Source organism: Poromitra crassiceps, assembly GCF_964638095.1.
Source record: "Poromitra crassiceps genome assembly, chromosome: 13".
Classification (NCBI taxonomy): Eukaryota; Metazoa; Chordata; class Actinopteri; order Beryciformes; family Melamphaidae; genus Poromitra; species Poromitra crassiceps.
In genome coordinates, this window is record NC_139644.1 from 24622678 (window position 1) to 24683625 (window position 60948).

At 42.9% G+C, this 60948-nt stretch overlaps 2 protein-coding genes across 2 annotated transcripts; both read right to left on the reverse strand.

Moving 5' to 3' along the window:
- Positions 1 to 6243: 6243 nt before the first annotated feature.
- On the reverse strand, positions 6244 to 7977 carry igfals (insulin-like growth factor binding protein, acid labile subunit; the record flags this gene model as incomplete). The annotated part of the gene is made up of 1 exon (XM_083649000.1): positions 6244 to 7977. One exon carries the CDS (start codon positions 7975 to 7977, stop codon positions 6244 to 6246), a length of 1734 nt encoding a protein of 577 aa, XP_083505126.1.
- A 24332-nt stretch (positions 7978 to 32309) lies between these two features.
- shisa9b (shisa family member 9b) lies at positions 32310 to 51987 on the reverse strand (the record flags this gene model as incomplete). Its single annotated transcript, XM_083649222.1, has 4 exons — positions 32310 to 32734; positions 36964 to 37104; positions 49846 to 49952; positions 51476 to 51987. The coding sequence occupies 4 exons, from the start codon at positions 51985 to 51987 to the stop codon at positions 32310 to 32312; spliced, it is 1185 nt and encodes a 394-aa protein (XP_083505348.1).
- Between the last annotated feature and the right edge of the window lie 8961 nt (positions 51988 to 60948).

Consider the following 60948-nt stretch of genomic DNA (forward strand, 5'->3'; position numbering starts at 1 on the left):
CTGAAAACCACAAGCACACTTCCCTGTGCACTTGCTTGGCCAGGTGAGGGGAGGAGACGAGTGGAACGTCTTTGCTTCTGCAGTGGAGAGCGTTGATGGATGCTGGGTTTGTCTCTTTGGCCAGGAGAGGATCTGAGGGACCAGTTAGATCCTGCCACACTGAGTGGGCAGAAGGCCCCCGAACAGCCAGGGCAAGGACAGGCTGTCTCTGGATCTCAGGTACACCCCCTATGAGACAATGGGGAAGTTGTTAACCTAGTAATAAGTTAACCAAGTACACACGGCTCTGTAGGATTTAGTTATGTTTTACCGCCACTGTTGCTCGGTGACCCCTGTGGCGGATAGAGGAGGCGCAGGCCACACACATCAAGTCCTGAATCGAGAAGGAGCTGGAGGGTGTGGTGAGTTACAAGGGGCTGTAGGAAGAAGGATTTGTACCTCAGAGCAACTGCTACCTACAACCGTGACAAGTAACATCAATTCAGTTCACATTATGTACTGGCCATGACTGTGACCCACTGCTTTGTGGGATCAGAAGAACAACTATTTGAAAGGAACTCTTGAAAAGCACTCTTCAAGGACAATGGCCTCACCTCTATGTGCAGCTGTTGAGTGACCATAGCCTCTCTCCTCTGACAAATAGGCTCCTGAGTTTCAACAGTCTGCCAGTAAAAGCCTGGACTGAGACCAAATGTCCTATCTATTACCTGAAACACAAAGCCAAGGGAACAAAGTATAGTCAACAGAACACACAACCATCTGAGTGCTTAGAAATGTAGCTTCGGTGTCTATAATACTAGTAACAAACGTTTTTGTCGGAGCTGACGGAGATAAAACAATTTAAACAGGATGGAGGCAGGTGGATGGCTGGGGCGTAGGCTTGCCGGACCAGCAAGACTTTGAGCTGAGGTAGCCAGTGGGCTGTGTCACTGAGTGTGGTGTGAGAGAGGAACCAGCACACACGCTGATAGAATGTGTTGCGGGTATCCATACGCCATTTCTATGAAAAAAAACAAAAGAAGCGCAGCGTCAGTGCTCAGATCATCAGACATGGTGAAGTCTAAATACTAAGCTGTTATTTATTTTGTCATTCACCCTTGGCCTTGATTTATAACAGTGTTGAGGGCTTCCTCCATGAGATACTGCTAACACATGCAACGCCAGTCCATCCTCCCTCCACAGCTGCTGAAGTCCGGCAACCCAGAATGGGACCTGTGCACCGGCCTTGTGTTCACCAGACCGGGGGCCCGGGCCGACCTAGCACATGCAGACCGGTCACCTCATTATGCTGTGGTTTCAACTCTGTGTCACAAATAACTCAGTGGAATGCATGGGCAGAAAGGAGAAGAAATCATTCACTAACCAGAGACAGAAACCAAGCCACTAAAGCATTGTATATGTGTGATTTGGTTACAGCTGAAACCAGATTGTGTGCTTTTCCATGACTGTTGCCTACAACCACACCGGGGCTGTGTAGATCGACAGTCAGTAGCACACATCTCTTATTTTCAATATCTGCTGGTAGGTTATTGATTGACTGTAGGTGAGAAGCTTCCTGAAAAAACAAAGGACAAACTCAATGCAAGTAGACATCTTGTAAAAACTGTGTTCATTTCTTGCTGTCTTTTGTTGCACTTATCTTACAGCATCATAAAGAACGTCAGTCTTCTCAGCAGCTGGCTGCTTGTCATTGGCAGATTTGATTGGGCAATGTCTTTCCAGTTCCCTGAGAATTTTCCTGTGTTGTTCTGGTTGCAGTGTCTGCTTAACTTGCTGTTTCTGTGGTGGGTAACTACCAAATGCATTGTTAAGATGCGTGTTTAATGCCAAGGTTGTGGAACTGGCTAAAATAAATAATTTGAGAAACCATACCTCTGCTGCTTTGGTTCTTTGCATGTACATTGCTGAGGGAAAGGTGGGTGTTTCATCTCTGGCTTTTTGGACTCTGACAGTACAGGTGAAGACTGGTTCTCTACCAACAGAGGTAGCGACTTATCATGTCTACGTGTAGGAAGTAAAGGTTGGGGAAGCTTGTCTTTCAGTTGAGGCTTAATGGAACGTTTGTTTCCATTCATCTCTCTTAATTTCCGAAGTAACACACTCTTGCCAGTTACTTCCCTAGGAGGAGAGCAAAATGACAATATGACCTGAAATAGAATGTATTAGACTGAAGTGCGACTAATATTTCTAATGGAGGAAATATTTACCTGTCCCCCGTCCCTGATCCAGGCTGCACTCTAAGATTGTGTTTCTTTGCAGGTGGTGTTTCCTGGACAGAGCTATGTTTGGCTACGGTCTTGGATTCTGATGAAACTCTGGGGCATGTTCTTGGTGTTTTTATTGAAGGACCAGGGCAACGCAGGTCAATATGCACAGTGGTGCATTCCTGGTGGCTCAGCTGCAACTCTGCTGCTGTCCTTTCCAATGCTTTGCTCCATGCACTATTCTTTCTGCGTGATACACAAAATGCAGTGATTATTGCATTTTGACCATTACGCTCACAGAACTTTATTAGTTATTTTAACTTACTTGATATAGGTGGGACTTTGCAGAGGCTCTGACTGAGACACAGGCTCTGACTGAGACACATGCTTTGATCCAGCCTCAGATGACTGGTGCTTGCAGTCAGCCTCAGATGACTGGTGCTTGCAGTCAGCCTCAGATGACTGGTGCTTGCAGTAAGCAACTAGCCTCTCCATGATATCGTCCTGGGCCCTTTCATTGTCACCCTCTGGCTCTATGAGTGAAATAAGGGTTGATTTTGAATTTCTAACACAAGCTAGTACATTAATTCACACACACACACACACACACACACACACACACACACACACACACACACACACACACACACACACACACACTCAACAACTTTACTTACCTGCATGTGCTTTTGCAGGCTCATCCACCACGCATCCCCGCACAGACGGCCCATCCTCTTTGACAGTTTGGAGGATATCATCCAAATCCCATTGGTCAAGCAGCTGATTTTATGTACATCGCAAAAGCAGTATTTTATTGAATGAGAAAAGTGCAACACATATTTGGTAAGCATTCACCTGCATCAAACATGCATATTCAATAATGGTGGAGTAATGTTTCCTAATGGTTTTCCCCAAACTGGAAACTCACCGAAAATGAAAGAATGGGGAAACCCTCGTCAGATTTTCTGTTGCTCAAATGTGTTTTTACAGAGGCATTCAGTTTGGTTCCTCTGAACTCCATTATGTTGTTCTTGTAAGCATCAGTCTGCAATGGGTGTAAGGAAAAGAAAAGAAGCAAGGAAAGCAAAGGAAAGGAAAGGGCACAGAAGTACATACATGTTGGCATGTTTGCTGCAACATGGGGCCTCTAGCAGTGGTTCTCAACTAGCTTCATGACCCACATTTGTGACCCAATTTTATTTTTTATGGCTATGCTTTAAACAAGCCAAATAAACCAAAACGAAACCCGAGAAAAGGGCTATGACTACTGCTGAGAAAAAGCAAGCTCCATGGGCCAGAGGCCGAGCTGTGCATGCGAGCTTCAGGGCCAGTACAGCTTGGCGAGCTGGAGGGTGGGTGAGCCCACGCAGCGGGTGAGTCTAGGACTCGAGCACGCGTAGCGCACAAGATGCCTAGTTAGATAAAAAGGCAGACATTTTATACAACTGGTGATGCTCCTTTCTGAATGGACTAGGTCTCTAGTTTCCTGAGGTGAGGGGTCAAGAACCCCTTTGAAAATGGCCATAACAATTTTTCCCTTGCCAAAATTTAGTCTAAATTTTGAGCGTTATTTAGCCCCCTTCCTGACAAGCTGGCATGACCTGGTTCTTACCAATATATGCCTTAGGTCTGACTCTTCTAGTTTCATATAGCCTACCAGTATCTTCACTCTTCCTTTCGGATGCTGGCATCCTCAAGGAGTAGAACCACTTTTTTTTTCATGAACACATCTGCGACCCACTCACAACGGCCCGGGTTGTGACCCACTACATAGTTGTTTATTCTCCTTGTGTGTGGCTGCCAGCTAATACAACCAATTACCCCAACATCAGCAGAGGAGTGCAGTGTGCCCCGCTGGGCTACAGCAGTGCTTTCCATGGCTTCATCTTCAAACGTCACACCCTGGTGGCATGAGGTCTCCTGATCAAGAGAACACACACACACACACACACACACACACACACACACACACACACACACACACACACACACCAAACTAGCGTTAGTGACCATCATTTGTGTTCCTGATTCGTTTATGATGTCAATTGACTACTCAATTAGTCATGAAACTAAAAATCGACTGACCTCTGTTTCAGCATCTTCCAGTGAAAGAGACAAGTTCTCCTGTATGTGAATCTTCGAGGAAACGACTGCTGGTCTTTGAAATATGGTTATATTATCTTCATTCTCGGACTGTATAAACAAGGCGTAACGTTAGCATTAATTGATGTTAGCATTAGCTGGTTAGTTATTAAGTTAATTGTCGACTATGCTGTTGTCGGCAGTTACAGTAGCTACCACATAGCGTTACATAGCTAGAGGAACAATACGAATCTTACAGATGAATCGGAGTCGATTGACGGTATAAATGGTTTTACACTTTCCAAAAGTGCATTCCAGTGCGACGAAGGATTCAAATCCATGTCACCAAGTCAGCAGGAGCAAGTTTGCAAAAGACACAAGTTATATAAAGTTGGTTAACAGCTAGTTAGCTCAGGCGAGTTCACACTGTCTTTGGTTACCATGGGAAGCTGGCAACAAAACACTTCTGGTGCCGCACGTGTGCTTTGTCAATACTGCTGCCTTCAAGTGCTGTCGGAAATTATGTCATAATGAGCGTCATATGAACAACTTTGCTCAGTCCATATAACACGGAATTTCCTGCTTTCTGCATGCTTATTATGGCATTTGGGCTGTATAGTGGCGTGAAAATCGGATTGATCGCAAATTTAAATGGAGATAGATAGATTGCATGGCGGAAATATTTAGGATTGGGTCAATGGGTGAAATTTTCGGTATGAGTCCTACCATACGCGAGGTTACAAACATGGCAGCTCGCACAACAAGGCCCAAGAGGAAAATAAGTAAATTAGCTTCAAGGCAGACCACCTGTATCGGACTGCTAGATTCACCATTCATACCGTGCAGATTTCCAGGGGCCTGTAAGTATTCTGAATTTGACATTCACATTAGGTGACACCTGACTGACGCCCGTCAACAGTCAAAAGTAGCGTCAAACTATGCACAGACATCATTCTGCAAAGTGAAGCTCATAGAAAAACATTTTTGAGTGAAGGGGGTCTTTAACAATGTGGCTGCACGAAACCTTTTGTTTGTTTGTTTGTTTGTTTGTTTGTTTGTTTGTTTGTTTGTTTGTTTGTGTGTTTTCTGTATAAAAAATGAGGCAAACATTTGTTTAGTGAATTTATTGGACTTTGGTGATTTGACAACAGTAGGCCTACTGAATTTAAAGTCACCAAACAAAGGGTTTAATGCACGCGCGCGCGCGCACACACACACACACACACACACACACACACACACACACACACACACACACACACACACACACACACACACACACACACACACACACACACTATCCAATAAGACAGTTTTGAGTGACACAGAGCTGTATAGATCCCCCCCATGTAACTTTTCCAAACTTTTTCCATTTTGGCAGATCATAATCCATCCAGCCCAGTTGCATAACTTTTTAATCCGACGCTGTGCGAATCCAGCTGCCTAAATGGCTTAAAGTTAACATTCAAATTAAGTGAAATAATGCTCACATTTTCCATATTTATATGTCAGTATAAACTGAGTTAACTCAAAATGTTTCTTGAAGATTGGGTCCAAAGTAAAATTATATTGTATTAGGCTATATATGGCCCCTTTCCTGCAGAAATAATAAGTCACATTTCCTTATAACTAATGCATTCACCTTTTGAGCATAATTTGAAAAAGTTGAAGCAAAGAAGTGTTGGTCTCTTCAGTGTAAAGTTGTCTTAGAATTTTGTCAAGCCTTACGATGGCGCCATTTGATTGTCTGTTAAAGATGTACGTGAAATTAGGCCATGAATCACATTGAATGCACACTAAAACCCACTCACAGTACCCCAATCATGCAGAAATGTAACGGTTTTCAAGCTACTGTAGAGATCATAAATTGAATTTAAGTTGTTGATAATATTGACCATTCAAAAACACTTTCTACTCTAACAAACCGATTATGTGGCCATGTCTGTAACTTGTCCATTCAGCAGCTAAGGAAGTGTTCACTGTCAATATCCCGTAGGTCTTGACCAGCTAGGCTTGGTGGGCTGCTGCATGTAATGTTGTTGTAGATGGTGAAGGTAGTGTCAGGCTCCTCGCCTTCTGCATGGGTCTCCACTCGCCGAGGGATCACCAATGGATTCCTCAAGCTGTAATTTCTGAGGGGAAGGGCACTGCAATCACATCTCCACTGGTTCCCGGGCAGCAGCAGTTTCTCCATACTCTCTGGGAAGTCAGGGAGAATGCTAGTCAAAGCATTATCTCTCAGGTCAAGGTAGCGGAGCCTGGGCAGTAGCAGCGTTGTACCATTCTGCAAGAATTGTCGAAAAACATTGTTGGACAATAGCAAGTACTCCAGATTCTTGAGGCCAGATAATGCGTTGTTTGTGAGAACCTCCAGCTTGTTGAAACTCATGTCTAGCCCCAACAGGCCCACCAGGTCCACAAAGCTGTGCTGTTCCACCACAGAGATGTTGTTGTGTTGCAAGAACAGCCGCCGTAGACCAGAGAGTCCGATGAAAGCTTGGGTCGTGACCTTGGTTAGACAGCCTCTGTCCAGATGAAGGCTGTGCAGCTTTGGCAAGCCTTTGAAGACTTGGTCCGGTAGACCGTGGAAACAGCTTCCAGACAGGTTGATGACAGCCACGTGAGAGAGGCCCGTGAAGCTACCCACTTGTGCCTCTTGCACCTGATTGTGCTCTAGCTCGAGCATCTCCAGGTGACCGAGCCCTTCAAAGATCCTCTCCCCCAGGGCTCGGATCTTGTTGTAGCTGAGACGCAGCTCTTCTAAGTACTGCAGATCGCGGAAGGTCCTGGGCCTAATTCCAGCGATGGAGTTGTTGGAAAGGCGCAGCACGTGAAGACTGTGGAGACCCAGGAACGTCTCATCATGCAGAGCAGTCAGTCTGTTGTTTGTGAGATCCAGCCATCTGAGGGACTTCATGCCTACAAAGGCTCTGGGTACCACTGTCACAATCTGGTTCTGGGCCAGGTAAAGCTTTTTTAGTTTTGGGAGTTTCACGAAGACGTTGGCTTTGATGACCTTGAGGTAATTTCCGGTCAGATCCAATTCCGTAAGCTCAGTGAGACTTTGGAAGAGCTGCGGCTGTAAGTAAGCAAGCCTGTTCCCTGCCAGAACCAGATCCCGTAGCCCGCTCAGGTCATGGAAAGCTGCTTCAGGTAAGACTGAAAGCGAGTTCCACCCCAGGTTGAGAAACCACATATGTGAGAGGCCCGCAAACAGCCTTTCCTCAATACGAGAGAGCTGGTTGTTGTGCAGATTAAGCGAGGCAAGGTTAGGTGTGTTCTGGAAAATTGCACCTGGCAACGCCCGGAGGCGATTTCGCTCAAGGTGGATGTCCGCTAGCGACCGAAGCCCTTTGAAAACCTGAGGGTCAAGTGTCACCAGTTGGCCACTCTGTAGATTCAAAAAGGCCAAGTTGGTAAGATCCTTAAACGAGGCTGCTGCTAGGGAGGTGAACAGGTTAGCATCCAGCCAGAGGGAATGCGTGGACTGCGGCATGTCCGTCGGGACTTGCGTGAAGTTCCGAGCGCTGCAGTACACATTGAGCTCCAAGCTGTAGTCGTCATGCAGACAGGTGCATCCACTGGAACACGGAATGGGCTCTTCGGCCACCTTCTCTCCAGCTGTGTCAGGGTCTGGCAACACCAGTGATGTTCCCAGGACCCACAACACCAACAGCACAATGGTGTGCATAACAGCTGTGGGGGGAGTATCAAGCTGTATTAAGAATCAAAACATAACATGCAAATTCACTCCTGGCCTTCTTTGAGACTCAGATCAGGTGGTAAAGAGCAGCAGGTTATTAGAAATGTATATGATGCCTCACTTTTAGTGTCATCAAATTATTGTAATTTTGCATTGCTTTAAATGATTTGGATGCCCGAGGACCTAAATTACATTGTATTATCTTACCTTAAATCTGAGTGGTCTGACAGGCAGTGAAATACTGAACGGCCGACCTCTGTGCAACTGTTTGTATGCAGAATGGACAGACTGCCAAGCCCCAAACGTTTTTTTCTTCCCCAATGACCCAATGAATTTGTACAATTAACCCGTTAATTTCCATTTGACTTCTGTTGATTGTTGCCAGTAAGTTTAGGTGCATTGAACTTTCTTTTCCTAAAAAAAGACACTGGAAGTTGTAAGTATAATGTACCAATGTTTCATAACAGGTTTTATCAGTGAATACTTTAATAACATGTTATCCCTTATCATTAAGTGAGCAGTAATCAACCATAAAGATGAAGGCAAACCCATCATAGCATTAGCCTCTGTAAGTTGTCTCTTAGGCTACTTACCATGAGAAGTATGGACTTGAATTTGTTCTTCATCTAGCTTACATGCTGTATTTTAAAGGCTAATGAGGGAACCTGCCTACTGTAAGTGGCCTTTGCTGTTTACTAAAGTCAGGGTCCAGTCACCGAGTGCATTTACTGTAGATTTTAACTGATACAGTACTATGGTAAAGAGATAACATGAACCCAGTGCACTGGACCCCATCTGTGGCTGAAATTATATTTCTTTTTCTATGCTGTTAATGGTTTACTGGTTTACAATACAGTCTTTGGCAGGATACAATGAGGGTAGCATTGCTGTTGATTTTAGGGTCTTGGCAACAAACATTTTAATCCCCACCGTCCCCCTTGTTTCACCCATTGTTTTATTTGAATAAAATCAGCAGGCCTTCTTAGACTTGTGTGTTAGAGACTTAATGTGGACTATAATGGATGTTTTATTTGATTTCCTTATCTAATATGCAGGATAGGGGTCAGTTCCAGAGGTTCATTTCCGAATCACGTCTATAACTGTAATGACTAACTTTCTGTTGACTCTTTTTCTTGGTATCTGGGTTCTTTTAGACAACCATGAACTGGTCATGCTCTAAAGGACAACCAAATTCGATAAACCTGTGTCCTTGCACATGAATTTCAGTGATTGACTCGTTGATGCAAGAATCACAATGCGTCCAAGTTTTTAACATCTAGCAATCAATTCTGATCTCGTTTTTTGGGGGGATGTGATGCATGGTAGTTTGGGATGAAATGATAACCGGTTTTAATGATAAACTGTGATAAAATTCCTGACGATAACCGTACCGTTTCACATTATCATTAAAACCGTGTTACCGTGATTACAGCGCTTTGAAAAACACCGTAAATACTGTCAACCAAAGTTGGCAACAGTCTCCCAGACACATGCGTGCAGCCTTGATGAAATGATTTCTGTGAGGGTAGGGTATATGTGGTTTTTGAACATTTTCAGCTAATTTTAACAATACCGTGATAATACTGATAACCATGATCATTTTGGTCACTATTCGTATGGAATTTTCATACAGTTTCTTCTCTGATGAGTACATACCTTGCCTGCCTAAACAGCCAGAGGTTTATGTTGAATACTTATTGAGAAATGCATCAGAGAAGAATTTGTCATTCAGGCATGATGCTCTTATATATGTTTTGATTATGACAAGATATTTCTCAGTAGTGACATACATGTATTTTATAATATTAAATAACTTTACACTAATCAAGGGAAACAGGAACTGTCGCATTGAATTATGGCGATTGATGATCATCTAATGTATAAAGGGACAATTACACATTAATTAGACATTAAAAATCATTACTTTTTACACTTACATTTCTAGAAATAAAATGTAGGCACACATTAATTACATTTATCTCAGCCCCTTACCTAAACAAAACCAAACAAAGCTATTTGCAAGTAAAATATTTTATTCATGGCAGATTGGGATGGGACCATGTGTGTTCACTCATTCTGCTACGAAGTATCTCCTCCCATTTGACTGTGCAAGAATGACCTTATATCACCCGGCCATTACTGTACAGGTATCTACTGTGGGGGTGTTTTATAGAGGTTACAGAACATTTGTAGTAGAGACTGAGGAACCTTAATAATTCTCATTTTCTTCTCTTGCCAGTAGAGGGCACTGCTGATCTGTTGTCACAACCAGCCATAACAAGTTAGTGAAACTGTGTCCTTTGTCTGCAAAGGATTCTCTAATGCCTCTAGTCTAGGAAACAATAGTAATTTTCCTGTTGATCATGGGCTAGAGTACCTTTCTTAACATAGATCATTCAGTGTGTTTTCTAACACTATTAATATGTCTTGATGAAAATATCTTTAGGCTGTCCAATAAAGAATGCAATATCTTAATATTGAAAGGGTGTTGGGCTGTTCACATTTGTTGTAATATTACACAAATCATTTTAGAAACAAAGAAAATAAAACACTGGCGGTTCGGTTTTATTACTATTCCAGTAAAAAAGAAAAGAAAAAAGTGCCATACTGAATGGCTGGCACAGTGATTTGTTTCATAATTGCTGCTCCCCAGACAAACCCCTCTAATTGGCTCATTCCCCTGCACTCGAGCAGACACAAAGGTTTCCCTGTTTGTCAGCTGCTGTGGGCTTAGTGTGAGGGCAGGAGAGGAATCTTCATAATGGTGAGTGGCAGAGAGCCAGCTGCTGTGGGCTTACTGTGAGTGGTGAGTGGCAGAGAGCCGGCTGCCGTGGCTGGAGATGTTTGACTGGGCTCTGCCTGGCTTCAGGAGGGAGAGATTCCTCAAATAACACCGGGAAAATCCTGTGCTTCCTCAGCAGCAATGAGGAGGCCTGAAAGGCATTATGTCAGTCAAATTGGAAGGATGCATGCTGGCAGTGTTGAAACCCCACCATGTCAGGGGAAGTCAGGGAATTCTTGAAATATCGTATAATGCAAAGGAAGCCCAATGCAAACTCCCTGCATCCTTTACGACTTCAACGGTACATACTGTAATAGGCCCGTTCAGCATCTATGCATAATAGTCCTGAGGGTGGCTTGTGTGCTCTTTGTTAGGCATGACTTTGTTAGAGACACCTGTTGCTTATCCTTTGTTTTAGACATAATTAGATTTCAGAATAGTTAAGCTTTATTACTTGACTTCACAACTATCCTCACTTCCTTCAACAGCTTTTGCCTGGGACTCACTCATCAGCACGTTTCTCCCTTCGGGCTCTCTCTGTTTGCCTCGTGTTGACACTGTTTACTTTGCGCTCTCCACTTAGCCCATGCACATAGTGAACAAATCTCAACACTGCTGACTAGTGCCTGCTGTAACATTAGCCTGTGAAATATTGATCACTGTTGAGTTCTAAAACTCTCCTCCCCAATGTAACACATCTAGTGTATTAAAGACTTCCAAGTGTGCAACAATCCACTCATCTCTAGTTTGGTTTTAATCAGATCTCTGCAGCATTCTGGGGGGAAATTGTGACATGGAAGTACAATGGGAATCACTACTGTAACCGCATGACACAGACATGCAAGTCTTATACATACGGTAATTAAAAACACACAGATCCTCATTTTTGTAAAACTGTTATGAAATGGATAGGATGGACGATATATATCGATCAATTATCGTCCGATAATGGGAAATTGATCTTTATCGGCTATTATCGGTATAGCTACGGTATATATAGCCGATATATATCGGCTATAATAATATTTATACAAAATGAGTTGCTTACAAGGAAAACTCTTGTAAACATAAAATGCCATAGGGGCCAGTCTACTAGGCTTTGTTTCATTATGTTTTATCTGCAGACTAAACAGGCTTTAAGGTTCTATAAAAGCCTTTATTTTTGTATTGACTGCACTTTACTACTAATAACCAACTATTATACTATCACTATAACGACTACTGATGCACTTTACTAGTAATAACATGTATATAATGCATTGACATGTCTACTGATGCACTTTACTAGTAATAACATGTATATAATGCATTGACATGTCTGATTGGACAGATTATGTCAAAGCATTTATTGTGGATTCTGAGGCAAAATGCTCTATAAAAGCCAAAGTATGTTTGTGAAGTTTTTTGATCTACTTTACTAGAAAGAATAAGTGAGCATTTGACAGGTTATTAGGAACTTGATTTTAAAATACAAAAATGTGATCGTATCGGCCATGAGAAGCAGGTAATTATCGGTTATCGTATCGGCTGAAAAAATCTATATCGTGCATCCCTACTGTCCTCAATTCTGATTGGCTGAGTCACATTGAGCTGTTGCAAAATGCCAGATAAGCTCACACCTGAGACTGTACACCAGATCATTTAGAAATGCACTGGTGTGCGTTGCTTAGCAACCACCTTGTTTAGCTGCTGTAGGACAAAGGACCTTATTTCTTAGTGTAAAAATAAAATTACAGCATTATTGATTAAAACGATTTTTTCAACATTTGTGTTCTTTTTCGTTACAATGGTGTGTTACTGCCATTTCAGAGATTTGCAATGATTTTAGAACAGAAGTGTTGTTTTGATCCACGGATAATGTAATTATCTAAATTCACCACACCAACATGGCACTTCAGTTTCATGCTCAGCTACCAAGGATACAAGGATAGTGGATAGCTAAACATTCAGAACCAGTTGGAGCATGATTGTGATTAGAGCACAATAGTGACGTACAGTTTACAAAGTGATTAGGTTATGTCAGGCTCAAACCTGTATCTCCCTTTGACTCTATTCTTTTCTTACCATCTAGGGCAGCAGGGTGCTCAGAGCAGCAGGGTAGAAGCCGCTGTATTGGCAGGCATCCAGCCTGGTCAAGTATCATTGAAACAATCCCTACCAGCAGGTGTGTGTTCTGTCTGACCTCCTCTGAACCAGGGCAAGCAAAAATAGAATTTCTCTATGGCAGTGGGACCCAAACTTTATTGGCTTCAGTACCCCCTTTCCCTGATTTCTGAATCCAAGTACCCCCTTTAGCCGACTACAACATTTTGCTTAGAAAACTGTAAGAGAAAACTATAGCTTATAATGGCAATGAATGAAGTGTATAACATTGCAAAATAGGAAATTGAGTGAAATGGTTGCAATTAGTGGCTCCTGAGCAGATTTATTTTAACTTTTTGTTTATTTTCATGATTTATTCTTACATTTTTCCATTTTCCCCTTTCTCTCAAGTACCCCCTGTAGTACCTCCACGTACCCCTAGGGGTCCGCGTACCCCAGTTTGGGAACCACTGCTCTATGGGATCAACATTGTTGTTGTTGTTGTTGTTATTGTTACTATTATTATTGAAGTTACCTAAATTGTTATTGTTATGTTGACATGTGGTTTACCGAATCAACCTGGATAGGTAACATTGCAGCAATAACGTGCATAAAATTCTACACTTGACCTATTTAAGAATGCCCTTGTTACAATAATAAAACAGAGACATTAGAGTAGTAGGCTACCCAGTTTAGGCTATCTGAGCCTGTCCCCCTGTGGAAGGGGGTAAGCAAAAGTAGAATTTCCCTTTCAATTGAGTATCACATTAGTATTACTGTACTATTGTACTGGACCAGATTTTGACATTCTGAGTGAGAGCAGAAGTAGCTCAAGAGTCTGATGATGTATAATGCATGTCGTGTTAAAGTTGTGTGAACTGTCGCAGTTTTTAAATGTGAACAACATAGCTGCGGTTTGTTTACCAAAATGCTGCTCAGCTGATCCCTCGTATAGACTATAATTAGATTATAATATAATATATACCGTAATTAGATATATTAGACTTTTGCTTTTCATGGGTTAAATACACACTGCTGGATTAGAGCCATTGTAGTCCATTTCACCTTGGGGACCATGCCAGGAACTTTCACCATCACCGTGTTAGACATAAAGCCCTGTGTGATACATAAGTGCTTCAAAGGATCCATCAAGGCACTACTACCCATAACATGTGTTTACTGTGGACAGACAAACACACCAGTAGACTCCACAGTCACACTCAATCCCATGTGAAGTACATCAAAGCCAGCAGCTGAATGCATTAAACTCAGACTGAAATATTTGACTGGCAAAGAGCTTTACAACCAACAGCAACTTTCTGTGCTGGTGCACTGGGCGTTTGGACATGCATAGTGTCGTAATGTGTTGCGTGTCTATGAGTATGTTATAGCAGTTGTGCACAGCAGTGGAAACAGCCATGGGAGCCAAAGTGATGACTTTAACAAGGCCCACACATAAGCAATCTGTCTGAAGGGGTTTAATTGAACTACATTGTTTTGCTTGTCGCTGCACAGTTGTAAAGTGAGAACAATCCAGCGTCCCCAGCCAAGCAAAGTAGCAAACAGGTTGAATCGGTTCCATTTGAAAGCCTTAAAACCCCATTTACTTGCCTGTCTTTTGAATGTCAGCATGCTCAGTCATTTACAATCAACACTGCCACCCACTGGCTGATTGTTTGGCTGTAATCCCCTCACAGTTATTTTAACAAAACCAAGTGAATCATGTCTTCGTTGATAGAGCCAAATTTCAAACAGGCTGGTACAAAATTGATCTCATGCACACAATCAGTGGCCTTTCACCCATTGACTTGATGGTGGTTGTGAGCTGCTCTGCACCCTGGTGGCTGTGAGCTGCTCTGCACCCTGGCACCAACAGCCCTTTTGACCGCCAAAGACCCTCCACACCCCTGCAGTGGCTAATAATAACCGCTCTCAGCTCCCAGTCAACTCACAGCCACAGCAGTCCATGGGGAGAGACAAACCATCGGCTTTGTCTTGACATCTGGAAGGCACCGGAACCCAGCCACAATACTCTTAATTGATTGTGATCATTGTGACCAGAGAAAATCATTGCAGCTGATGACCCAATTAAGTCCTTTGGTTCTGTCAGTTAGCCATGCACTGCTGCCTGTCTGTCACATCCTGTTTGGTCTGTATGGGGACATTTTCCAGCTAGTAGTTTGGCGATATTCCCTGCCTACCAACATGAGGCTCGTAGGTTCATGCCCCATGTTGCGTCCATACAGGCAGTGTCTGCTGTATCTGCAGGTGGGAAGCTGGATTAACGGGATACATCCTGGTGGTCACATGTCAAAGAGCCATGCCGTGGTTCTGGCATTGTTGATTTTGTTATTTTTAGGATTTGTTGATGGTAAGAAATGCATTAGAAAAACACCAGCCTTATCCTTTAATGTGGACTCCCTCTGTCTCTATACCTGCCACAATAACTTTCCCAACCTCACTCTCTCCATTAGAGAATGGACAGCTCTGATCAGGTGATGATGTTGTATTTGACTAATTTGCTGTGGGAATCAATGGGCACAGTTCATCAAATGGCCTGGAGTCGAAGGGCTTAGACTCTAAGAGGGTCTCGGGGGCGGGGCTAAAGTGCATTGGCTTAAGTCAGAGGCAGATAACAAAGATAATTGAGCATGGACTTCCCTCCTGGTCAGGTGATAACGCTTGAAGGGCATCATAGCAGATATAATGTCCAAGACTGGTAACGAATAGCAAGTGTTCTAAATTGAGAAAGTGTTCTAAAGCTGTGTAGCAGACAAACTAGGCTAGAGACCAAGGCCAATACAGGAGGTTTAGGTTGGAGGCCATGGATACTCTTTTTTTTTAGTACGCTACAGTAGTGTCATTTTTAGTTGACACACTTTGTCTTAGTTATCAGAGTTGTGTAAAACTACCCAACACAGATAGAACGTTTACATGATTCCATACAAAGACTGACCTACTGCCCCAGTTAAGGTGCATCGTTTGCAGCTTTAGTCGTTACATATTGGCATTCCAGTTCATTGGTAAATTAGCATAGTTTACATTTGATGCTCCGGTCTTATATGAGACCGAGAGATCTACCTACTCTAATTTACTACTTTATTCATCTACCTACATGCTCAGTGCTGAACACAACTCATTATTCAGCCAGGAAGTAAACCATACAGAGGCAGTATTGTAATCACTTTCATTATTTATCTGGATTCTCCATTGACACCCCCTTCCCTTTTTCCTTTACCCTGACCTCTGTGAAGGCAGGCTTGGACATACACATTCAGTGTCCAGCCACTAATTGCACCTAAATCTTAGTGTCCTACTTGTGCTTGTGAGCAACACACCCAGAGGATCTCAGCCTCTGAGGCTTGCTGACTCTTTAGATAGTCAGCTTGGCCCAAATAAATGCAGCGTGTTTGCAGAGGTATGAATGCCACATGCTTCAAGGATGTGCCTGTCAGCTTTGAAATGTTTCTCCACCATCTTTTTTACTTGATGATGGAGAGAGATTCGGAGCTTCTGTCGCTACAGCAGATAAGACCCATCATCCAGCAGGTATAGACTATTATGGCTTTGGTAATTCTATTACCAAGAAATGGCAACATTGAGACAAATATCTTTGAGATAAATATCTAATACTCATACTTATGCACTCATTATCACATGAAAAAAGCTCTTGTTATTTTTCAACTATGACGTGATCTTTATTTCTACCTTTGTACCTACTGCTCACCAGGCACAGAGGATCATGCAGTAGGTAACCAGCTCTTTCTTTTTCAGCAGGGATGCAGACTCCATCCACCACGTCTGGAGCATAACACGCACCACCATGTTGATGTTCCAAAGCAGCCCAACGGACAGAAATCTATCTGGCAAAACCAATCCTGTATGTTTCTTGTAACACACTCCTGTCTTGATCCTAGCTAGAGAGAAAATATGCATTCCTGAAGTATCTTGTATTCCAGTTGTTCCCAATTCTGGGGTGTGCATACCCCTACCCCTAAGGGGTATGTGGAGGTACTACAGGGGGTACTTTAGAGAAAGGGGGAATGGAAAAATGTAACAATAAATCATGAAAATAAATGAAATGTTAAAATAAATCTGCTCAGGAGGCACTAATTGCAACTCTTGCACTTGCAAAAGGTCGGTCATTCATTCATTGCATCATATGCTATAGTTTTGTTTTGCAGTTTTCTAAGCAAAATGTTGTAGTCAGCTAAAGGGGGTACTTGGATTCAGAAATCAGGAAAAGGGGTATATTGAAACCACTGTTGTATTCCATGTTTTAGACAAAAGCGTTTTAGAAAAATTAGTATAAGAACGATACAGACATCTATTCCAAAGACAGTAGGGCTGCATCTTCAATTGTCTGGATGACCTGGTAGGGGAAGGTGGCCCTTATTTGTACAAATTAAGAATTAATCGTCCTCCTTTGCTCCCGTTTCCATGAGAAGTGGATTTGACTGAACTGCCATTGATTTTGTTTCCAAATCCAGCTCTACCCAGACGCGACAGAAGACAGAATGTGCGGACGTGGTCATTTTAAGGCTGCTAAAATGGACACTGACCAGAGGATCACGCCCAGTGACACTCTGGAGCATTCTGTCACTACAATGAGCCACTTGGTTGACAGCTATGACAACAACTCTCAGTAAGTGGCGCTATGCATGTGTGTCTGTGGGTAGGTGCTGGATGAATAGATGGATGGACATTTATGATTGATGGAGCAATTTGTTCTTCCATCCTGAGGGAACTTTCTTTAGGAGCAAGCTTTATACTGGTGTCTTCTCATGAATCCTGGCACCTTGATTCCAATACCCCTCTTCATTATTCAGTATTTCGATGTGTTTCACTAACAAAATAGGACATGGTATGGTTTATACATTCAAGTTTAATTATGAGTGTTGAACATTGAGCACTGGTATACAAGAAGCAACTACAATAGACCTTATTCGATTGACGTCACTCACGTACGGGCACGCCCACCGCCGCCATGTTCTCGACATAACGCAGCAGCTCTTAAGTGACAGCCTATGTAAGAGCAGCGTTAAGCTAGCCGCCGTTAGCGTTACCTGTATCATTCCAATTGTGTTCGGATGGTGACCTGCGTTACACACGGCTGTAGTAATGACAGCAATAAAGTCCCCGTGGTTTGTTTCTATCTCTACCGTCCACAGATGTGAAGGGAGCGAGACAGAGGATACGTCAGCAGCACAGGAGATGTGTGGATAGTTAGGAGAGACAGGTGAAACTTTCTGACAGCTCCTCACAGCAAAGTCTGTTCACCTCGTTTTTTCTTTTGTTTATTATTACAAGCATTAACGGCAGCATACAAACAACAACTCTGGGGTTTTTATTGCCCTCATCACTATCGCTATTTTGTAATGGAACAGAAACGACAATAAGGCCGTTACTATAGTTGTCAGCTGCCATATGGCGCTGTCCGGGGTTAGCGAATAAGGTCTATACTATAGACCTTATTCGCTAACCCCGGACAGCACCATATTGTTGACAGATGGTTTGGTCTCCGCACTGTAATTTACGATCTATACATCCACCTCCTATCTATAGACTCTATAGATAGGAGGTGGATGTATAGATCGTAAATTACAGTCCGTAGACCAAGCCATATATCTTTAGAGGAAAGTAAACTACACTAATTTACCACCACACTGGATGACGCAGTGTGTAACAACTACAAGCTGTTGATTTTCACAGTGGGAGGCTCTGATTGGACGGATACAACAGGAGCAAAGTTCCAGTACTTCTGCTAATCCACCTTCATTAACATACAAAATTCATGACATATTTACCACAATTAAATCACTTGACATAGCAAAATCTAATTTCTTGACTTGACTCTCTTACCACCTTCTCCATATTCTCTCATATTCAGGAGAATTAATTACTCTTCCTAACCCCTATCTCTGTGATCACATGATATATTTTGTGTGGTTGCCTAGGGGGTGGCTAATCTTAACCACAAACCCAACTTAGCCCTTCCTCCTTCACAGTTTTACATACTATCTTGCATCACCATACTGTTGGTGTTTTAAGTATTATGATTTAATCCAATGTAGAGGTAGAGGAGATACAAAAATCTTTGTATGCAGAGACTTCTAGATTAACAAGCTAATATTTTACATCAGTACAGTATCACTCACGGTTAATGAGAGGATTTTCCATTTTAACTTCCTTTATGTTGTCATAAATATACTAACTACAGTATACATTTTTGAGGTCATCATCGCAAACTTGACAGGGATCTATAAATTAAATTGAAAGACAGTGACAATCAGCAAGTGTATAATAATGTGGATGTAGAGGTCTATGGATATACTTGAGCAATACCCATTATGGATTATGTCTAAATTTAGCTAAGCCTATATCACTGTATGATAATCCATACACCAAATGTAATATCATACATTATCCATGTCTTCCTCCATGACTATGGTCTGTCAATGTTTTGCCTATAGTTTTATCTACTGTATGTCAGTTCTTTCCCCATATCCATTTCATACTGAACAGTGAGTTCTCCTTCTGATGGAGAAGGACATTAATTATCTAGGGCAACAGCCAGGGGTTTTACTTTGCAAGTCAGTGCCCCTCAGTCTGATTTTCAAACATTACAGTAGCAATCTTTGTATTCCTCTGCAGAGCTATCTATTTTTTTTGCACACAGACAGATCTCCCTTTGTTTTATAGCTAATAAATAAATACATTTACTGTCATCTTATATGTCCTCATAAAGGATACAATTTAAGATTAGGAAAACAGTGAGGGCAACACCCTGCCCCCCATTTTGAACACTTGTTCCTGAGAACTAGTCTCATTATACTCCATGAATATTTATAAAACAAGAAATATACCCACCTCCTCAAAACTATTTGAGATATTTACTAGAAAAAGAAAAATAAATAGTAATAAATAAATAGATACAAATGTGTGGCATTGCAAGGTGATAAAAGTGGTTGTGTGTTTTGTGATCCCGGGGCTCCTGCTCCAGATTTAGGGGAGACTAATATTTAGGAGAATAAATGTGGATAGAAGTGTAGGTCAATAAAAAAAAACACACTGTGCCTGTGGGATGAGGGAAATACTTTGTAGTTCCTTTTCCTCGACAGGGATTGTACCACACATTTATAACTTTGGCAAGGTTTTATTGTGAGTCTGTAATGTCAGTTCTTGTCCCTTCACACAAGCCGTTCTAACTTGACTTGTTGACAGAGGCATACCGCAAGATGGTTATTTTGTGTGGAAGTAATGTACTAGGCCAGAGGTAAGATAAGAGAAACAGAAGCTCAACTCTTTGTATTGGTCAGTGTATGATGTGACTTTGTAACTAAAGCAGTCTTTTGATGCTGTTTGAGAGGTTGTATGATGTGACTTTGTAACTAAAGCAGTCTTTTGATGCTGTTTGAGAGGTTGTATGATGTGACTTTGTAACTAAAGCAGTCTTTTGATGCTGTTTGAGAGGTTGTATGATGTGATTTTGTAACTAAAGCAGTCTTTTGATGCTGTTTGAGAGGTTGTATGATGTGACTTTGTTACTAAAGCAGTCTTTTGATGCTGTTTAAGAGGTTGTATGATGTGACTTTGTAACTAAAGCAGTCTTTTGATGCTGTTTGAGAGGTTGTATGATGTGACTTTGTAACTAAAGCAGTCTTTTGATGCTGTTTGAGAGGTTGTATGATGTGACTTTGTAACTAAAGCAGTCTTTTGATGCTGTTTGAGAGGTTGTATGATGTGACTTTGTAACTAAAGCAGTCTTTTGATGCTGTTTGAGAGGTTGTATGATGTGACTTTGTAACTAAAGCAGTCTTTTGATGCTGTTTGAGAGGTTGTATGATGTGACTTTGTAACTAAAGCAGTCTTTTGATGCTGTTTGAGAGGTTGTATGATGTGACTTTGTAACTAAAGCAGTCTTTTGATGCTGTTTGAGAGGTTGTATGATGTGACTTTGTAACTAAAGCAGTCTTTTGATGCTGTTTGAGAGGTTGTATGATGTGACTTTGTACCTAAAGCAGTCTTTTGATGCTGTTTGAGAGGTTGTATGTATGATGTGACTTTGTAACTAAAGCAGTCTTTTGATGCTGTTTGAGAGGTTGGCAAAGCAAAGGTGAAAGACCACTTCCAGAATGGATATGAAAGAAAGAAGTGAGATAAAGAGGTCCAGCCAGTCAGCAAGCACAAAGAGACAGAGACACAAAGAGAGAAATTGTGAGACTTGAATGGCTGCAATCATTCAATAAATTGAATCAGGTGACTGACAAGAGAATGGAGCTGGAATGGAATTAATACCTTCTATGATCAGATTTTGTTTTAGCCCATACAGAGTGTGGTGGCACTGTTTCACAATGTGTCCCTCACACTGAATTCAGGTGGGGTTACTATGAATCAATCTCTGTCCATCCGTTTGTTCATTCGGTCATCCAGTATCTCTTACAGTACTCCACTTTGAGGAAACGTGAGGATACAGAAAGAGAGAGGGGCTGATATGCGGCAAAGGGCCACAGGTCGGATTCAAATCTGCGGGAAGGACTAAGTCTTTGTGGTATGCGCTCTACAGTGAGCCACCAGGGTGCCCCGAATGTGCCAATTGAATTTCTCATGATGTTTAGAGCTAGATAGGATGGCCTGGTGTTAACATTTACGATTGTATATTACAAGCGGTCTCAATCTTGATCTTGGTCTAGTACTTTTCAGTCTCTCTCTTGTCTTGGTCTTCAACATAAAAAGTATTGGGCCCGGATCTACTAACATGTTGCAATAGATAGTCTGTGTGGGAACGCCCACAAAATGTTATACGGCTTGGTCTTGGTTGGGTCTTGTTCTTGTCTTGTTCTTGACTGAGGCGGTCTTGACTACAACACTGCTAAACAAAATCTACCCCTGTCTAAGGGTATAATGTATGAGTTTAGAGAGTTTTCAGTTTTTTTGAAGTCACCAATTTTTCTATGATCCGAATGTTACCCAACTATTTGAAAAACACTGTTGCAAAGAGTCTTATTAAGCCACAGTTGATTTCACTTGTCATCAGCTCACTTTCTGCCATCATTCACGATTCACTGGTGGTCAAACTAATAGTTCTGCTCTTCACAATGTCTGCCTGCATTATCTATCAAACATTTCTCAGTCTGACTCATTTCACAATCTCCAGCTTCAGCTGTTGAACAACCCTTGGTAGTGCCTTCCCTCTCTGCAGCAGTTGTATCAAGTCATTTTACATTCACATTCCCTCTCATCTTCCATATTTGCTATTCCTCCCATGCAGCAACAACCCTCAGTATACATTTCACAGCAGTAGCCTCTAAGGGACTGACTGACGGAGACATGTCATGTTATGACAGCGATAAGATGTACGGACAGCTTATGGAAGCTTAATCACGTCTACTGATGGCTGATGGTGGGATCCAAAGGCCCATAGGAAATGAGAGTTGGGAATTAAAATGGCCATAGGAGAATGTTGGCCTAGATAGGGATATTCCGACTTCATTGAGCTATTTAATAGGGATTTTTGACACAGAGGAAGAAATAGTGTCCTTATCATATCAGATGTAATTTCATATTCTATTAATCTGAAACAAAAATTAATAAATAAAAAACTAATAATATGGAGCAAAAACAAAAAATAAAGATGGGGGGGGGGGGTCAAATCAGCGTGACTCACACTGAGGAAAGCCACAGGTTGAAACGTGTCTCTTTGTTGTACTGTGGCTGTGCGGATTAAAGACTTGTTGAAACTTTATCTGTGAGTGCTGACAGTTTTACCGGACTCTTTTTTTCTCTAACACACACACACACACACACACACACACACACACACACACACACACACACACACACACACACAACCAGATAGATGGACTGTTGAAGAATCCCCCCCCCCCCCCCCAAGTGACCTTATTTTCTTCCAACTCTCCTTGAGCTGCAGAAGAGAACTCCCTGTGGACCTCTTTATCTCTTTCCGTTTGTGACATCTCTATTAGAGGCATCAGTGTGATCTCCTCACAGAGGGTGTAAAAAAAATGGGTAGGAAGAAATCAAAAACTGAAAACAAGAACATTTAAACCAAAATATAAACTTTAATTTGAAAAGATGCAATCACCAAGGTTTTGTGGGGGCCACTGAATAATGTGAATCATAATTATGTCAACTTATTGTGAAACTATAATTCCCATACAACTTTATAGTCCTTTCAGTCTATTCTGTGAAGGAGTTTAAGGGGCACTTTACACGAGGACGGTTTCCTATGGTGACGGGGAATTATTTTATCGTTAGTGCGGCGACGGCGAATTTGCGCTTAGGAAACGACACATTTTAAAACCACCCTCCAGAGTGGAATTGTTTGAGACGCTTCCCGCTGAGGGCTCCATGTAATCGCTTTGGAACGGCACATTTCAGAAACTCTGACGTGCCTGCACACGCGACACACGCGATTACGCCATAGCCGTGCGCGAGTTGGCAACCAAATAAAACGTCAGTATGAATGAAGTTTGGCAACATTCAGAATTAAGCTACACTGCGGCCAACTTCAGTTACATGTTCAGAACGTTACTGCTGCGAGGAGCCGATGGCTGTACCCGGTCGGCATTTAACGTTAGATACAAAAGCACGTCGACAGTGTTTTCTCACTGCCAGTAGCCTACAGTAGGGTTTGACAGATAGCACACTCAGCGCTCCCGGTCCTCGCTGCTCGTTAAAGATTTCTAATAGGCGTTATTCTGATAAACTGGTCACATATATGTTACATTATCACCCGACAAATATTAAAACTTTAAAACAGTTTGGGGGTTTTTTTAGCTTGAAAAAAGCTTTTTGGCAAGTCTAAATGACTGCGGAAAGCGTACTCTACTTCCGCGTTTAAAACCGGAAAGACGATTACGAAATTACGTCATGCAGAAGCGTCCTTGTATGGGCAAAGAATAAGGTGATCACACTGCCACCTAGCGACCTGGCATGTACATTACGGCATTTTAAAAAACTCAACAGCGCTCATGTAAACAGGGAGAAGGTGTGAAGGAAAAGGTGTGAAGGAAACGCTATTGTGTCGTTTCTTCCAGAAACTGTCCTCGTGTAAAGGGCCCCTAAATGTGCAAAGAAAAATAAATAATACATTTTCACCCCAGAAAACAGTCTCCATCCCCAGATAACAGATGATGACCTTTTCTTAGACTCATTTGGAGCATTGACAGCCTCTTCTGGCCCTGCTGGTGCCTCTTTATGTGAAGCTCATTTCTCCCTCTTCCACCGTGTAGCTTGATTGCAATACGGTCAGAGTTATGACCATTGATGTATTCTAATATTTTGCCGATTTTCTTTTTTTTTTTACAGTATTTAGGAAGTACGGGAGTTTGCTCAGTACAGTAAATCAGTGAATATTTGAGAGAAGTGGTAAAATGTACAGCATTTGCAGTAGCAAGCGTTCACACCAGGACATTGGACCCCCATCACTCTTTATTTTTCTTAATATCTTGATCACGCTCACCCAGTAAAATATTCTCCATTACCAATAACTAAATTATGAAGGTGTGAAAACTGAATGGATGAATATGAAGCCTTGGTCTCACAGATATGTACTGGTATGTACTGCATTGGAAAGAATAATTTATATAGGGCATTTTCACACATGTAGCTTGTTTGGTTTGTTCTAATTCAGGGTTTAAAGTTATATAAAAATGCATTTGTCCCTTGGTTCATTTGTGTTCACACTGCCAAATGGTCCAGATAGGGTTGCCAACCCTCCCAGATTGTCCAGGAGACTCGGTAATTAGCCTCCCGGGACGGAAAATATAAATTCACAGAGATTTGTTTTTGATGGCTGAATTTAAGAATGTGTATGTGTTGGGCACATTCACGTTGTACAGTATATCGGGTGCATCCATGTTTCGGGATGAAAGTTATTTTCATGGGCTAAGGGCCTTTCCACCACTATAATTGGGTGTCCTGCTGCTGTCCTCCGATGTTCTGTCGCTGTAAAATCTTTCATATTGTTGCTTGTTGCATTGTGGTTTTTGTTCAGTGTATTTTAATAGCACAAGGGACAATTCCATCCGATCCTCTCTCTTCGTAGAATTTAGTCTTTTTAGAGTTTATAGTGTCCTGTATATATTATAATGCTGTTTCACAAGTCACAGCCCAGTCCAGGGGTCTAGTGAAAGCATTAGGAATGTCCCAACTAATGCAAACCTGTACCCTACCATGTAGCTCTCAGATACAGGATTGGCACAGTTTTCAGGACCATGGACAACGCCTCTGTGCTGAGAGTCTCATTCCTCCAGCTCTACCTGTCCAGCTGATTTATAGCCTCCCCCTTGATGAGTTCAAAGTGCTTTGACAGGTGATTTATCTACTCATCTCTTCCTGGACCACTGCAATCCTTTTACAGAGACACTTTGTTATTCATTTGAACTCAGGTTTCCTCCCCAAAATGAAAAACAATATATCTGCATGTCTTATGTTGAAGATATTTGGACAGTTGTTTGTCATTGGGTGAACTACGACAAACTACTGGAGGATCTAACGAAATGATAGAACACTAAGAGATGGCAAATGTAAGGGACGCATCTTCAGTAAATGGAGCAGAACCTTCATCTTGGTCCGGATCAGATGCGAGCTCTGCATGAGTGAGCACATGTACACCACAACAGCACTGATAAACCATGTGGGGGCCACTGGGCCAGGGAGTAAAAACCATTGGGGGACCTCTTCTCTTCGCACCTGCTTTGCTGCTGTCTGTATGTCTCTTCACCTCTCTGATTTTATACTTAAAGATTGATAAGAAGAGAAAGATAGCCTTGGTATTTTGAGACTAAGCTAATTGTATATAGAAAGTTACACTATTACATTAAAACCATCCACTTATTTGTGCCACAGGAATAATGTTATTTAGTTAGAGAGGGGAGTAGGAACTAAATCCAGAGTACAGAAGCTTTCACCAAAGAAAATGATCATGAACATGAGCTGGTGTGAGTTGTCAACTCCCAAAGGATTCTTTGAACGAAAACTTTAGAGATACTATTCATTACTCCAGTGCAGATATGAAAAATAAATAAATAATAATAATAAATAAAATACAATATAATCTTGGCTTCAGCTGTTTTTTGCTCTCTCCATTGATTGGGTGTTATATTGTATTAGTCGAAGTGAAAATTCAGTGTCATCCCATACAGTAATCCTCCTTTTACACACACCAGGACAGAGCCATGCCATTCCGTCTGACTGAATTAGGTTATTGTGCTGATTTAAATTCCAGAGGGAACCACCCCAGTAGTAAGAAACATCTTTTGCTAATTTTAACAAGAATGTCTCTTGGCATTGTCAAGAAAATGACTATATGCTCCCAGAGGCTTATTATTAAAACTGCATTTCTGATTGTCGCTGTAAACAAAAATATTCTGCAGTAACATGATCAAAATGGTTTGAATGCTCTTAAACAGTGTGAAAGTAGAGTGAAAAAAAGTGATCCAAACATACCATCGATGATTATCCTGATCCGTACTTATACGTATCCTTGAATTAATCCTACATAAAATGTGTGCAGAACATAAAGGAATTCTAGCAACCAGGAAAATGTGTGCAAATATCATATTTGAGGTTCTATCGTTATTATAGGGGCCAATTTAAACAGGTAAGAAAGAGCTACATTGCAAAATAGAATGGCTATGAAAAGATCAGTGAACACTGTAATTGTCAAGGCAATGCTGTATTACCAAATGAGGTTTCTGACCAAATTTCAATCAGGAAGGCCGCCATATTCACGTTACCTGATCAGCCCGTGACGTCAGTCAAGTTGGGCATGACGTCAGTTGTCGTCAGTTCATCGCATCCAGTATGACATCAGTTGTGACGTCAGTTCTTCCTGGTATATATAGCGAGGGTTCTACATCACCCCCACTCTGGTGGATCATAGCAGCAGTTGGCATCACGGCTGCTCGTTCCTCCTGAAGCCATCCTCCAAAGCTGTTGTTTCACCCCACCCACCTCCCCAGTCCACCAGCAACGAGTCTTGACTCCTGAAGAATCCCCCACGGGGGGGGGGGGGGGGGATTCTCTATCCTAGCCCATACAGATGCCCTCCTCACGCCTCAAGAGGAGCGCCACCTTACAATGGAGTCATATGCCAAAGTACTTGCCATGCATGCCATTTGCTAAATAAAGTATCTTGCTAAACCTTACCGACCGGTCTCTCATGATTGAAATGCATACACATAATAATAACCTTAGACTCTCCATGGAGTTGAACTGAGCCCACAAGGCATTAGCACTTGGCTGGATCGATTCAAGTCCTTTATTTATCTAGGCCTTGACAGATAAGCTTGTATTGAACACTTCACATGAGAGGGACACCCACTTCAAAAGATACAGAATACAGATCCTGCTATAGTAAAGCTGCAGTGAACAAGGCAAAGGTCCTGGGCAGGTTACATATTCCTGGAACGTCCTGGAAAACACCTCACGTCCACACCCCAGGGCGGATTGGGCTGAAAATTTGCATGGCGGTGGGTTATGATCTTGGGGAAGCTTCTGGGCAGGTTCGACAGTCCGGGAACCACCTGGAAAGTCTTGGAAACCACCTCACGCCCACACCACAGGTTGGATTGGGCTGAAAATTTGCATTTGTGTGTGTGTGTAGGGCCAGATACATGTACATATAACGTTTACTAAAACATCTGATGTCCTGTCCATCTGATATCACAGCATTTATAGCCTAGTGCTAATTTGCAATGCCCGTCCCTAGATGTTATTAAAAGCACCTGTTAAAAGAAAAGTACAGTAAAATCCAGTATGGTGGTGTTTATGACCCGGCGAAGGTCGTACAGTCCTGGAACCGCCTGGAAAATCCCTCACACCCACACCTAGGTCGGATTGGGTTGGACATTTGCATGGTGGTGGGTTATGATCCAGGGAAGGTCATGGGCAGGTTGTAAAGTCCTGGGAACCACCTCACACACACACACCATGTCGGATTGGCCTGAAAATTTGCATGGCAGCGGATTATGATCTGGGGAAGGTCATGGTCATCAAGTGCTGGAACCCCTCTCTCTCTCTCCCACCTTCTCCCCCCTATTCTCTACCACCCCTCTCTCTAATATAAGATTGTTCAATCCTGTTTATTGATGGTGCTTAGCTAGACTTATTCTCTGTAAAGCCCTCTGAGAGATGCTTCCACCAGACGCGCCACAGCACATTTCAGAATTTTCCCAAGCATCTAATAAAGCTTATTCAAAAACACAACTTTACCTCGACTTATAGCAGCTGAGCGGCAGGGCAGGTTAACAAGGGGGATGCCTTTTGGTCATTGCTAACAAGGGGGATATCATCTTCCATACCGACCATAATACACACTATCAAGGACAATAAGGGGCATTCCTCCTCTGAGAAAATCTGGAAAAGAGATGAAGTTATTAGAATAATTTAATGCTAATATAATGACACTTTACCTTTTACAAGTGGCTCGCACTCTAAAAAAAAAAAAAGGGTCCAATCGTAGTATTGTATGAAAGAGGCGCTTTGGCTGCAATCAACGGCTATCCATGCTTTCCCTACTGTTGTGTACCATGTGGGGCAGGGTCAGGGGGACAGCCCATAGAACAAGCTAGAACTGTTATTAAACAGACAAAAAAAGGTTTCATTGAACAAGAAAAATGCTACCGCCATTACAGACAACTAACCTCTGAAGAACCCCTTTTTCTTTTTAGGGCATGCCAATTTAGTATGTATATAAATAAATTTGCTTCCATATGTCTTGTTGGCATACTAGGCCCATTATTGTTTTGAATGATCTCAGGCAATTGTTTCTTTTGTTTTTGTTAATATGAAAGTGTGTTAAATCAATTGAACAAACCAATTACAAAATGCCAAAAGCTGTAATAGCTTTATTGATAGGAAGAGGTTAAATAGCCTGATCACGTCAGTTGGAATGTTAAATGAAGTTCACTGATATTGTCTTATGCTGAGCTACAGTTGCTCAATGTCACTTAAAACCAATGACAGGTTGCTTTACACTAGTATTAATCTTCAAATGGTATATATCAAATGTATATTAGATACATGAAAATAACATCATCCATCAGTGACCAGTATCCTGCAGAAAATCTTTCATGACCCTTGGACTTAACCAACTTGAAACTACAATGAATTCAGTACAATTGTAATTAAGTACAATTTATAATTGCTGGAAAAGTGACATTTTGGAGGTTTTTGCAGGACACTAGCGAAATGGAGATTATACTTTTACTGCACATAGCATGTATGGAAAACTAGTTCAGTGACTTTTCCGGATAACTGGAAGATCTGAAATATATAAACATAGAGATAATGAATATACTCTATGGGGCATCTTGAACCAAAGTAACTTTGTATTGCACATAGAGACATAGCAATATTCAGTATAGCAAGTATTCAGATGCATATTCTGATCATGAGTAAAGCCTGACACAAAGAGATGATTGCCAGTGTACTACTATATATGTCATGGGAAGCTTTCATTGGAACCTGACCAAAACACAAATGTATTCATCTCTAGCAATACAAAGTATTTCTATAGATCTTCTATGCAGCACTTCATAGCACGTCAATCACCTTTCACCCCAACAATCTCCCAGGCAAGTGGTTGTGTTGCCAACTACTGGATTTTGCAATACAAACAGGTACTATAGACATTTGATTTGCAGTATTACAGTACATCTTAATGTGTAAATATAGGATACCTTAATAATAACATAGGTTTCAGTATCTTTGACACACACACACACACACACACACACACACACACACACACACACACACACACACACACACACACACACACACACACACACACACACACACACACACACATCCAAATCAGCATCCACAAAAGAAGAACAGTGAATAGTAGTGATTCACAATGTTTGCTTAAATGAAAGAATCTGTGTTAAACCTCAGCAGTAGCAAATTTCATGCAATTGTGAAATAAATATTTAAATAGTGGGTTAATCATGTAAAAGGACAATTCTGTGCACTGGATATACACATTTTGTAAAATAGTGAATACAGTTTGTAAGTCTGTGAGACAAGAGCTAATCCAATTATAACAATCTGCACCATTATACTTGGTATAATTTATTTCCTTTTTATATATTTTTTGGACTTGAGAAGACACAAAACAATCTAACATTCAACACTATCACTTCCCACTTCATGTCTTTTTTTTGTGCAACTTTGTCCTCAGCTGCCTGCTGGAAATACACAGTGGCATGACTACTAAGAAGCATGTGCTAGTCTACGGCTCTCCCCAGATCAACAGAGGGGGTGGAGCAACGACTGGGACAGCGGAGAAATGGGCCAAGTACAACTGGGGAGAAAATGGGAGAAAAATCAGGAGAAAGAAATTGCTAAGTGGCATGAATTACAATGTGTCATTAAGTGCTAATGTGTTTTGGTCCAATGCATGAACTGGGATAGGAAAATGTGTAAGAAAAGGTTACAGCCCAGGGGTGCTTTACAAAAAAGTTTTGTAATTATTAATCTAATATCATATTGCCATGTGATATCTTGCTAGGGCCAATCAACATAAATAAAAAGTGGAAAGAACAGCATGACTATATTGTAACTCCAGAGATGGCTGTATGCATTTCATTTGCACATATGTTTGTGTAGTGATAGACATTTGTGTTATAGGAAGAATTGGGATTTCATTGGTTGAAAAGTTGATTTCCAACTTGAAAAGTTTGTGGGAACAAAATTATTGATTGAGCCATTACACTTTCTTCCCTGCTTATATTGAGTTTTGCAACCAGGCAACATTACTTTTTAAAATGTGTGTTCCAGGATACAGAATACAAACAATAGGTAAGCCTTCCAACATCTACTATTATATATTTGTACATGTGTGTTAGTATTATTTTGTTTGTATTGTTTTCAAAACGAAAATGAATTTTGCTGACTACAGGTTCCCAAAGCAGCCAGTATTGGTAGTTGATCATTCATGATCCTCTGTGGAATATTGTGCGCTAAAATCTAAAATGCTCTGCCAAACTGAAATATCGGTCGGTTGAAGATACAATCAATTTGACATTTGCTATTAAGAAAAACACTCAAACTTTAAAAACACTTAAAAATACTCAAACTTGTAAAATATAAGAGAGTTGTTGCAAAGCTCCAGGCCAATGGTTTCATGAATAAGAATGAGAGTTTTCACCTTAGTAAAACCATTGTTTTAATACTGGGGCTTCAACTCCTCCATGTCATCTCTAATCTAGGATAATCACATGCATGCTGGTACTGATGAGAGGCACTATTACATCAGCACAACATTGGTTCTATACTCTGCAGCTACGCTTCTCCTAGTGATCATAGACCTATCAGTAGGATATATATTGGCAGTGACTTGGTTTGAATGGATTTTAAATGTTTCCCTCCTAAATGAAATATCCATCACTTGAAGTGTGCAGGTTGGTTACATTTTCAGCTGATTCATACTTTTGAAATTAACACCCGCCAAGCACCAAATGCCAGGAAAATTAGTCAGATACATCAATAGGGGTCACAGACAATAGTGTCAGAACATTTGAAAAGATGTAAGGTCTTTGATCATTCTGTTGCACTTAATGAAGATTTAACTGAATCATCGATAAGTTACAGTTGTGAGGAAAACCTGTTCTCATCTCTATTGAATGTTTTTTCCCCAGTACCTGATTCTACATGCAATAGTATTAACAATGGGTAGGCTGACATGTTTCTATGAAAAATGCATAAAAGAAATCTCGGTAGGACTAGGTCATATCTTTTTTAGTTTAGCAGCCGCTGGGCAGATAAGCCAAAAAAGGTAATTTCAGACACTGTACTTGACCCAGCACGTAAGACTGAATGGGAACATTTATTTCTACTCTGTACAGTGCAAACAGTGCCAAGACATTCTCCACAGCATCTGCAAATTGTCTGAGGAAGCGCTTTGTCTATACCCAATTAATCCAAGCTTAATCAAACAATTAGATAAACACATAAGGAAGGTTTCCTCATTTGGATAATGTGGTTTTAGTATAAACTACATAGATACTGTCCTTTTCAGATCCTTCAATACCTCAGTAAATATTGAATGTCATTTTTACAGTTTCAATTTCTCTCATCACATAACTATCAGCTTCATTATCTTAACATCCATAAGATTACCACTTGAGGCTTTTTTTTGTTTAGAAGTTGGATTATATGAATATTGATTGCAACATATTCATCACTGTGACTTTCCTTGGATGTGTGTGTTATTGTATCAGAGTGTGGTTACGCTCCACCTTTTGTGGGTGTCTTAAACACTACTTATTACATGCACAAGCTCACACACTACAAGCCATACTGATTCTTCCCAACACCACCACCCACAGGCAACAGTTACTGTCTTCTTATAGCCCCTAACGCATGGCTTCCTCTCCTCTCATTTCACTCCACTCTCCATGAAGCCTGGCAGTGAGAAGAGCCCTCATACAGTCACTTCTGTCTTGCTGTTGGTGACAAAGTATGGTTGTGGAGGCATATAGGAAGTGGTGTGCAGCTCCTTCTCTAGGGGGCAGTGTTTCTTTAGGCCATAGGTCTGCCGGAGCACCAGCGCGTCCTTGCTCTCCCAGGATCTCAGCACCCCTGGGCTGAAGCTGGAGCCATAAACCAGTGACTGTGAGCTGGGCCTCTTGCTGCTTTTGAGCTTGTGTCCATTCTGCTTTGCAGAGCGCTCTCTGGCAGGGCTGTAAGGATTGCTCTTTGCAGATGTCACAGAGCGCTCTCTGGGTGGGCTGTAAGGATTACTGGGCTCTGGCTCCATATCCATAGGCTCCATGGGAAGGCTTCCCTTGGTTGTCATCTCTACTGCATGCCGCCGGGTGGTGTAGAAGTTGTCGTTAGCTTTCTCCGCTACAAGATACACAGATACACAGATAAACAGCATGATGATTCTGTAACATTTCCCCATCACTAACGACTACATTGTGCCCATTGTGTGTTTGAAAAACAGAGGTGGAGAGGCGGCTAAAAATATACTTTTTGATGCTCAAACATCTATTATTGGATTGAACACTTAACCACCAGTCAATATTCTGAGAATGACCCATATAAATGAATGAACTTTCAAGTTTCAATAGTACAATACCAATTACTAATTGTCAACTGATGTGGCTATTATTTTTACGGCGTGGCCTCTAGGAGGCATCTATACCAGGGTCTGTCCTTATCTCTGTCCGTCTGTATGTCCCCACAAAGAAAGAAAGAAAGAGGCCAGGTCACCGATGAGGTCATACAGTTCTATGTCCCCATGAAGAAAAGAAAGAATGTGGTCAGGTCGCCGATGATGTCATACAGTTCTAGACAGCTCGGCCTGGCGGTCAGGTCACTGCTATAGTGATTTCATATCACCGATGAGTCATCGGTAATGAAGTCATCGGGGATGTCACTTGAGCAATTGTGATGTCTTCCTGATGACATCATCAATGAGTAATGTCATCAGTGAGATCCCTGATGTCACAATGGCTGTGTAGAGAATGATTTATGACATCACTGATGATGTCACTGGCTCTGATGTCATCCGATGTCATTGACATCATTTATGCACAGAGCAATTGTGATCGGTGAGAACGACATCAGCGATGTCACTTGAGCAATTGTGATGTCATCGGCGCCTATTGGCAATGCCATGCCATTTGATATTCATGGACATCGCTGCTTTTTGTTGATGATGTGGTCCTGATGGCATCATCGGTCTGGGACCTTCAGTACAGATTGGATCGGTTCGCAGCTGAGTGTGAAGCGGCTGGGATAAGGATCAGCACCTCTAGATCTGAGGCCGTGGTTCTCAGCAAGAAACCAGTGGATTGTTTACTCCATGTAGGGAATGAGTCCTTACCCGAAGTGAAGGAGTTCAAGTATCTCGGGGTCTTGTTCTCGAGTGAGGGGACAATGGAGTGGGAGATGCGCTGGGGGAGCAGTATTGCTTTCGCTCTACCACTACATTGTGACAAAAAGAGAGCTGAGCCAGAAGGCAAAATATAAAAATATATATATACATTATATAAAAAATATGGCGTTATGTCACCATAAGACAATTTTTTTTACTTCAGTTATACTGAATATTTTTGATATCTAAGCATATGATCCTATTTTAATGGAACATTGGGAACTCAATGAAGTGTTTGTCTTGTCTGGCCATAATTATCTTCCATAATTAGCTTGTAACCACCACCCTGGTGTGATTGAATATCTCCAATCAGTGCCGACAGTGTATGGAAACAATATTCAGCACTAATTTAGCCTGAGCACATGAAGCTCCAGCATTAGTTCTTTCAATTTTCGTCTAACATTTCTTTTTTTATGCCTCCGCCGGCGATAGCCAGGCCGGAGGCATTATGGATCCGGGTTGTCCGTCCGTACGTACGTACGTCCGTCCGTACGGCTGTCTGTCCGTCCGTACGATGTTTGTTAACGCGATATCTGAGGAACGCCTGGACGGAATTTCATCAAATTTGCCTCAAACATCGACTTAGACTCAAGGATGATCTGATTAGATTTTGGTGGTCAAAGGTCAAAGGTCAAGGTCACTGTGACCTCTCGAACGCCATTTTCAAGCTTGTTAACGCGATATCTGAGGAACGCCTGGATGGAATTTCATCAAATTTGCCTCAAACATCGACTTAGACTCAAGGATGATCTGATTAGATTTTGGTGGTCAAAGGTCAAAGGTCAAGGTCACTGTGACCTCTCGAACGCCATTTTCAAGCTTGTTAACGCGATATCTGAGGAACGCCTGGACGGAATTTCATCAAATTTGCCTCAAACATCGACTTAGACTCAAGGATGATCTGATTAGATTTTAGTGGTCAAAGGTCAAAGGTCAAGGTCACTTTGACCTCTCGAACGCCATTTTCAAGCTTGTTAACGCGATATCTGAGGAACGCCTGGACGGAATTTCATCAAATTTGACTCAAACATCGACTTAAACTCAAGGATGATCTGATTAGATTTTGGTGGTCAAAGGTCAAAGGTCAAGGTCACTGTGACCTCTCGAACGCCATTTTCAAGCTTGTTAACGCGATATCTCAGGAATGCCTTGACGGAATTTAATCAAACTTGTCTCAAACATCGACTTGGAGTCAAGGATGAACTGATTAGATTTTGGTGGTCAGATGTCAAAGGTCAAGGTGAGCTCTCCAACGCCATTTTCAAGCTTGTTAACGCGATATCTCAGGAATGCCTTGACGGAATTTAATCAAACTTGTCTCAAACATCGACTTGGACTCAAGGATGAACTGATTACATTTTGGTAGTCAAAGTTCAAGGTCACTGTGACCTCTCACACACCCAATTTCCAAGCTCTGTAACGCAACATCACAGGAGCGCCTTGACGGAATCTCTTCCAATTTGCCTCAAATGGCGATTTGGACTCCAGAATGAACTAATGGCGGAGGCATAAGTCCGCGTTGCGGTCGTTCTAGTTTTTAAATGAAATGTCGTCCAGATGACCTTTCCTGTGTTCTCTTCATCAGCAGCAGGCTGTATCTGTGCTGTGGATCACAAGTCATGGTCCTGGAATAGAGACTTTGAATTAGCACCAGATACTTCAATATAACCCACGATGATGCTGGCAGATTACGGACGGACCCCCAGTAGCTCACAAGGCTCACCTTGTATAGTGTAGTTGCAGTTGGACCCCACCACCTCCCCCCAAACTCATTTGTGTTTTGATTGTACGTACCTGCTTGTCTCCCATCCATGCTTTGGACTTAAATATTTTGAATTCTAATGTGTTTTCAATTTTAGGCAAGGGGTTGTAAACGCATGACTGAGCACCAAGTCACTGAGCAGTATTGTTTAGCACAGGGGATCATTTTGATTACTATTGTTACCTCCGCCTAGGAGGTTATGTATTCGGTGCTGCTTGTTTGTCAGAAGGATTACGGAAAAAACGACTGGCTAGATTTTCATGAAACTTGGTGGGAAGTGTGTAGCATGGGCCAAGGAAGAACCCATCATGTTTTGGAGCAGATTCGTGCTGCACATTTGCATATCATAGAAGACTGGAGTACTGGCTTTGGCAGAGGTCTTCACTCTCCCAGTGCCCTTCTATGATCATGTCTATAATTTGTTTTGGAGGCTTTCTTTCAAATGTTACTCGTCTAGGAACTGACTGCTTACTAAAAGATTATCGCATGAGAAGAACAAGAAACATTTCTAAATGAACTCAGCTCAGTGGACATTGATGGACTATGGATGTCTGTCATCTGGATGCAGTATTTCATGGAGATCCAAAACGAATATGATCCTATCTACAGGAAAAGGAAGTGTGATTTTGAATAGACTAGTTGCACAACTCCACTACTTCCTGAAATGAGTAGGGCATCTTGGTTTCCTGTCCTACACTATTGGATGAACTGATTAATGTCAGGTGTGCCTGATCACTGTTGTTGTGACTGCAGCAGTCAGGCACACCTGACATTAATCAGTTCATCCAATAGTGTAGGACAGGAAACCACTATGCCCTACTCATTTCAGGAAGTAGTGGAGTTGTGCAAGTAGTCTATTACATATCTAACAACACCTGCTGAGAGACATGCGTAAACGGTTGTCTTAGTGCAGCTGAAGTAGATGAGAATGAAAGTGATGAGTGGAAAAACTCCTTCAAACAGCCAGTGCCGGATAAGTACCGTCTTTCACCATTTGAATGCTAGGACAGAGAGAGAGGGAGGCGATGAAGCTCAATGATAATTACAGCTGGCAGGACATTTTACTATAGCAAATCATGGGTTTTTCTCCAGTTGAGACAAGAGAGGTGAATCGTGTTAATTAGCCGACATCTAATCAGGTCATTTTTAGCGCGATTACAGTACTGTACATGCCACTTTTCAAGAAACATTTCAGAAGCTCATTTAAAAACTACCTTGATTTACCTGTCCTCATGTTTTCTCAGAGTAGATGTCAAACTACTGTGCACTGTATAGGTCAGAATATTTCCAGTGCACTCAGTTATACTTTGATATTTTTCTGTTCCTAATTTGATACAGGGCACGCTGACTAGTTACACTTTTATTTACAGAGGATGCAATGTATTCATTATTGTTTTTCATTATTATGATTCACTATAAATGCTGTCTTACCCACAGCCTTGAGCGAGGCATACTGGTTGAGGTCTTTGCCAGGCTGCGGTTGATCATAGGGGCTGGTGATCTGTCCCAGAGCAGGGTACGGCTGTGTTATCAAAGTGGATCCTGCTCCCGCGTTGTTCATCTGGTTGCTGTCTGAAGGAGAGGAAATAGAAAACCATTATTGCTAATGTTGAGGTATTGTATTTTCCCAGAGCACTTTGGAAGTGCAAGCACGTGATGCCACTAGCCTCAAGTATTAGCAACATGAGAGGTTTGTGTGCAGACTGTAACCTGAATCTGATATTCATGGGGTAAAGGTACAGTATCATTAAACAACGGTGACGTTTTACACCCACATGAATGAGGTGATGGCTATCAGTGAAGTAAATTGTGCTTATTTTTACACATGATTGTATGTAACCACAAATTTTTATCTGATATTTTCCTTTAATTAAGATAAATTATGAAAGATATGTACATGCACGACTTGAAAATATACAAGCCATATGCATAATTTGTATGAAAACAATTGATGATACAAGTCAAATATATAAGAGATGAGGAAAAGTAAGGCAATATGGAGACATAATACAATATACATACTACAGTATGTACAGAAACTGCAGATGGGTGTTGTACTGTAAAAACATATTAACTTTACCCATAGGTAGGTAATGTGAAAATGTATGCATTAATACATGATATAGAATTTAGAATAATACATGATAGAATTTAGAATACCCGGTAATTGTTTCATCAACTTGGTTGCATCATTTTCTCAGAAGTACGCCTTTCTGGGAGACCCAGCTGGAGAGTCATGAGTGCTCTCTGTAAGACTGTACAAATCCTACAGACATCTGGTCAATTGAGGGGTGCACAGCAAATAGACTGGCCCGCTGCACAGCAAATAGACTGGCCCCGTGCCTGCTGGCATGACAAACAGATGTTCAGAGTAGCATCTACTACTGCTTCAATTGGAGGTGGTTAGTGGAATGTACCAACTCACAGGTGGCAGTCTGAGGACTGTTGGGTGTGTGCATGTATGTATATATATATATATATATATATATATATATATATATATATATATATATATATATATATATATATACTGTGTGTGTGTGTGTGTGTGTGTGTGTGTGTGTGTGTGTGTGTGTGTGTGTGTGTGTGTGTGTGTGTGTGTGTGTAAAGAGTTGTAATTCAAATATTGACTGAAGCTGATCACTCCCAGTAGTTGGGGTATTGGTTTGGTAAACGTTTCAACTCCAATGTAATAAAGTAAGTCAGACTGTAGTTTGACAGTCCCATTCATACCAGGGGCCCTGTAACTCTGTGCTTAACATTCTGCAGGGTTAATCTGGTCCACTGTCCCACCTGTCACTTATCATTGTGTTCCCATGCAACTATCAATTGACGTTTTGTGAAAGGCCAGAGGAAACAATGAAACAAGGGATATTATCATTCACAACTAGTGACCAAGTGATAAAATAATCGTGTGTTAAAATTCAAGAAAGAAGCAGAGAGAGAAAGAAACTCTTATACAAGTCTTTAAAGAAAGGGTAAAAATTATTTCAATAGAAAAGTATGGTGTGTATTTGATTTAGCAGTGTAATTAATGAGATGATACTGGAGGATGGTAGTAAGAAATTAGTCAGAGGTCAGGTGTGAATCAAGTATTTGACAACCACCAACAAACTTCAAAGGGACTGCAACTGTTAATGATTACAGTTTACAGACTTTTAAATTTGGTCTAGAATGATAAAAACAGATCATTAATACAGAAATTAGGTTAATTGGGACCTTATTCCCCACCGGTCAGTGCGAAACTTCATTACTGTGCTAATTAATTTGGAAAGGACTATGTAATGATCGATGCTGTCTCATGAAAAGATGCAGAAGACAACTTCAACAGTTTCACGACTCCACACCTCAAGAACAGAGATTACTAGGTCAAGTGTGTTGGAATGAGTCAGGCAAACATTTGGGGGTCATTCAAGGTGGCCGATGGTCCACGGAATTGTTAATTGGCGCTCCTGTATTTTTAAGGTTTTTAGTCTCATTACTGCTGAGAAAGAGACCACATACAGTATGTTTCACATTTACATATGACAACTTGTTCAAAGCAAAAACAATGAATGGATCCCTCTTCAAAAACCCTCATTAAGGCTTTAGTGTTTGTGAGAAACTAGTTCCTGAAGGTCCCTTCAACAGTAGTACTGAAGAAATGGAAAAGTATGCTAACTTAATAAGTAACCTTTGACCCATCCACCAACACTATCACGTGTTATTTGTCATCATCTTTTTGCTGGATCTGTATTCTCTCAAATTCCTTCCAATAACATGTAAGATAGAAATAGATTGCACTCCAATAGATGAAAGAGGACAGTGACATCTGGTGTCCCAAAAACGATGTAGAATTGAGGGGCTGGTGTACTGTACTGTAGGTAGGCTACTTGAGCGCCCTCCTTATTGTTTATCTGTTACATTGTGTCGACTCTGCGTGTCATTTGTGCTTGTACTATTGTCAAAGTCATCGCTTTTTGTCAGCCAGTGGAAGAAAGTTCATTTCTGGAAACGTATAAGGTTAAAGTTGTTGCGGGAAAGAAGCAGGTTAACACTCCAGACACAGACACCTCCCTAGAACTCATAAAAGATTTAAGAGAGTATTTCGGGAGCTGTATTCCCCAAAATAAATGCTACAAGGAGAAGGACGCTCTTATTTACAGGCAGGCTAGTTTCAAGTTATTGATGAAAATATTTGATTCTCTCCTTTTCACTATCACACTACTATACAGTATGTGCACATTATCACTTATTTATAGTTGAATTGATATAGACTGACGCCTGACTATGTATTTATTAATTTCATGTATCAAACATTTTGATAAAATACACAAATTAACCAGGAATTAATTAGGAAAATCTACCTGAATTAATTTAAGTAAAGTTTTTGTGCACATACAATGTTTAAAGCTTGCTAAATCCTTATCTCCTCTGTCTCTCATGTGACCTAGAGATTGCTTCTTTGCTGAGGAGCTGACTACCTACTGACTTTTAAAAAATTAGATAAAAAAAACAAAAAACATGCCAAATTTGGTGATGAAAGAACAGTCTGGAGCAGAGCTTCTCCCTAGAGAGAACTGATGTCCTTCATCGGGACATGCAGAATCACCACGAGTGAATATAGGACACCACAATAACATTTCAGGTTTACATGTGAGTGTTGCTCTAAATCAGTGATACTCAGGCTCTAGTGCCACATGCGGCTCTTTTATGGCCCGGGTAGTTGTGGCTCTTTTAAGTCCTACTTAAAATAAATTAATAACAAAATAAAGGGAGGAAAGGGACTTTTTTTTAGATGGTGGCTCTTTTAGATGGTGGCTCTTGCAAAGATCTATTTTTGGAGGGCTCCTGAGTAGGGCAAGGTTGCGTACCATACTGCTCTAAATCTTATAATGCAATACTAAGATTGTTTACATTCTTTGTGTTTGTGTGTGTAATATGACCTCTATATATTTCTGTGTGTATTATTTTAGCCTGTCTACCTCTAAATTAGTTGCTGTGTTTGTTGCTCTGTTTGACCTGAATGTTGAGGAGTGACACATCATGAATAGAATGATCTATTTATATCTATTCTGATCCGAGGAGAGTTGTTGCCCAATGTAGGACACAGTTCAATGATATTACGGTAGGTGAAGAGCCAATGAGAAGTCAGCAGATAACCGTCAGCCACAGAAATTATTATCAAGTCAAATTGGCCATGCAGCATATTATCCACAAAAAGCATTGGTAAGCTTTTGAATAAGATCTGTTCATGTGTGCATATTTGGTCAAGCTTTTGTCCTGGGAGTGAAGCCGTAGATATTTGAGCCTTTTCCCCCCGGAGAAAAATCATAGCTAGTTAACGTTAGCTCTGTGTCAGCACCGCCCTGCCGGAGAATGACAGTTGCTTGCAGATTGATTGGCAGCTGCGGATGTCATATTATTGGTTGAATTTAGTGAGGAAATGGACTGTCACCATGTGTTGCAGTTAGGCTTAGTTTGGTTTGGCTCTGTTCGGGGAGTCAGCACCTTGGACAGGGATGCCACGCAGGAACGTCAGTGCATCATGATGACTCACTGGACTGATTATATTAATTCAGCTCACTTGTGAGCTCAATCAGACGTGATAAGAGCAACACTGAAACCTCTGTGCCTCAAATAGTTCCAACTCCCGTTTTCCCTGATTTTAAAATTGTATTTTTATAGGAAATGACTCGACCAAAAAGAGGCCACGCTTCCACAATTGGCCCATTGACATGACCAGTAGTGCAGGACCATGTTCATATTGATAGCCAAAGTATCGAAGCAAACAGAGAAAATCCAACTCATGGACATCTTGAAGAGAAACGGGAGCTGCTTGCAGCTCTTGACAGATTTGTGTTATCTTTGACAGGCGGCAGATCCGAACAAGAGCTCCCTCTGGAACATTTCATTCACTGCTAGGCACCACGATATGGTTGACTTCACATCGTCCATTATAGCCCTGCCGTAGTCACACCTGCCACTACCAGGCACAGCTGGAGAACAGGCACAGGACTGAGCCCTGTGGCAAAGCATCACCTCACCTCTTGCTGCCTGTCAAGAAGAAAAAAACAAAAACAAAACAAACAATTCCGCTGTGATGTTGCCGACTTGATTTAACTGAATCCCTCACATACTGTACATACTGTACTACGCAAGGCGTAGTTTGGTGTAGAGTCACACAGCCCATGGTGCCCAGGAGTATTCCTTTCTGTAAGGAATGTATAAATTCAATATCATATCAAATCATATTGATATTGAATAAAATGTCAACCTTTTTACACATTTCTAAATCAATCAATCAATCAATCAATCCATTTTTATATTTATATAGCGCCAAACAGGGTGGGAATTACATGGAACCCATGGCCTCTGTTGCCCCTCCCTCTGGCCGTGATGTCCTGAGATCCCTAAGGCCACATTGGCAGTGCCCTGCTACCAGCCTGCTACTGCTCAGTTGCTTTAAAAGTGTCAGTGGCCTCAGGTTAATGTAGCCTGCCCTATGCAAAGGATGTGTCATTGGTTCATTTTAACACACATTTCAGAACAATCGCTCTTCATGATGTCAATAGAGCAATGGCCTTTCTGCCCTGGCATGTGGCCTTGTGCCCTAAAACAAATTGCAATGACGAAGGCCAGATGGCCTTCCCCCTAAAATTACGAAAAAGAGTTATCTCAAGGCGTTTTACAAATAGAGCAGGTAGAAGACCGGGCTCTTTATTTTAGACCCAACATTTGAAACAATTCTCACAGCGGTGATTTTACTGCAGGTCATGTGTCAATTGAAACAGTTTCCCATCAAGAGCAGCACTTGGTGATGGCGGGAAGGAAAAAGAGCCCTTTAACAGTGGAAAAACCTTGAGCAGACCTGGCTCTTGGTGGGCGTTCATCTGCCATGAGCCGTTGGGTTAAGCAATCATTGTTGCTGTCTGACGTGTGGCAGTTTGAGTGCTACAGTAATTGTCTATCCACCATCAATAGTGGACAATATATCCATGCTGCCACTTCTCAGAAAATGCATATGTGTTCTGGAGCTGACCTTGTTGAAAAGAGGAATTATTTCACTCATGGACCATCAACTGGGAGGAATGAGTCATGCAATCGCAGATCTTCTTGGGTGTGCCTCCTTTTGTGTGCATATATCAACAGTTATATGGTAGGCCTTAGTGATGGCATTGGGGATAAATTTACTGTGAGCCTATAATGTCACTCACATGGCGAATGCAAGTATTATACTGTATTGAAATCTACAGCAGCTACTAAATGTGATCTTTCTCTGAAAGTGTGATAGTAATTTGCTGGACTAGTGCTTTTACTTTGAGTGCTTTTAAGAGTTAATTTTCACTAAAGTACCAATACTGTACTTGTACTTGAGTAGGACTTGTCAGTACTCTTTGCACCTCTGAAGGTAAATTGATCGAAGTCCAGCCATATTTCATAATGGGAAATAAGCCTAATTTAATTAAATTATTAATTGAATTCCAATATTAAATGCCATACTAGGTGTATGAAAGCATGCAGTGGCGCCCACTGAAGATCTGCTTTAGGTGTCAACAGGTTAGCTGGTTGGTAATGAGGAGGCACTGTACTGTAGGACAGACTGAAGATCTGCTTTAGGTGTCAACAGGTTAGCTGGTTGGTAATGAGGAGGCGCTGTACTGTAGGACAGAGACCTGTCTGATTTTACAATGATAAATGATTGCCTGCCATAGCCCCGAGGCTTCACCTTAATTGAATTTAGGGGGTGAAAATAATTTCATTTGTTGGGGATATTTCTTTTATAATATAATAAAAACAGCATGATGGTACTCGATATCTAGCTCTCAAAACACTTCACCTTTCCTTTGTTGGGTTTGGTAGAGTAGTTGCAGCATTGCATTTATACGTACTGTAAAGAACTTTACACACAGAGTCCGTTTGTTTTGTATGCGTTTTTTTAATCCGTCATCCATTTTTTGTGTGTAACGCACAGAACCCTTGCACACTGAGTCCGATGCGTTTTATTCTTATGTTCGTCGTTCTATTCGCAAAACGAATACATCCTCTCCTGTATCCAGATTGCAACATGACTGACAGGCAGCAGCGGCTGATCTGCAGCAGCGGTGATGTGGACTGGAGAAGGCAGCTGGCACTGGCAGCAGGTCGGGGAATGGTTACCATATCATACTGGACACAGGGCTCCATCAATGCTCACCTTCAGGCTTCAGCTCGCCAAGCCAGCTGTGGTGCGCTGTGGCCGGGTGCTGCAGCATCGCTCCCGGGGGAGAGGAAGCAGAGAGGGGCCAGTGAGGTGGAGCGAGCCGCTCAGACTGGACTCCAGCCGAGCGGGACTCGGCCGCTCCTCTGTCTCTCCCCCAAACAGAGACACAGACAGGTCAAACAGCTCGCAAAAGGTTTTTGACTGATGAGGAAAAAACGCAGAAAATTGAACCTGCTCTGAAAACTTTAATGATGGGCAAAAGTTTCGGAGTCAGTGTGTAAACCTGAGTGGCACAACATGAGGTCGTATTTATTTTTAAACGTGTTCTACCAAACGGGCCTATTGGGCCCAAGAGCTCAGGGGGTCCATAACCTAGACCTCTTTGCAGGGCCACCGCATATCTTGCCCAGGCCTGGAACCAAATGACCCCTTAGGGCCCCAGCCTTTTATTTCTTGACAAAATGCTCCATACAGTATGTTTATGTATTAGAGGGTTATTGTTCTTTTGACTTTAATTGAGTGTGCCTGCGCTGTAAATCCTGTGTTATTCAATTGAGATATAAGTGAATTTATTTTGTTATTGTGCCATTGGCTTTGAGTGTTTAGGTGGCTGTGCTGTGAATCCTGTTGAGATGCAGGTGAATGTACATCTTAGTTATTATTCTGGCCTTAATTCTGCGTATGTGCGCTGGGTGGGGGGGGGGGGGGGGGGTGGGAGGTATTTTATGCATCCAGGCCCAGGGGCCCTTCATGTCATAATCCGCCTATGGTTGGCAGTCACGAAACTGTAATCTATACATTCGTGTTCCTGGACATGATTTTGCCTTTTTTTTCTCTCTCTTTTTTCCGTGAACACAACCTAAGGTATGCGCGAATCGACGCTGGCTCTTCCTGGTTACTTTACTCTCAGACCACCGACTCTTGCCCTGCCTGCCGACCACTGACTCCCCCCTCCGGGACGAGCGGGTCTGGCCCGATCGCGTGACACCGTTTCCTGGTTGACAACCCTGCCGTGTTTCCTCGTAATGCTTAGGAGAGTACAACAACTTGGTTAAGGTTAGGGTTTGGCTAGGGGTTAAAAACGGCACACCACAGGAAAAAACTGGGCTCTGTGAGGCTAGAAATGGCTCCCTCATGACAAGGAAGTTGCAAAGCGAGGATACTACCGCAGGTCCTGCCAGCCCATTTGAATGCAATCTGGGAACCCAGAGTCTATTTTTATTTGAAAGATAAATAGACTCTGGGACAGCCCTACCTTTTTTCCCGGCTTCCAGTACAGCGCACCTCTCCTGCCACCGTCACTTCCTTTTCCGCGTCCGTTTCGGCTATTCGCTAATAACATTAATGCAAAAACACACTGCATAGAAGATGTTAACTCGTCTCACAACAACAGTGGAAAATTACCGGAGGTGTAGTTGTTGTAGTAGTATTGATAAGTAGTTGCTTTTCAGACTGTAAACAGTGGAGCACGGAAGCGGAAAAGGAAGTGACGGTGGCAGGAGAGGTGTACAGGAAGCCGCGAAAAAAGGTAAGGCTGTCCCAGTTTATTTTTCAAATAAAAATAGACTCTGGGTTCTCAGATTGATTAAAAATGTGATTGTGTAAATATGTGATCATGCTGACTTTGACCCCTCAAGAAAAATTTAATAAAATGTGTCCATGTACACGACGCAATAGATTACACGACGACTGCCAACACAAACTGCCATGAAACCGGGTTGGGCAGCCATAGTGGAAGACCACAGTTTGCAGCAACAATTTAAAGAAACCGGAATAATTAATTTTAGATTACAAAACAAAGGAGGAGTGGAGAGAAGGTTGCTCTCATATACACTGCATCATCAACAAACAAACAAAATGCAATTAATGTTAGCAGTTCTGTCCAAACAACCTTTGGATTACAGGGCAAACTCTAAGAGGAAGGCACCAAGCGTGTGTGTGTGTGTGTGTGTGTGTGTGTGTGTGTGTGTGTGTGTGTGTGTGTGTGTGTGTGTGTGTGTGTGTGTGTGTGTGTGTGTGTGTGTGTGTGTGTGTGTGTGTGTGCACGTGCGTGCGTGCGTGCATCCGCACACATGCGCATAGGGGGGCATTCAACGACTACAGTTTGGTATCAGTGCAGCAAGCAGATTTACATTAGTAAAACCACTCTTTACTCTCTGCGTGTGTTTGGGGGAGTGCATGTGTGCATAGGTGTGTTTGGGGGAGTGCATGTGTGCATAGGTGTGTTTGGGGGAGTGCATGTGTGTGTAGGTGTGTTTGGGGGAGTGCATGTGTTCATAGGTGTGTTTGGGGGAGTGCATGTGTGCATAGGTGTGTTTGGGGGAGTGCATGTGTGCATAGGTGTGTTTGGGGGAGTGCATGTGTGCATAGGTGTGTTTGGGGGGGAGTGCATGTGTGTGTAGGTGTGTTTGGGGGAGTGCATGTGTACATAGGTGTGTTTGGGGGAGTGCATGTGTGCATAGGTGTGTTTGGGGGGGAGTGCATGTGTGCATAGGTGTGTAAGGGGGAGTGCATGTGTGCATAGGTGTGTTTGGGAGGGAGTGCATGTGTGCATAGGTGTGTTTGGGGGAGTGCATGTGTGCATAGGTGTGTTTGGGGGGGAGTGCATGTGTGCATAGGTGTGTTTGGGGGAGTGCATGTGTGCATAGGTGTGTTTGGGGGAGTGTATGTGTGCATAGGTGTGTTTGGGGGAGTGCATGTGTGCATAGGTGTGTTTGGGGGAGTGCATGTGTGCATAGGTGTGTTTGGGGGGGAGTGCATGTGTGCATAGGTGTGTTTGGGGGAGTGCATGTGTGCATAGGTGTGTTTGGGGGAGTGCATGTGTGCATAGGTGTGTTTGGGGGGGAGTGCATGTGTGCATAGGTGTGTTTGGGGGAGTGCATGTGTGCATAGGTGTGTTTGGGGGAGTGCATGTGTGCATAGGTGTGTTTGGGGGAGTGCATGTGTGCATAGGTGTGTTTGGGGGAGTGCATGTGTGTGTAGGTGTGTTTGGGGGAGTGCATGTGTTCATAGGTGTGTTTGGGGGAGTGCATGTGTGCATAGGTGTGTTTGGGGGAGTGCATGTGTGCATAGGTGTGTTTGGGGGAGTGCATGTGTGCATAGGTGTGTTTGGGGGGGAGTGCATGTGTGTGTAGGTGTGTTTGGGGGAGTGCATGTGTACATAGGTGTGTTTGGGGGAGTGCATGTGTGCATAGGTGTGTTTGGGGGGGAGTGCATGTGTGCATAGGTGTGTAAGGGGGAGTGCATGTGTGCATAGGTGTGTTTGGGAGGGAGTGCATGTGTGCATAGGTGTGTTTGGGGGAGTGCATGTGTGCATAGGTGTGTTTGGGGGGGAGTGCATGTGTGCATAGGTGTGTTTGGGGGAGTGCATGTGTGCATAGGTGTGTTTGGGGGAGTGTATGTGTGCATAGGTGTGTTTGGGGGAGTGCATGTGTGCATAGGTGTGTTTGGGGGAGTGCATGTGTGCATAGGTGTGTTTGGGGGAGTGCATGTGTGCATAGGTGTGTTTGGGGGGGAGTGCATGTGTGCATAGGTGTGTTTGGGGGAGTGCATGTGTGCATAGGTGTGTTTGGGGGAGTGCATGTGTGCATAGGTGTGTTTGGGGGAGTGCATGTGTGCATAGGTGTGTTTGGGGGAGTGCATGTGTGCATAGGTGTGTTTGGGGGAGTGCATGTGTGCATAGGTGTGTTTGGGGGGGAGTGCATGTGTGCATAGGTGTGTTTGGGGGAGTGCATGTGTGCATAGGTGTGTTTGGGGGAGTGCATGTGTGCATAGGTGTGTTTGGGGGAGTGCATGTGTGTGTAGGTGTGTTTGGGGGAGTGCATGTGTGCATAGGTGTGTTTGGGGGAGTGCATGTGTGCATAGGTGTGTTTGGGGGAGTGCATGTGTGCATAGGTGTGTTTGGGGGAGTGCATGTGTGCATAGGTGTGTTTGGGGGAGTGCATGTGTGCATAGGTGTGTTTGGGGGGGAGTGCATGTGTGCATAGGTGTGTTTGGGGGAGTGCATGTGTGTGTAGGTGTGTTTGGGGGAGTGCATGTGTGCATAGGTGTGTTTGGGGGGGAGTGCATGTGTGCATAGGTGTGTTTGGGGGAGTGCATGTGTGCATAGGTGTGTTTGGGGGAGTGCATGTGTGCATAGGTGTGTTTGGGGGGGAGTGCATGTGTGCATAGGTGTGTTTGGGGGGGAGTGCATGTGTGCATAGGTGTGTTTGGGGGAGTGCATGTGTGCATAGGTGTGTTTGGGGGAGTGCATGTGTGCATAGGTGTGTTTGGGGGAGTGCATGTGTGCATAGGTGTGTTTGGGAGGGAGTGCATGTGTGCATAGGTGTGTTTGGGGGAGTGCATGTGTGCATAGGTGTGTTTGGGGGAGTGCATGTGTGCATAGGTGTGTTTGGGGGGGAGTGCATGTGTGCATAGGTGTGTTTGGGGGAGTGCATGTGTGCATAGGTGTGTTTGGGGGAGTGCATGTGTGCATAGGTGTGTTTGGGGGAGTTCATGTGTGCATAGGTGTGTTTGGGGGGGAGTGCATGTGTGCATAGGTGTGTTTGGGGGAGTGCATGTGTGCATAGGTGTGTTTGGGGGGGAGTGCATGTGTGCATAGGTGTGTTTGGGGGGGAGTGCATGTGTGCATAGGTGTGTTTGGGGGAGTGCATGTGTACATAGGTGTGTTTGGGGGAGTGCATGTGTGCATAGGTGTGTTTGGGGGGGAGTGCATGTGTGCATAGGTGTGTTTGGGGGAGTGCATGTGTGCATAGGTGTGTTTGGGGGGGAGTGCATGTGTGCATAGGTGTGTTTGGGAGGGAGTGCATGTGTGCATAGGTGTGTTTGGGGAAGTGCATGTGTGCATAGGTGTGTTTGGGGGAGTGCATGTGTGCATAGGTGTGTTTGGGGGGGAGTGCATGTGTGCATAGGTGTGTTTGGGGGAGTGCATGTGTGCATAGGTGTGTTTGGGGGAGTGCATGTGTGCATAGGTGTGTTTGGGGGAGTGCATGTGTGCATAGGTGTGTTTGGGGGGAGTGCATGTGGCGGTGTTGATGAGTGTGTGTAAGAGAGAGACAGACAGAGATGTTGTGCGGCCGTTACAGTAAGTATTACAGTAGCTATGAAAGGAAGCTCTGAGGTTGCTCATGATAATTACCACACTATGTTAAGTGATTGCTGAGGACATAACTAATTGCTTTTAGCGGCCCACAGGATTTCTGGAATGGACTTTTCCCACCACCACTCCCCCCCCCCCCCCCCCCCCACCACCACTTCCCCTCTTATCTGGAACAGCTAATTCAGGAAAGGCAAATAAATGTGCGTTGAACAAGCCTTTGGGTTTCACAGCTGCCTCCCTACTAGGCTACTACTACTCCTTAAAGGTGCTGTAACTGATGTTAAACAGTGCCTCTCCTCTGTAAACAGCAGAGAAAGTTTATTCTGGGTCACCCACCCACGTTGTCCAATCAGAAGGCAGAACTCCACAAAGAGGCGTCCCTCTGTGCGCATACACAAATGGGAGGGGCACTGCTCACTGATTTTTGAAGAACGAAACCTAAGAATCCAGTCAAACTGGGGAAATCGCTGACAGCACCATGAATGTTCTATGCTAGTCCTACTTGACTTCAGCATTGCCTTTCATCATGTTGATCACATTAATTAATTAGTTATCTTAGGGGATGTAGACGCGCCGCTAGAGAGAAACGCTTTGAACTCCATGCATAATGGAAGGACACGCCTGATAGCGCTTGGCGGCCTGGCAGAGCACTGTTTTTTTCATAAAGTCGGAAAGTATTGAAAGTAGCTCAACTTTTGAGGCGCTGCCGTGAGGATCACCTGTCAAATCGCAAACAGCGAAGACAGAGGAGCATGAAGAGGACGAGCAGTAAGGAAAATTTGGCAGGAAAGTGGTTGTTTATTTTGGACACCTGGCAACAAAAACCAAATACCCTCCTATTTAGTGTCACTTCATCGCCCCCTCTTAGTGATGGTGCTAGCATCTTCTGTGCGTCTAGTAGTGCGTGTGAGAATGACACCTTCTGTATATACCATGGGAATAGTGTACCGCTGGCGCTGTGCGCTGAGGGTGTCATATCGTAAATGGGACTGTTCACACACCCCATCATTGCATTGACTGACACAATACTTACAGAGACTGTTGAGCGTTGCCCTGCTGGCGTGTAGGTGCTCATAGTGCTGCCGTTGCATTCCAATGTCATCGCTCTGGGTAGGATGGCGGATCACTTGGGCAAGAGCCCTGGAGAGACAAAGTACATTCTCAGAGAGGTCTTCTTTCATTGCTGTAAATTACTGTATACAACTCTAAGGCATAACCCATGTCAGCATGTGACGAGTGCATACAGGAAAGCAACAATGCACTTTAGTCAAGACTAAATAATGGTGTAAATCGATTGGACTCACAGTACAGTAATATTTTGGCTTCAGAACACTTGAATTATGCTCTGAACTGTTTAATAATAATAATAATAATAATAGCAACACCGATAACAACAGCAACAATAATACAAATAATAATAATAACAACAACACCAATGAAAACATGTCATAAAGTGATGAGTACAACTGGTCAACAGATTTTAACCTCTAGAAGTGCAAGTCCTTCCCCCCCCCCCCCCCCCCCCCCCCACACACACACACACACACACACACGGTGATGGTGGACATGTCACCATCACCGTCCCCACTCCCCAGTGTAAATGACACCTATGCATGAAACAATCCTAAATAAAGTAGATACAGGTTCTGGTCAAATTTATAAAGTGTTGTACAGTGTCTTAAATATCCTAATATGATACTTTTTCCATCACTGCAACTGAATGAATGAACATAATCTCACATTTCATGGCCACCAACATCGTGCACCTAAATAACCCTGATATTTATCATCTTCATTTGTCATCTTCAGTGACAGACACTGTCAGGTGAACTGGTAACTTTCATATTTTTTTCTTTGTCCAACCTAAACGTATGTGTTCCAATGGCCATGTGGTGCAAGTGTCTTTCCAGGCATTTTGTGGTGAGCTGGTGTCACAGGTGTTGGCGCTCAGATTCAGATGAAGAACCACCCAGGCTACAGTAATATCTTCTGTATCAAATTCATTATTCAATCCTCCATCAGAGTCCATCTCATCCAAATGACTAGACTCGACACATCATTCCCACCTTACTGAAATAATGCATTATTCAAACCTTATTATTGAGAGGAGTGCCTGAAAATGAGACATTTTTCACTCTGTTTTTCATTTTCAAAGATGGAAACTAGGTTACTCGGCTAAGTAGCCTATGTGCCCCAGAACTAAAAAGAGAAGACAATAAATAGTCTATTCATTATAGAAACTGGTGTATTCAGTCCAGCCCGAAACAGCTGTCAGTAACTGTGTGTGTGTGTGTGTGTGTGTGTGTGTGTGTGTGTGTGTGTGTGTGTGTGTGTGTGTGTGTGTGTGTGTGCGCGCGCGCGTGCATGCGTGTGCGTGTGTTCATGCTGACACTGACAGGCATGCCTGCTGTATGAAATTCCAGGTTGATACATTTTTTCACAACATAGCCTACTTTGAGTGCAATGAACTACATTACTTTTTCAAAAACTAGGCTATAACTAAATAAACACTGTGCCTGTAGGCTATTAAAGCCCAAGTTAGTTTTGCATTTTTAGATAGTTATGATCCAGAGCCATATCAATGAGCTCTAGATAACAACACTCCCATCAACATTGATCAACTCAAAATAGGATAATTGGCACCACGGGGAAATCTGGCCTACCTTGACATATTCTCTCTGTTTGGGCGGTGCGCCTTCTCTAGACCAAGCTTGGTGAAAATCCCCACCAGTGCCATGATAGCCACGACCCCGCAGATGATGTACACGATTAGGTTGGATTTGTCCTTGTCCGTGTCCAGCGCGACCTCTACCTGTTTGGGCGGTCCCGGGGGTCTGCCCGTCATCATCCACGGCGGGGAGTCGTAGTTCTTGCAGTTGCTCTGGTCCAGCCGAGAGCTCTTGAAGGCGCAGCAGAACCTGAAGCCACAGGTGCCGCAGCAGAACAGGTAGCTGCCCGTGATGCACACGAACGGCGGGTCCCACTGGCCCATCACGTCGTAGTAGCCCTGACACCTGTCCTCCGTCTGCGGGCTCTCGGTGACGCCGTTGTCCCATTCCTTTGAGTCGTTAAAGCCGACCATGTAGCCGTCGAGGGTCTGGCCCGGCTCCCCTCCCGCGTCGCACACCAGAACTTTGACCAGAAAGTAGCCGAGCAGCAGCTCCGTGCCCCGCATGATGCTCACTTTTTACCCCGCTCTTGTCGCCCTAACAAGCGCTCACAAGCCCGGACGCATCTTCTAAAGAGACGAGACACAGCCATGCCATGCGTAAAAAGTAACTGGACTGTTTTTAATCACTGCAACTTCCATGGATAGTGCGCATCTTCTTACCTTTTTTCCGTTCCCTTTCCCCCCTCTCTCTTTGGTGAAACTAGGCTACAGCTGAGCAGAGTCCACCGACGGGTAGCCTCTCCTAAAGAGTTATGAAGGGCACTGAGCGGTGCCGCTGGCTGTCTGTATCAGGCAGGCTACTGCAGGGTTTCTGAGAATGACAAAGAAAACAAAAAGTGGAGAAGACCCCGGTGTGTGTGTGTGTGTGTGTGTGTGTGTGTGTGTGTGTGTGTGTGCGTGCGCGTGCGTGCGTGCGTGTGCGTGTGCGTGTGTGTGCGTGTAGAGCGAGAGAGAGAGAGTGTGTGTGTGTGTGTGAGTGAGAGAGAGAGAGAGAGTTCACTGTTCATTATGTCATTTCTGAGCCTGTAGCATATACACTACAAAACCTGAGTAATTTAAATCAAATTAAAATATGTTTAAAGTTAAATAATTGCACTTGTTTCGATGCAAAACAGGAAATGTCTTATTTGTCATCATATATACATGTATATTGTAGCGTTTCAGGTAATCCAAGTATTACCTGTAATGTGATGTGCAATAGAAGTGTCTAGATTGCACCTAGGAACTAATGTGTGTGGGTGTGTTCCTAGGGGGAAGGGGGTATATAGGACCAGCGGCCGGGGGCCGGGAGTCAGTCAGGCCATGTGGGCGAGCTGACCGGGTGGTTGCAGAGCTAGCAGCGAAGCTAGCTGCTAGGAGCTATATTGTGAAGACAAGAATAAAAAGCCTGTACCAACTTCAAGTCTCCAGTTCCTTGGACAAATACTCACTTTGTTACAATATATATATATATACAGTATATATATATATATATATATATATATATATATATATATATATATATATATATATATATATATATATATATATATATATATATATATATATATATATATATATATATAATACTGACAACATAGAAGCATAACTGTGTTCTTGGTCTACAGAGAGGCTATTTGGGTTTGAGCAGGGTTTATCTGGCTGTGCACAAAAATGGGTAGCCTACATTTTAACCTCGTGCATAGACTCCCAGTTAAAACATATTTTTAGATTCTTGGCACCTAATCCAGATTGTTTTTGTGAGCCTGAGGACACCTATTGTAGCCGCGGGAACTACCTCAGAGGCGGTTTTGGGTACTTTGCCAGGTGTTTCTGTCTGTCTGTCTCTCTGTCTGTGGACCGATGTTGTCGGCGTGGTGATAGCATCAAACCGTGCAAGATGCAGTCACACAACTTTACAGGTGCCTAGTTGAAAGTGAAAATGAAGGTCGAGTTCGAAAATGGGCGTGATCGAGCAATGGGGAATAGCATGATCCGCCTACGCATTACGTACTGCCGGTGAAACTCTTCACTGTCAGGTGAAAAGAAGCGGCCAGCGACTGCACATGTATCGGAGGAAGCATGTGCATGTCTACAACTCTCCTCAGATCGGCAGAGGGGGTGGAGCAATGACCAGGACAGCACAGGGAATTGGCCAAGCACATTTGGGGAGAAAAGGGGGGATCTGTAAAAAAACAAAAAACAGCACAACAATGACAGGAAAATATTTGAATATTCTTCCTCGTGTCCAGCCTTCATCATCTGTATCAGATCTTTCCTATAGTTGGCACAGGCCATCTCTGGAACATTGTGGAGCGGAGCTCCATCTCATGACATGTTCCATGGTTTGGGGGTCGCCACACACACATGCATCCGAGGTTGTTATTTTCCATTTCTTCATGGACACCCTGCAGCGTCCCTCAACGACACGCAGGCGCTTGCGAGTTTTCCTGACAGCCCAAGGCTGGTCATGGCCGGGAGCGAGGCATTCATTTGGGATGATACCTCTCTCCATGCATGGCTGCCAAGGCTGTTCCACTGGTTGAGACATTCACTGATCCTCCTGGCATCAACTGGGCTGGTCTCTACACTGGCGTCCAACAAACTGCTCCTGGAGCTGAGCCGTTTATGGGCAGCAAAGTGCTCATGGAGTGGGTGCCGGTTTTCGTTGGCTTGCTCTGTGCGCTCGACTTTTGCAATGACTGCCGTCCGGATGTCAGGGGGAGCGATGCCTGTGAGAGCGTAAAGGCAGGGTACTGGAGTTGTTTTACTGCACCTTGTCACTATCCTGCAGGTCTCGTTGGTCTCTAGTTTATGTGCATGACATGATCTGCTCTGTGCTGGATAGGTGTACTCGTAGCACAAGTCTAGTGCCGATTAGGGATGTCACGATACTATAATTTATAACTTCGATACGATACCCAGGAAAATATCTGTACTCGATACCATTTTTGAAATAATGACAATACATCAAGAGGCCTAAACATAAAGGAAGACGGTTGGATGGACAGATGCATGCTTCTCTATAATCTAGGGCAGATAAAACTAATTAAAAACTTTGCACTTAGACAGCAGATTACCCCTGCTCTAGTCATCAGCCTATCAGAACACTTAGCTTGTTGAAGCAACAGGTACCCCCCTCCCCATGATAGGGAGGCAAAAATCAAAAATATGTTTGATTTTTCATGAAGAGACAGTACTGCTGGTATTGATAAAAAATGCAAATGAGTAGGCTATTGTATCCATTTCAAAATTGTAATATTGCTACTTCCTGTATCGATACTATCAGTACCTGTTGCAAATGGATATTGTATCCGTTTCAATTTTTTTGTATTGATACTTATCGATACTATCAATACTTTTGACAGCCCTAGTGCCGATGCATGTAAGCTGCTCGAATGGTTGAATAATAAGAAGCATGACATAACTAAATAATTAAAATAGTCTTGATGGAGAGAACAGAATCATACATTAGGTTGGTGTCATAATGAGCGACATGATGATTGTGTGTGTGTGTGTGTGTGTGTGTGTGTGTGTGTGTGTGTGTGTGTGTGTGTGTGTGTGTGTGTGTGTGTGGTGTTCCAGGAGAAAAGGAAGGAAGAGGAAAGAATTTGTGTGTTGAGTCACTGAGGGAAAAATTACAACAGTTTGGTTAATCAGAAAGGTCCTGAGGCTTCAGCATATTTGAAAATGACAGTAAAGAGCTCACAGTCTGAAGGTCTGAAGGTGAATTGAAACTTTACTAGAAAAGTGAAATACAAAACGGTCTCCTAAACTGCAGCAAGTGAGTGCCAAGAAACGTCTCAGGAGCTTACTGACTGACTGACTCCCCTTCATTGAAACATGCATGTGTGAACGCAGCAGCAGAAGGGGAGTCAGTCAGTCAGTACGCCCCTGAGACGTTTCTGGCCACTCCGTTCCGGGTGCTACAGCGGCAGCAGTCCAGAGCCGGCTTGCCTAGTCTTGTTTTTCACCATCTCAACCCAGGCACTACATGTACCAGCCACTAGGAGGAAGACATTTAGGTTACAAGAGTGCAGTTTTCTATACTGACCTCATTTGACATGATTTCAAAGTCCTTCAAACAGCAGTTGTGTCTCACTGTCACTTGGGGCCCAAAGTGCAAAATTCCCAAGTTCAGCATCAAATGGGCTCTGTACTGCGGCTCCTCCTAGGTTCTAGGCAGGTACCAAATGCAGAGGATACATTTCCCCACGGGGATAATAAAGTATACAAATACAAATGTTTTGTTTAAATCTTTCCTTATCCCGTGTGCCAACTGTATAACAAAGGACATTCCTTAAGTCATTTATAACCAGGAATAGGTGATGAATGGGCCTTGACAAGCATGGATATGCAGAAAGCTGGTTGGGAATTTATTTTTAGAGAAACCTTGCTTTTATCTAAAATGATTTATGCTTAGTGAAATGAGGCTTGCCATCTGCCACTTGAGAAATCTCACTGTTTTCTGTTTGATGGTGAATCATCTTAGCCATGGGAGGCTACTTTAGTTACAATTGGCTGTCATGGGAGTATTTGCTTGTCTTGTCGATTCACATTTCTCCTTCCCTATAAATAGTTCACACAATCCCAAAGGACAATAACGTTTCTTTAAAGTGATACACTGCAGCTTGAGATAGAGATAGGGACAGTCATAAACACATGATGTGGTGTTAACCTTATCCCTTGTGCCAATAGATGGTGAGCACTTACTTGAGATTTGCCTTGTTGGGAGTGGCAGACAGGTGGGGGTTCTCAGGTGGGCACCCTCCATCTTCAATGTTTTGTTGATTGGCCCACTACACCTCCAGAGGGCTCAACGGTGGATTCTGGCGTCCCAGAACCACCACCCCCGCCCTGTCTTCCTGATCTCTTGATGTTGTGTTGATGTTTTTGGAGCCCAGCAAGCGTCCTTCCGCTTGAGCCATATCCACTGGCTGCTTCTTTCAGCCGCCGCTGAGAGGGATCTGATGGTCTGGCGTAGAGCCTGTCCGCGGATTCCTAGCTCGTTAGCAGTCTGATGGTAGAAGAAGCTACAAATCCTCTTCATTCCACTTCAAATGAATAGATTTACGTGTTCCAGCCACGCTGTTTTGATCTGCTGCCAGCTCTGAGTAGCATAGCTTCTTACGCTCATAAGCCTCCACCACTGAGTCTTCCCATGGGACTGTGAGCTCTATGATGTAAACCAGAGTACCAGTTCTGGCCTTAGATTGGTGGAAGCAATCTCCGGTGGAAAAATTAGCTTCAGGGTGTTTGTTGCTCTTGGGGGCAAGGAGTTGGTCCCCCCCCCCCCCCAGGCTCTTGAGGACATAGTGTGGTGGCCTTGCGTGAGGCTGATCTTACAAGCTGACATGATGTGTTTGAGAGTCGCTGGTGTTGTACAGAGAGCACAGGCTGGATCCTCGCTGTACCACTGATGAAGATTCTTTGGTGATGGAAGCACATCATACGTAGCTCTGATGATAAAACTGATCCTGCTTGCTTTGATTTCCCATAGATCCCTCCAGCTGGTCTTTCTACTCTCCATGCCTTCTCACCGCATCCATCCATTGCCCCTGTTTAGCAAGGGAGACAGCCTTCGCACTTCTTGCTGACTCCTGTCGGCGCACCTCCTCGACCATCACTTTCCTCCACTCTGATGTTGTGGCCTTGTGCCAAGTTGGCCCGCTTGCTGCCAGGCCAAGGCCTCCTCTTCCCTGCTGGACTTGCCCCATGATGTCTCTGTGCCTCAGGGCTGATGTAGCTTGCCTGCAGGACCTGGTGAATTCCAGATGGTGACATTTAATTTAAATGGTACATTGCAAAGCATAAATATAATGAATGACGGCCAAGTGTTAGCAACAGATTATAGTTTTGTTGCTGTTTTTACTCTACACCAGATGGCATTCTCAATATAGTGCCAGTCAGTGGTATTGGCACCCCTTGAAATTCTGTTGGTGATTCGCCATGTTTTTAGAAGTGTTAAGTAAAATAATAATAATCTCAGAGTGAGTGGCGGCATGGCGCACAATTGATGAACTGCCAGTTGAGCAAGCGAGGCCACGTAGCGTGCGAGCTGTGTATGTGAGCCCACGTAGCACGCGAGCTGCGTCTGGGAGCCGGTGAAGTGGGGGAGACTGGGAGGGGAACCAACAAGGTACGCCAGAATGGCCCTGGCATACGCAGCTCGGCCGCTGCCCGGCCTCGCCCACAGCTCGGCTGCTGCGTGGCCTCACCTGCCCTATTGGCATGCGCTGATGACACCACTCACTGATGACATCACAATGATGTCTCAATGTCTATGACATCATCAGTGATGTCACAATTGCCCGAGTGTAACCAAAAACCACAATTGCTCGAGTGACATCATTGATGATGTCACAATGCCTATGACATCATCAGTGCCTATGACATCATCAGTAGGATACAAATTTAAACAGAAAACAGAGATTGCCCACTTGCCCCTTTAAAGAGCCCACTTGCCCCTTTAAAGAGCATGGTGCAGGTTGGAGACCAAATATATGGGACTGGTATGTAGCAAGAGAATTCTCTTGTTTTTGTAAAGCAGCGCACATGCTCAATAAAAAGCCATCTGGGCATGTAACACTTGTAACATCACTCACCCAGCCTGGGCAGCTACAGCACTGCTGTTTAATGATCTGGCCTCAGTCTGGGCACATCCATGAGCCATGACTTTAATCTGAGAATTCTGACTTTTTTTCTCAGAACTAGCGGAATACCCGTCCCTGTGTGAATGGCCATTTAGTCAGGCAGAGTTAGCATGCAGCCTCTCCTCTCTCTCAGAGGGTTTTCATAGTGCACTTCACTGACCTGTGGGCTCCTCCACTCTGGAGCTCTCCATGGTGCTGAACCTGTCTTGAGTCATTTTGGCCACTAATTTGCCATTTTTGCCCATTTAGTCGGCCCTAATTACTTAATTCAAAAATCTGGCTCCCTTAGGTGACCTGCAGGGGTGCTCTTTACACTTCCTGATAGTAATACAAGGTGCCAAGAGGATCTCATTTACCGTATTGTTTTGCAATTCATCAGTTCCAAAAATGTTATTGCCTTATACATTTTGTTCTTCAGAAGAATTTGTGTCGAGGCACTCACACATCTGTTTGTTTTTGTAACAGGTCAGGTGCTTGGTTTGGGATTGCAACATAACAAAAAAGTAGCCTGCACATGCTGTGTCTTGCTTGTAGCAATAGTCTAGAGTGATTCATTAAGGAACAGGAACAGGTGAAAAGATAGAATTGCTGCAGGACTGCCCTGAGACACAGAACCTGTAGTAATAATCAAACATGAACACGCATAGATTCACTGTTTGTGTCATAAGACACTTTATTGCAGGACTCTCGCAGGTGGTGTGCGTCTCTCGCCAGAGTTTTTGTGGCACAGGTTTGCTGTGGGTGGGAGCAGGTGGGGGAGACGAGAGTGCTATCATTCTGTTCTGACAGGGAGGAAGCCTAATTAAATGGCCCCACATGGGGAATTTTAATGTAGTATCTTCCTGCAATGTTTGAGTAATGCAACTGTCAAACTGATTGGTTCAGACTTGATACGAAACTCAATGGAGCTGTTCCAATGTGCTTCTGCATCTGCTTCTGCATCTGTCTGTCTGATATTAGGATTGATTACCAAATACATGATTACCATTGGTAATAACGGGTTAAAAACGTAAAACAATCTACCTTTTAGACCAAAAGTATTCAAATAAGAAGTCACGGGTATCACTGTACATTTGTGAGTGTTTTTGTCTAAAGTACGGTAGTTGTCTCGCATGAAGTCCAACTCAACTAATTTCTCCTGTCATACTTATTTTCTAAAAGGAGTTTAAGTGGAGCATTGGTGGAAAAATGCAATTGCACTCAAAACAGTTTCAGCTTAAGTGATTACATTCCTAACTCTTTCAAGTCTTGTTTTAGTCAAACAGGCCTATTGAATGCAAATATAGCCTAACTGAGATAATCATCACTGAACATATTATAGTGGGCTGCTTCACTACATTGCCTGAGCAGGTAGTTCTACAATCCTAGATTAAATCATATTATTAAATTGTCATTAAAACTCCATTATTATGCAAAACAGGAGGTGTATGCCCTATACAACCACACTCTTGTACTGTTGGCTAAAGAGCTATTGAACCATTTAAATGGACTGAATATGCAGTAACATGGAGCAATACAGTGAATATTTTTGTCATCAAAAATTCAGTATAGAGTGAAGTGTGTTTCAGCATAATCTCTCGTGCATTTTTTTTCCATGACAGTTTTGACATTTAAAGTGCCTCTATTAGCATCTGCTATCTTTGTCTTTTCCAGTCTGGTCTAACCTAACCCTGTTGATGATGGGTCTATTTTTATCTGTCTTTTTGATTGTCATCTTCACATCAGTGTGGCTCAGCAGGTGAAGGGACTCAAATTTCCAAAGGATAATTTACATTATATGATGAATGAAGCACGTTAGAAGTCCAGAGATTATGTTTTTGTAAAGACAAATTTGCATTTGTTCCTCAACATTTTACCATGTTTACACGTATGACTCCCAAAATAACCAGAATACCCGCCTAGTAATTCTCTCAAAGTAGCACCATTATGTCCAGCTTCTGACCAAATCCAGTGTGGAGTCTGTGTGCTGTGTGTAGTGTGCATCATCTGTGTGCTATCTGCAACATAACACCATGAGGTTTTGAACAAAGATCAGCAGCAGCATTATAACCCCAAAGACAACCACATAATCCTTCAGTTCGAGTAAAAACACGAGAATCGCCAGAATTAGAGTCATTAGGGTTTAAATTAGAGTCATTAGGGTTTGTCTGACAGAAGCAAATATCACTCTGGGGAGGACTTGCTCTTAGCATGCCGAAACTTCCCATTCTGAAATATCACTCTGCTCATTGCTGTGTCATGGCTATTCCTGTGTTTGGGAACCTTAAAGTAGGAAGACAAGCCATGACAAAGGCTATTCCGTTATACAAGGTCTTCATAATCTGCTATTACAGTATATGAATACACTGTAGTTAAGTGTCATGTTCAGACATCAAAACAAATAGTACATATAATTCAAGTTGTGAAAAATCAATGCTAAATCAAATCTATTACCACAGTATAGTTTCGACAAAATGTTTGTGGTTCTGCAGGATTTATATCATGACAATTTCTATGAAGAAGGATGTGGAGCAGCTGAGCAATACAAAGCAGTAAGTGTTACACAGAGAGCCTTTTATACGCCATGCCACGTCAATGTCACGGCCTCTACTCACAGCAGCTGCCGGCTCTCGACTTCAAAGTGAGACACAAACAAATACATGACCTTCAGATTTTACTTACTCATGTCTGTGGCTTCTTTTCTTCTATTGATACTCTATTAAATACTCATTGTTTCAACATGAGACAAAGGGTGGAGAGTTTGTGGGACGAAGATGTGAGTATTGTGGCTGTAAGACAAAGTTACCGTCTTCCTGCTAAAGATAGAAAATAGTTTATTTTCCGATTTCTTTTA